Source organism: Myotis yumanensis, unplaced genomic scaffold (genome assembly GCF_028538775.1).
Source record: "Myotis yumanensis isolate MYYU_CA2020_CCGP unplaced genomic scaffold, mMyoYum1.0.hap1 SCAF_17, whole genome shotgun sequence".
NCBI lineage: Eukaryota > Metazoa > Chordata > Mammalia > Chiroptera > Vespertilionidae > Myotis > Myotis yumanensis.
In genome coordinates this window covers 12442029-12513174 of record NW_027223768.1, presented here as the reverse complement: position 1 = coordinate 12513174, position 71146 = coordinate 12442029, and the positions used below count along the sequence as shown (strand labels likewise).

Below are 71146 nucleotides of genomic sequence, written 5' to 3'. Positions count from 1 at the left end.
CTGTTAGATGAAGATTCTGGTAATGAGTGGGGTCAGCTGAACGGGATAAACAGCATTCTTTACAGGATTCTAATTTAAGAAAGCTTATTTTTGCTTTGGTGTGCCATGAGTAATAACAGCACCATTTACAAATACTTATAAATGTTCAATACAGATTTTAAGGCACCAACATGTGACTCAAGAAACAAATCCACTTCTGTAGTGGCATTACTGTCAGCCATACTGCCTTTACTATTGTGGAAAACCATTTAGGATTAGACCCTAATCCAAATGCATTAACAGACTTGAAAAAGAAAGCTACAATCGATTCCTAGTGAAATTGTTCTCGTATGAGTTGCTAAATCCCTGAGCAAGTGAAGTTTGAGTTAAGCCTTGAGGGCGAGCAGGAGCAAATGAGGCGGAAGTGAACATGCAGGGGCAGGGCATCCAAGAGTGATTTTCATGCCAAAGGAGAGTGTGGAATCATTTGGCAAGTTCATGGAACTACCAGTAGTTTCTGTGGGGTTTGGGTATTTGTTAGGAGGGGGTGTAGGGAGAAATGAGGCTGGGGAAACGGGCAGTGCCTTCAGTATCCTGAAAGACTGTGACCATCCATACCAATGAGCTTAGGGTTTAAGTGAGGAGGCACTGAAGGACTGTTAGCAACGGAGTAACACCTAATTATTATTATGAGTTGGCTTCTGGTATCACAAGGGACATAGCGCTCTTAACAATATACTTTTCTCTTTGGACGAAAGCTGTAGTTCTCAACTTGTGGGTCGAGACCCCTTTGGCGGTCAAATGACCCTTTCACAGGGGTCGCCTAAGACCCTCCTGCATATCAGATATTTACATTACGATTCATAACAGTAGCAACATTACAGTTATGAAGTAGCAACGAAAATAATTTTATGGTTGGGTCACAATATGCGAAACTGTATTTAAAGGGCCAGGAGGTTGAGAACCACTGGACTAAAGTAATAAAAGCTATTACTTACTGAGAAGCTACCAGGTACTAGATGCTGAATGAAGCACTTTATATACCCATAACATCTCATTTAACTCTCACAGCAGCCCTATAAGATCTATCTTGATAGCTCCCTTTTAAATGCAAGGAAACAGCCCTAGCCGTTTTGGCTCAGTGGATAGAACGTTGGCCCACAGACTGAAGGGTCCTGGGTTTGATCCCAGTCAAGGGCACGTACCTCCAGGGTGATGTGCAGGAGGCAGCCAATCCATGTGTCTCTCTCGCTTTGATGTTTCCCTGTCTCTTCCCATCCCTTCCACTCTCTCTAAAAATCAATGGCAAGATATCCTCAGGCAAGGATTAACAAGAGATTAATGAATTTCCCCTGGACCACACAGCTAGTAAGTGATGGGGAAGGAATTCAAAGCCAGGTCTTCCTGACAAGGTCCATGCATTTTGACTAAATCACAGCAAACTACACAGCCAGTCTTTTATAAATCATGATGAAATCTCTCATTTCATTAATATGACATGAAAGTAATTCCCAGAACCATACTTGTTGAAATCTGTCGTTGCTCTAAGTCATTGTTGGACCCAGGTTTCTATACAAAGGTTAAGTATGGTCTGGTAAATCACATTTAAAAAAAAAAAAAGAAGAAAGAAAGAAAGAAAAGGGAAAAAAAAGAGCAAATTGCCTTGAGAACCCTGCAGGGGGCATCAGAGGACCATTGAACCTGGTTCTCATGGGCCTTTAGCACAATTCAGAAAGAAGCCAAAGGGCGCTGGGACAGGGTGTCTCTGTATGGGGGATGTGGGACAGGAATAAAACAGAGCGAGGCTTACAGAGGGAAAGAGCCACCTCATTTTCCTCCTGGCTGTTTTCCTACCACATTTCTCTTTCTTTAAAAAAATTTTTTAAAATTTTCTTCCTAATCCTGTCCACCACAATTACATTTTGCTTCCTACATTAACTTAGCTTCTTTGTTCCTTATAAGTCACTCTCCTTCCTACTCTTTCTCTCCCTTTAGATTATTTCTCTTATTTTTAAGAACTTCAAATTTGTCTTAAAATGTACTCATTTAAAATTGCCTCTATACATGTAAATGAAAGCTAACATAGCAGCACTGATATAAACTAACTAGAGGGCTGGAGCACGACATTCGTGCACTGGGCTGGGGGGTGGGAGGGTGGGGGTGGGGTGTGTCCCTCAGCCCGGGCCTGCACCCTCTGGCAGCCTGGGACCCCTCGGGGATGTCCGTCTGCTGGCTTAGGCCTGCTCCCCACCATGACCGCTGTGCTTGCCAGCCATGAGCCTGGCTGAGCAGAGCTCCCCCTGTGGGAGCGCACTGACCACCAGGGGGCAGCAACTGTGTTGAGCGTCCGCCCCCTGGTGGTCAGTGTGCATCATAGCGACCAGTCATTTCACTGTTCGTTCGATTTGCATATGAGGGTTTTATTATATAGGATAATTACTATCAAGAGAAGAGAGTAATAGTAAGTACTCACTGGTTTTTTGGAGGGGGGTGGGGTTAGGGTTGGGGGAGTTCAGTAATTGAACATAATAGCAATACTTACACTTTAGTCTGGAAAAAAAGGAATGTTTAACTGATGTTTTTAATTGAGAAAACCAGAGATTGTGATTTCCTCTGCTGTTTTAGAGAAACATTTTCAGTGCTCTGATTTCACATGACTGTTTCCTGCAACCTAAAATATTTGTGAACTCAGGCAACCTCACACACATTCATAAAAGGTAGTAAGCATGAAATTATCGTTCGACTCATGGATTCATAGACTGTTAAAGCAGGAGGAGACCTCAGACAGCCTCTGGTCACCCCCTTTCTCTTCCAGAGTGACTGAGACGCTCCTTGAGGCCAAGGACAATGACTCATTTTTTGACTCCATTAAAGCCCAGCCCAGCCCAGTGGCAGGTGTTCTGTAAATATTTCTTATCTGAATGAGAAAAGCTGAGGCCCAGAGAAAGGACTGATTCATAAGAATCTTTAAGGACTTCATTCAGCACGTCTGTTGTGGAGCCGGGCTGGGCCCAGGTCCCTGACCTGTGTTCGCTGGTCTGGCTGGTCCCTGTTGAGTCACTGACGCATCAGCTCCACACTCTTCATTTCCCATCGAAATTTAAACCCAGCTGCGGGCAGTGTGTGTGTGTGTGTACTTGTATGTTCTGAATTTTATTTTTATCATTTAACCATTTTTGTATTTCCAGTTATATTGGTTCTCTATTGCTGCTTGAATAAGTCCCCACAAACGTAGCAGTTTAAACAACAACAATGTATTATTACCTTACAGATCTGTAGATTAGAAGTCTAACCCAGGTCCCGCTGGCTTAGAATCTCCAAGTCAGCGGGATTGTTCTCCTTCCTGGAGGTTTGACGGGAGAATCTGTGTCTTTGCCCTTTCTAGCTTCTAGGGATGGCCCCTTTAAAGCCATCAGTGCTGAACCTCTCTGTGCCTTTCTTTTACAATCACATCTTCCTCTAACTCTCACTCGTCTGCCTTGCTTCGACTTCTAAGGACTCTGCTGTCTACATTGGCCTGCCTGGATAATTCCTAGTCTAACGTCAGCTGATTGGTAACTTGCATTCTGTCTGGAACCTAAATTCCCCTTCGCCGTGTTTTGGGCAATGGGTTCTGGGGATTAGGACATGAACATCCTTGGTGGGGGCTGCATTATTCTGCCCATCACATTAGGTACCAACATAAGCATATCTAATAAATAAAGAAATTGGAATTCAAACCAAGTCAGTCTGATGCTAGAGCCCGTGTGGGTAACCGATTGCACCTCACCGCTTTATAATAGAAGCTGGTCAATCTTTTTTTAAAAAATATATCTTTTTATTGATTTCAGAGAGGAAGGGAGCAGTAGAGAGAGATAGAAACATCAATAATGAAAGAGATTCATTGATTGGCTGCCTCCTGCATGTTCCACATTGGGGATCGAGCCCACAACCTGGGCATGTGCCCTGACCAGGAATCAAACTGTGACCTCCTGGTTCATAGATTGATGCTCAACCACTGAGCCATGCTGGCCGGGTAGAGCTGGTCAATCTTGAATCAGTTCCCTCAAACTTCAGGGTGGCTCTATTAAAATTTATCAGTGTCCTCAACTAATCTGACTAAGCTTGCTGCTGGGGAAATTAATCAGAATCATCTGACTTCCTGCCCAGCGCCACTGCCCCATTTTTCATTTACTCACATACACACACACACACACACACACACACACACAATTGCTTTCCCTCTGGCTCACTGGAAGAAATGATGATATCATAGCTGCTGCAGATCTGTGAACAGTGGTATTCAGGACTGGTGAAAATGAGTCAGGGGCTATTCATTGGAAAGATCAGGTTTGTGTGTGTGCTGTATTTTCATCACTGATATAGTAACTTGGTTACAGTTGCTTGGTAACTACTCGTATATGCCGTTGTAAGGAGTTAAAAAAAATTAAAACCAGCTCCATACAGATTTTTCCTCTCTTTTTACAGTCTCTAATTCTCACCACTATCATGGGAAAACAAAAATCCAATAGCCCTCCATGCTTTACTTTTTCCTTTCTTTCTCCCTTATGTTTGGCATTACTCATAACACTGTTTTGTTTTTTGTGGGTTTTTTTTTTTTGCCAAATTTTGCAAGTTCAGACATTTGGATCTATGGCATAGAATTGCTTCATGGTGGCTTTTACAATTCCTATTTTTAGGTACTCATTGGCAAAAGTCTAATACTGCTATCCTTCACTAAAGAAGAATTAAGTATATTTTATGTTTTGAGTGGTTAACATCTGACCACACTGTATTTGAATGTATTAAGACCCCTGGTCTGAGAGATGAGCTCAATGGAATCCAGGACATTAGGGCAAAGGTGCTAGTGGAGTCCCATCCTGCAGCTAGAGTGCATGGCTGCCCCAGGTCAGATCCCCGGAGCACTTGTTCTGTGACCTTGGGTAAGTTACTCAAACTCTTCCAGACTCAAGTTTTCTTATCTGTAAATGGAGATAGTAGCATTAGTCCCTAATTTATTGTGTTGTTGTGGGAGATGAAATGAGATGAAGGGTGTACAGCAAGCAGGCCAGTGGGCAAGCAAAGCAAATAATAACACAGACATGAACTTAATATGATGAGTGCTTTAAGGTCATGTGCAGGGGGTGTCATTCGTGGCCAGAGGTTGTGAATTCATGGTATGTACACATTTGGTCATCCATGCAATTCTTTAAAAATATTTAGTTAGGCCCTGGCTGGTTTGGCTCAGTGGATAGAGCATCGGGCTGCGGACTGAAAGGTCCCAGGTTCGGTTCCGGTCAAGGGCATGTACCTTGGTTGGGGGCACATCCCCAGTGGGAGGTGTGCAGGAGGCAGCTGATCGATGTTTCTCTCTTATCGATGTTTCTGGCTCTCTATCCCTCTCCCTTCCTCTCTGTAAAAAAATCAATAAAATATATTTTAAAAAAACAACATGTCATAAGACTTTAAAAAAAATATTTAGTTAGTAAATTAATAATTTACTAACCTTAAAAATCAGATTTCCTATAACAACCTCAATTTCTGGCTCCTCTTAAAAATATGGGAAGATCTGAAGATCCCCTGCCCTGTTTCCTACATGGCCGCAACAGACTGGAACTGAGGTAGGGTTGTCCCCATGGGCTTGCTCTCTTCATTTACTTGTGATCTGCCAGCTCCAAGGCATCTGAGTTAGCTGTTGCCTGGTGTGCAGAACATCTTGCCCAGCTTACCCAATGCCTGCGTTTAGCAACAGTGCTAGCCAACATGTGTCCAGCCCGTCCCATGTGGAGGAGCTGGCAGGCAAGAACCCAGTAAAGCAATGTCACTGAAAATCACATCATCCAAGAACCCCTGCCGCTGAACGGGAGAGTAAATACTATTACCAGTCGTAGCGGCTTTAAGCCCATTCTTCAGAAACATCTCAAGCTAGTGGACAAGAATGTATTTACATGCCTGTATATTGGGACATTTAGCTAAAAATTCTAAAAGGAAGTTCTTGGATTAGGAAAATGACTCCAGTCAAATAGCATTTCTATGGTGTGTCTTTCCCCTTTTCTACTACACCTAGGCAAAGCCTGGTTTTGAAATACTCCAGGGTGCCTCATTGATCTCGCTGGGGAAGAGATGAGTGAGAATATAAGAAATCCTCTAAATACTCCTAAAACATAACTAATGTAACTCCTTGATGGAACTAAACACCCTTGCCATTGAGTGGGAAATGAGGGTTGTGAATTAAAACAGTAGGGATTGGGTCTCTTCCTCAGAGCTGACCATCCCTACATTAGTGGATTCTTAGCAAACAAAGCGGTTTCATGGTTTGTTTCCTGAAATCCATCTGGCCACTTTTTTGGTGCATGGGACGACGCTCAACCAACTGAGCCGCACAGGCCAGGGCTGCCTCCCTTTTTGATCTTGATCCAGGACTTGGTTGGGACTGTGACCAGAATTACTTTAAAAAAGTGTTTGTGCTTGACTTCACCCTGTTAGGGCTCCAACATTCGGATGGGGTCTCTTTGGCACGTTTTTTAAATCCAAGATTGAAATGCGTGGCACCATGTCCCAGGAAGTGTTACAAGCCCTTGGCATGAATTAGTGTCTTAGATCCTCACAACGATGCCAAGAGGTAAGAACTATTACTAACTCCCTTTTATGAGTAAGGAAACTGAGTCACAGAGAAGCGAAGTAACTCACCCAGTCCCACAGCTCATCAAAGGCCGAGGTGAAGTATGAGCCCAGCAGCCCAGCCGCAGGGGCTGCACCCCAACAATGAGAGGCATTCCAGGCAATCACAATTGGCTGACTTCTCCGAGGCAGGCCTAACATGGGGATGCACCTCGCACACTTGCTTACTGTGGCACAGTGCTTTTGCATGATGACATATGGTAATGCTGTAAGCTTAGAGGAACTCCATGCTACCTGCGATGACCCTAATCACACCTAAGAAATTGCTAGCCAACCATGACAGAGCACCTAAATTACTGCAGTGCCTAAAAAAGTGATTTAATGTCATTTTCCGTTTGCTTTTGCATTTAGGTTCAACCACACCTCCACTCTCAGCTGCGCAGTAAATGAATGTGGTCATTGCCTCCTTTTTGATCCTAAGCCTCAGATAATGGGTTCTGGACCCAGAGCAGAGAGCCCTTCCGAATTCAAACAATTCAAGCAGCCTGGGGCACCCTGGCAAATAGGACATTTCTTCAGGACTTAGGCTGTCCTGCATGACCTGATGGCCCTCTGTCCTTAGGACAGGGCCTGCGAATTGTGTTTCCAGTAACGGCAATGGACTTGTGCTCATCTGTCCCCCGCCGAGCCCTCTTGTGATGACGGGTGGGATTTGGGGGATGCTTTGGCAAAGTGGGCAGAGTCTGTGGCTGTGAAAGAGGCTGAAGTTGCCAACTGTAAGGAGGATTTAGGTTGATGGGCACCAAACACAGAACTTTCTGCATGTATCTGTGAGTGAGGCATGGTTATTGTAGTAGCCAAGTCTCTACTATACCGCTTCTTCACTTTCTGCTTACTTAGCAGTTAACTCTCTCTCTCTCTCTTTTTTGGTAATCCTCACATGAGGATATTTTTTCCATTAGTCTTTAGAAAGAGTAGGAGAGGGGGGTGGAGAGAGAGAGAAACATTGATGTAAGAGAGATGCATTGATTGGTTGCCTTCTGCAAGCACTCCGATTGGGGCTGGGGCTTGAACCTGCAAACCAGGTACGTGCCTGTGACCAGGAATTGAACCCGTGACTCGTTGGTGCGTGGGCTGATGATCTATCCACTGAACCACACCAGCCAGGGCCTTAGCAGTTAACTCTTAAATTAGAAAATCCATCCTGTTTTAGTCTTTAAAGCCTGATATAATTTAACCTGAGTTGGCAAAAACAAACAAAAATCCCAACCAAACAACTTGTGAGTGTCTTCCTCTCCTATAACCTGAGGTCATCAGATGGTGGTTAAGAGTGTGGGTCTTTGCAATCAGACTGCCTGAATTTGAATCCTGGCCCTGTTACTTACCAGTTGTGTAACCTTAAGCTCTATGTCTCAGTTGCTTCATCTGTAAAATGGGAATAATAATACATGATGCTGTGTGGGTTAAGGGTGCCTCATAGTCAGACCTCAATAATTATCATTCTATTGTTTCCCAACATTCTCAGGTGGTTCAGTGTTGTCTGTAACTAAGTCATGGTGAATAGTAGCTGTTAACAGAAAGTTAATTGTGTTATTTTTGTATTTCCCCGTTTTATCTTTGCTTCTTGTATAGCTATGTGGCAGCTCTGCTTTGTGCCAAGTGGCCTCTTCCTGTGATTAATGTTTCAAATTTATAGCTAGTGAAACAAACAGATACCAGGAAAAAAAAAAAGCGGTAGTATTTAGTCTAACCACACCCAAGTGAGGGCAGATGCTGGGCTGTTGCCATGGTGATGAAGAGTATTTTGTAAAACAGTTGGCTTGGAGGACATGGGATGAGTCATACTCCTGGCTGGGTGGGGAGAGGGCAACTGCTTTCAATTAAAACGGCCAAGCAGACCAATAGTTTAGGGGGAGATACTCCTGGTTCCCACAGTAAACCAGAGACATCTCAGGTTCATTTGTCTTGTGGACATTTTCTCTTATTTCCTTCCTCGGGCTAGAGGGAGCTATAGGTACTCTTTTGCTCCTCCATGTATAGCAAGAAACTGCAAATTAGTTCTGACAGAAGTAAGATCTGTTTACCTGTGAAGTCATGACACAACTAAATCCAGCAAAAGGCTTTTGTGAGCTGCTGCTTCTCCCATGCCCTGTCTCTTCATTGTCCACAAGTGGGGCATGCTTAAACATATGACTCAGCATTTTATTTTTAGTTCGGGTTAAAAACACGGGAGGACATTTTTCAGCTAGAAGTGTTTGAACCACTGTAGGCATTGTAATTTCAGGATGGAAAACCTATACCAGATGTGACTCTGCTGCAATTTGCTAGTTGGTAAATTGCATCAAGCAAGCTGAGAAGCAGGTTATGTGCTGTCTGCTGATAGGATGTGCCATAAGTCTCAAGTGGTAACTGAATTAGTAATGCTCAGTTGTCATTGACGACCCATGGCATGTTGGGCAGGAGCAGAATGTAGACATACCCTCTAGGAATGACATGCTAATAAAATGCAACCTCTCACTCACCCAACTAGGTCTTTTAAGCTGTTGTTCCCAAGGCACTATGGTAGGCCATAAGCAGGGAAACACTAAAAAACACAGCCCTTGCCTTCTAAGAGTTTCTAATCTGGGTAAGAGAAAACAAAACAAAACAAAAAAACAAAAAAGGAAAAAATGGCTAGCAAAATCTGATTGATGCACAAGGTAATATTAAATAAATAATACCGCCAATGGGCAATGCGTGTGTGGAGGGAGAAACCACATGGGCTGTAGTGAAGGAAGGTGGGATTTGAGCTGGGACTCGATGGATGGGTAAGGAGAGGAAGAGGGCTTTCAGGAAGGGGAAAGACAAGAGCAACAGTGCAGAGGTCAGGTGTCAGCACTGGAACTCTGTCTGTGTAGGTAAGTTAGGACAGGCCAGGAGAGGGACAAGACAAGGCATTGGTGTGGGGTGCTATTAGCACATAGTGGGACGGTCAGTAGCAAGAGCCTAGTGATTGTGGAACCAAATAAAACCAGGTAAGCCATGTAGAATCCAAAGCGGGCTGTTTAAAAATGTATGAGTAATGGCCCTGCCAAGCAAGGAAAAGACAAGAAGAATACAGAATGCAATCAACCCAAATCATGCGACAAAGTGCAAAAGTTTATAACGTAATTCCATCAGGCATGAAGGATCTGATGAATTGGCATTGACATTACAGTTACTTGGGAGCCCAATGGAAGGTCTCATGAATCAGAAAAGGAATCTAAAAGGAAAAAATATACTAAATCTACAAAATCAGTTTTAAAATATTCAAGGGCATTTGATTAATTTGTGAAGGCACTCCTTAAAAGTGAGTGTTGAATTATGCTTGGTTGATAACTAGAATATGAAGATACATACTAGAAATCCTGGGCTCTTAAATGTAACTTTAAACCGAAAGTTAATCTTAAAAATCGGAGCATGTGCAAATAGCTTTTTCTGTGCACAACCGCCACGTTGGAGGACACCAACAACCTCACCTTGGCGTGGGCTGGTTTCAGTAGCAGACCTTCAGGGAGGAAGACCTTAGCTGCTGCTCGAAGGCTGAGCACAGCATGGAGGGTGTCCACGGCAGGCCAAAGGTGGTGCAGGCAGCCCACCAGGTAGAGGGCTGTCAGTTATTGGGATTGCATTTGAGAGAGAAACTTTAGCTCCCGGAGGCATGGGGAGGAAGAAGAAAGATTGGCAGCACAGGCTGAATGATGTTAGATGCCAGGAATTCTAAGTGGCTGAGTGATGTCAGATATCAGGAATTCTTAGTAGCAGAAGGTTCTATGTGACAAGGTTAAACAAACACAGGGAAAAAGAGAACTTCTTTTAGGAAAGAATATGTGGAAAGCCAATGAAATATTTTGCTTTCACTTTGCTAATAAAGCCTGTAGTAATCAGGAATAAAACTGGTATTGGTCTCTTTGTTGTATTGGATGTTAATTATTAACCTGGACCTTTAAGTAGAATTCAGCTTGTGCTAAGAAGGGGCCAAAATTCAGAGGATCAATAGAAAGCACATTAGAATAGAAGAGCTTTTAAAAAATAATACTGATTGGGCCCCACTGCAGACCAATTGAATCAGCATCTCTGGGGGCGGGGGCTTGGTTGGCATCAGTGCTTTTTTAAGAGGCCCCCCAGTAACTGTGCACATTCAGGGCTGGTAACTACCAGTGTGATGGAAACCAGGTCCTGAGCTGGAAGCGGAAAGACCAGGTTTAGAGTCCCAGTTCTGAAGCAGCTCGCTCTGCATTCCAGGGAAGTCACTTTACCTCTCTGGGCATCTGTGTTCTTCACTGAATAAGACTGGACTAGATGACCTCCAGATCCCAACTAGCTCCGACATTCTGTGACTCATAGAAGCTACTAGTATGTTCTTCATGAGCTCAGATACTGACCTGCCCCACAACCACACCCAATCGCCCACTCATTCTGGAGGAATTTCACTCAGGAAAGGAGATGCTAGCAGTCACTCCAGAGAGATAAGTAGGGACTTTTATAGCTGGTCAGGAAAGTAAAGAAGAGAACAAATGACCAATAGCAATGAGAGTAGGCTCACTTCCTGTGGCTTGCCTCTCTTCTTGTTTCTATAGTGAATTTGAACTCTCAGGTGGAGGCTTGTATCTTGTATTAATTTTCTGTTGTAACAAGTTACCACGGATTTAGAGGCTTAAACAACCCATATGTGTTATCTTAACGTTCCATGGGTCAAAAGTCTGACACGGATGGTCTCACAGGGCTAATATCCAGTTGTCCAGGGACGGTTCTTTTCTGGAGGCTTTGGGGGAAGGTCTGTTTCCTTGCTCATTTGGGTTGTTGGCAGAATTTAGCCCCTTGCTGTTGTAGGATTGTGATCTGAATGCCTTGGTGCCTGTTATCTGAGAGCTGTTCTAGAGACCACCCACATTCTTGACTAATGGCCCCCTTCTTCCATCTTCAAAGCCAGCAATGGTAGGTTGAGTCCCCTTGAGGACACTATTAATCTCTCCTTTTCTCTTCCCTCTAACCCAGCAGAGAGTTGCTCTGCTTTTAAGGACCAATGTGATAAAACTGGGCAACCCTGATGATACAGGATATTCTTCCTATTTTAAGGTCCTTAACCTTAGTCACATTGGCAAATTCTCTTTTGCCATGCAAAATACCATTCACAGATTCCAAAGATTAGGATGAGGTCCTGGGGGAAAGGGGGAAAGAACGGCATTTTTCTGCCTACCCTGTGCTGAAGAGGCAAAGATTTTTTTAAAACAAGATAAAAAACAGAAGTGGGAGCTTGTGGTACAAGGTAGGTCTTAGGTTATCTTCAGAATCACTTTATCTTGATCCTGGAGGTTGATGCAGGTGTTTATCTGATATAAGCGGTTTCCCAGAGTAGGTAGGAGGGAATCCTAGACATTGAGAATGCTAGGTCTGGCCTTTCCTTTTAGCTCAGGGATAAGAAAATATAGCTTGTGTAATTCCATGTGTATCTTCTGTGAGATCACGCACCAGTCGCTGAAAACACCCTCGCTTCTGGGCCAGAGGTTTTCATCCCCATCTCATGGAACTCTCTGCCTTGCTAGGAATCCTTTACAGTCGTTCTCAACCTTCCTAATGCCACGACCCTTTAATACAGTTCCTCATGTTGTGGTGACCCCCAAGTTCATTGTTACAAATTGAACATAATTAAAGCATAGTGATTAACCACAAAAACAATATGTAATTATATATGTGTTTTCCGATGGTCTTAGGTGACCTCTGTGAAAGGGCTGTTCAACCCCCAAAGGGTCGCGACCCACAGGTTGAGAACCACTGCTTTAGAAAGTCAGTTATGTTTATTTTGCTTTCAGCTCATCTTCCGCAGTAACAACATTAGGGAATGGAATTCGGGGCATTAACAGAAGTGAATGGGAGAAGACACTAAAGCTTTCCCAGACTCCTCTCAAAAAAGATGAAAATAATTTCTATTTTTCAGATCCCCCATAAACTTAGGATCTGAACTCCAGTTAGATGGCTTTGAACTCTTAATATAGGAATGACAAAAATGTATTCATCAGCCCTGGTGCCTGATGATTAGAGCGTTGTCCTGTACAACAAAAGGTTGTAAGATGTTTCTCACATCAATGTTTCTCTTTCTCTAATCAATAAACATATACTTGGGTGAGGATTTAAAAAATGTATTCACCCAGTAAGCATTTATTGGGCACCCACTGCATGCAAGACGACCAGTCCAAAGATCTCTGAGAGGAAGTGGCAGGGTGTTGCCCTAATCAACAACAGTGTCGGAGCCAACTCCGTGTTCTTTTGAAAGGGCTGGTCTTGTTGATTTGGTGTTGGTGTACCTCCCGCGATTGTTCAATGATAGACAGGAACCGGAGTCTCCCTGGAGTGATGGCCCTTAGTCAATTAATTATTCAAAAGATTGTTTCCACGTTCTAGCAGGAGGAAAAAAGACACCGTCCTTTGACTTTTTCTTTGCTTTCTTAGGCACAGCATTTCTTTCTGGCATGCTCTGACAGAGAAAGGAAACAGGTTTTGTTATGAAGGGGGTTGAAAGTGTTGCATTCCAGTGCTTTCCACTCTGGTGGCTGATTCTGATAAGCAGATTTGGGAAACGTTGTTGGAAAAAAAAAAGATTTTTCCTCATCATCTGTTAAAATATTGTGCATGACTTTTCCCTTCATTAATCTAACAGCATCTTTGATTTGAGCAGTTTTCCTTCATGGGGGGATCTTTTCAGTTCTGGCTATTGCTGTGGGCTGGACTGGAAAGAACACACCTTTTTTATGTCTTATTTTGTGAGTACTTAACCTCTCTAAAGTTTTGATTTCCATATGGGGGAATGAGTAATATCCACCTATATCAGTCAAGGCTCTTGGTTTATAACAACAGAAGCCAAGTACACATTTAATCACACACTTAAGGAATAAAGGAATTTACTAAAAGGGTACTTATTGGATAGCTCATGGAATCTTGAGAAAGACAAATGCATAGGAACAAGGGCAGCCAGGCAGCTGCCAGGACCACGAAGGAAGTAAGTTACCAAGCTGGTCTGGCGGAGATAGCAATGCCCTATAGCTGGATGTTGATTGCTGACATTGGATACTGGATGCTAGCTGGCACCCATGCTCTCTCTGCTCATGAAAAATCAGGATTGCTGCCCTTCTGCCCTGCAACCGATGCAGTGGGTTCTCTGTAGTCTGCTTTTTTAGCATCAATACCTTCCAATGCAATGTGTCTGCTTGGAGAACTTAGGTCATCTGCTGTTCCCTAGCAGCAAAGGAGTCTGGGAAAGCAAGTATGTAGTATTTTAGCTTCAATAGTGAGAAAAAGCATGACTATTCAACTTTTTTTTTTCTTTAAAAGTTCTTTAATAAAACCAGCTCACCTATTTCTATCTGGTTCTGATAGAAAGTTGATTCAGAATTTGAACCTATCTTCATCCACAGAAAGTTGCTTAGACTGGGCATAGATTCTTTATTGTGTCAATTTCTCATTGACAGGAACTCGCTCCTGCTTGCTGTTCCATGTGGGTGTCTGAGTTAGTTCTGCCTGTTTAGTTTAAACTTATGATATGTATAAAAGAATCAGCAGAAATGAGAAAATACCATCTTGTCTCCCCAGCTGGATCTGAGATCAGAATGAAATGGTCATGACGTTTCTAGTCACAAGCTGCATTGAAACTGGAAGCCCCAGAGGCATAGTTATTTGCTTGGGAAAATTATCTTCATCTGTTGGCTTCCATAAGCAACAAAAGAATGTCACCACTCATCATTCCTTCTGCGTGACTTGTGATCCCTTCACATGTATATACATGCATTAATTCATTCATTAACCATTTTCTGAGTTCCTAGTACGTACTGAATAGGATGTGAGGCTCTGGAAACAAAGTGATGGAAAGACTTGGTTCTTGAACTTAAGGCTGTCACAGTCTAATAGGTAAGACAGATGTATACGCAAGCAATTGTAATGCAGTGTGGTAATTAATGTCTGTACAAAGAAAAGCCGTGGCTCAAAGAAGAAAATGGTTAACTGTGCTTGGGGGGAGGGTGGGTGGATTCAAACCAGCTTCACAGAGGAAGAGAGACTTGAGCTGAATCTTGAAGGCGAACATGTGGGCATTTCAGATAGAGTCATGCACATGTGCAGGCATGAAGGCATGACGTAGCTCGATGCTTTGGAGAACTGTAGGTGGTTTGGAGCATAGAGTGGGAGAGGGATGGCAGGAGATGAGGTTGGAGGGGTAGGCCAAACCCAGAGCTTGCTGGGCCTTTGATGCCCTGCGGAGGAATGACCACTTCATCCTAAAGGCACTAAAGAGCCATGGATGTGATTTAAATGGGGCCGACTTGAATTTAGAGCAGTTATTCTAAAAGCAAATTGTCTGATCAATTGGAAGTGGCAGCGAGGGTGAAACAGGGTGAAATTGGAGTAAGAGTGTCCAGCAGGGCAGAGAATATTGCAAAGGTCCCCATGAGAGAAGCTGGCAACACCCATCTTTGACTCCATGTCTATTCAATATGACGAAGGTATTGCAGCTGTACTAATAAGGAATCCCAATTCTTATCAGATCACTTCAGTTTCTACTAATAAAATAATACCTCTGGCAGGGTGGCAGAGGCAGCTCTAGATCATCAGAGAAGCATTCATGTTCCCTTTCACGGTGTAGAGTGGTCAGGAAGCAGATGCCCAGCCAGGAGGGACATTAGCAAGCCCCCAACCGCGCTGCCTGGCGGGCCCTATGCCTAGTTCTCAGCCAGGAATATAAATGAAAGGGACTGTTTACTCCAGGGCTAAAGTGGTGTAACATCAGATGTGAGCTCCTTCGCACTCTGTCCTCCCTCCGTACCTCTTCCCCCTCCCTGGTGACTGGAAGTCCAAGTCACCACTGCAAGGAGCGCTGCCAGACCCGATTGGACTTATTGTGCTGTTTCACTCTGATGCAGCCTGTCTGTTCTGTTGCCGAATTACAGGAATTTGTTATTGGACTCTGAGGACTTGTTGCTAAATGAGTAAGGCTCTAAATAAGGTCATAAATTATGACTGATTTTGATATTATGATTATGATATTATCCATAGACCTATGTAGTTTGTGTTCTATTTATTGAAAGCTAGCCCCGTGGTTTCTGGAGTTGGAGGTTGGTCTATTCTGTACTCCACAGAGTGACTCCGGTGGCAGCCAGAAGGAAGTTGAAGCACATCATCTCATGCAGCTTCTCTGAACAGTTCTGTCAGTTTAGCTAAGTTATACTATAACTTGTTTTGAGCACTGTTTTGGTTCTTCTTTCCTTTTCATTTCCACAAATATTTTTGGCACCTATCATGTGCCAGAGCCAGTCATAAGTCTTACTTTGTGCCTGGAACTGTGCTAGATGGTCTGGTGCAGTAATAAAGAAGAAAGATGGTCTGTGCCCTCCTGCCACTTAGAGTACTGGCGGAGGCAGAGAATTAAGGAAGCTTTTACAAAGTGACATAAGTGCTACCTTTAGGATGCCTTGAGAGCAGATAGAAGGAGCATAAAACCTGAACTTGGGAATTCAGGAGGGCCTCCTAGAGGAAGTGACATTTAGGCAGATATGTCAGGGTAGAGTAGGAGTTAGTCAGGTGAAGAATAAGAGACAGAGTATTCTAAGAGGAGAAAGATAGTATGTACAAAGGCCTAGAGGAGGGAGAGCATGAAGGCGCTGTAAGAGGCTCTGTGCACCTTGAGAATAGATTGTAAATTGGGAAGTGGCAAAGGCTAATGTTGGAAGAGGAAGTAGGAGCCGGATGATGGAGGGAATTGTAGACCATATAAGGGTACTGTCTTCGATTGGGGTACCCAAAAGCAGAAACTGAGGCAAGGGTTTGGGTGGAAGTAGTTTATTTGGAACGTGATTCCAGGAAGTGTGGTGAAGGAAGGGGAAGTAAGACAGAGAAAGGAAGAAAATCTGTAAAGGGCAGTACTCTGGGCAGCTGAAGCTCTGTGCCATTGGAGACCCCTAAGAGACTGTGTAGGACTTGCCTCTTAGTTATCATATTGACTTGAGGCACAAGGCACATCTATCCAGCGCCCTTGTTCCTCATTGGTTGAGGTTGCAACTGGGGCCAGTTCTAGCTCCTCAGAGAATGTCCTCAGGTGATGTGGGCAGGGCACTCTCAGCATCCCCCAAGTGTCTAAACTTTGTCCTAAGAACAAATGCAATTTATTACAGGGTTTTCAGGAATGCATTTTTTTTAAAAATTTTTAAAATATACAGTTTTATTGATTTCTACAGAGAGGAAGGGAGAGGGATAGAGAGCTGGAAACATCGATGAGAGAGAAACATCGACCAGCTGCCTCCTGCACACTCCCCACTGGGGATGCGCCCATAACCAAGGCACATGCCCCTGACCGGAATCGAACCCGGGACCCTCGAGTCCACAGACCGACGCTCTATCCAATGAGCCAAACCGGTCAGGGCAGGAATGCATTTTAAAAAGCTCACTTTGGCTGAATAGAGAGGATTGATTGTAGTGGGGCAGGACTGAAGTAGATTAATTATTTTAATAAAATTTCCTTTCTACTTGAATAAACCTGAGTGAATTCTGTTGATTGAAACCAAGAACATCCAAAAGATCAGCTTTTTTTTTGTTGTTGGGTGGACTAGGGTGGGGAAGATGATGAGTATAGTTTTGTTTTTTAAATAGTTTTAGATTCAGAGCAAAATTGAGTGGAAAGTACAAAGTTTTCCCATATACTCCCTGCTCCCACACATACACAGACTTCTCCCCATTATTAACATCCTCCCCACCAGAGCGGTACATTTGTTATGATTGATGAGCCTCATTGATGTATCATTATCACCCAGAGTCCATAGTTTACATTAGGGCTTTGGGTGTGGTACATTGTTTAGGTTTAGGAAATTTATACTGACATGTATCTACTATTATGGTAGCATTCGGATTAGTTTCACTGCCCTGAAACACATCTGTGCTCAACCGATTTATCTTTCCCTACCCCCTACCCCTGGCAACCACTGATCTTTTTACTGTCTGTATAGTTTTGCCTTTTCCAGGTCATATAGTTGGAATCATACAGTATGTAGTCTTTTCAAACTGTCATCTTTCACTTAGTGATATACATTTAAATTTCCTCTAAGTCTTCTCATAGCTCAATAGCTCATTTATTTAGATCTGAATAATATTCCCTTATTGGATGTACCACAGTTTATCTATTCACCTACTGAAGGACATCTTGGTTGCTTCCAAGTTTTGGAAATTATGAATAAAGCTTCTATAAATAAATAGATAAATAAATCTGCATCCACATGCATGTTTTTGTGTGGCCATACATTTTTTCAAATCCTTTGTATATTAATCTTGTATCCTGCAACCTTGCTGTAATTACTTGTTAATTTCAGAGTATTTTGTTTTTGTTTGTTAATTCCTTTGGATTTTCTGCACAGATTATCATGTCATCTGTGAACAAAGACAGTTTTATTTCTTCTTTCCTAATCTGCATACCTTTTATTTCCTTGTCTTATTGCATTAGTTAGGACTTCCAGTATGATGTTGAAAAGCAGTAGTAAGAGGGTACATCCTTGCCTTATTCCTGTTCTCAGTGGAAGAGCTGCTAGTTTTTCACCATTAAGTGTGATATTAGCTGTAGGGTGCTACATTTTGTCAAATGCTTTTTCTGCATCTATTGATATGATCATATGCTTTTTATCCTTCATTTTGTTTATGTGGTGTATCACATTAATTGATTTGCAGGTATTGAACTAACCTTGCATCGCAGAAATAAATCCCACTTAACCATGGTGTATGATCTCTTTAATGTATTGTCCATTTTTAAAAAAGAATAGTTTATTGATTTTTAGAGAGAGAAAGGGAGAGGCAGAGAGAGAGAGAGAGAGAGAAACATCCAAGTGAGAAGGAAATATCAATCAACTGCCTCCTACACGCCCCCCAGACATTAAGCTGGCAACCCAGGCATGTGTCCTAACCAAGAAACAAACCGAACTGACAACTTTATGGTGCACAGGACGACGCCCAATCAACTGAGCCACACCAGCAAGGGCTGTGTAGTCCATTTTAATAACAGAAAAGCAGTAGCCCTAGCCGGGTTGGCTCAGTGGATAGAGCATCGGCCTATGGACTGAAGGGTCCTGGGTTCCATTCTGGTCAAGGGCATGTACATAGGTTGCAGGCTAACTCCCTGGCCCTCGTCAGGGTGCGTGCGGAAGGCAACCAACCGATGTGTCTCTTTCACATTGATGTTTCTCTCTCTCTGTCTTCTCCTCCCTTCCACTCTGTGTAAAAAGTCAGTGGAGAAATACCCCATGGGGTGAGGATTAACAAAAAATAAATAAAATGAAACTTTTAAAAAAAGCAGGAAAGAATCAATGTAGGTTATTTATTATGTTATTTAATCTTTACAAACATCTCTGGGCTGGAAATGATTTTTCCTAAATTTCAAGTGATGTAATGGAGGTCCAGAAATGTTGACTAAAACTTGCTCAAATTCACAAAGAAGAACCCAGGAAATACCCAATTTCAAAGTTGCTCTGAACCCCAGCTCTAATGCTCATTTCCCTGCAATATTTTAAAAGCTTAAGTTCCCCATAGAAAGTGGCCTAAAAGTGACTGAAATTTAGTTGTGTCCCTGTTTATGACTTCATAAGCCAGATTGGGAAAAGATTTATTGGAAGAAACATGTGGTACCATTTGCTAGAGATGTAGTAATAGAGGCTGCCCTTCATTAATGTTTGACTAACTCAGTACCAAAGGTCTGACTTCTCTTCCCGAGCAAGACTTTGCTAGAATAAACAAACTCGCTTCTGTCTCTGTGTGTGGGTGAGAAGCACCAACATGCATATTTTGTATAATTATCTCCTTATTCCTCCCAGCAACCCTGCCACACGGATAATTGGGTCTGTGTTACAAATGAGAAAACTGAGGCTCAAAGAGGATAAGTACCTTGTCTAAGGCCACAGAATAGGAGTGAAGTAAGAATTAAACTCAAGTCTTTCTGACTCCAAAGCTCTTACTCTTTCAACAAAGCATTGCTTCATTTGTTTCGAGGTATGGAGGGACGTGCTGGTTGGCAGATGAATTGTGAGGCTTTGTAATATCCCCTGGCATGTAACCTACCAGGATTTTGTCTTTTTCCTTTCAACTTCCTAAACTTAAGTTGATAAAAAGTTGTAGGACTATTTTTAAAAATATATTTTATTGATTTTTTACAGAAAGGAAGGGAGAGGGATAGAGAGTTAGAAACATTGATCAGCTGCCTCCTGCACACTCCCTACTGGGGATATGCCCGTAACCAAGGTACATGCCCTTGACCGGAATCAAACCCAGGACCCTTGAGTCCGCAGGCTGACGCTCTATCCACTGAGCCAAATCGGCCAGGGCTAGGACTATTAATAGTCAATATTTACTTGGTGCTAACTCTGTATAAGCATTATTCTAGATATAATAACAATCCTAGAGCAAACTTATGAGGTGGTTCTATTATTGTCTCCATTTTACATAGGAGAAAACAGTCACTGAGAGTCTGAGTAACTTGCTCAAGGTCACACAGCATGTAAATAGCAAAGCCAGAACTTGAACCCAGAAAGTTTGGTTTCTGAGTCTGTGCTCTTACACAACGGGTGCAGACTGTTGGTCTCTGAATAGGATAATCTGATTTTGTGACTTCTTTCCTGTCTACTCAATTTAGTTATTTGACTAAAGACTTTTGAGTCAGACCTGGATATGACTCACAGCTCTATCACTTCAAAAGCAATGTGACTTTGGACAAATTACTTAACCTCTTGACAGCTCCGTTTCTTCATTTGTAATATGGGGACAATAAGAATACAGTACTCAACTCAAAGAGTGGTTGTGAGAATTAAATGAGATAAAACACTTTAAGAGCTCAGCAGAATGCCTGGCCAATAGAAAAATGGGCAATAGATGTTATCTGTTCCTATCAATACTTCATAAAGTTGGCAATAACAGCTGAGCACAGGTCTGCTTGACTCCAGACCTGGACATTATCTTCTGTACCAACTATCTCCCAAGTGTCCTCATCATGGTGTTCCACAAACCTCTCCTCCAATTTTTGTGTTCTTGTTAGTGGACCTTGAAATCTCTGTCCACTCAACCAGCTCCTTTGATTTCTCCCTCTTCCTGTCTCACTGTGATGAGTTGTTAATGCTGAGAAAGCAAACCTCGACCAGACTGAGAGCTGGAGGTTAGTGGAGCAGGGAATGAAGCAAAAACCTGGTCCATGAAGTGTAAGTGGAGGCCACAGGCATGGCCAAGGTCACATGCCTGACCCGTAGTGTTGCCAAAAGATCCCAGAGGGAATATGCAAGGTCTGTGGGCTAATAGATGAGAGGCAGGATTTGGCTTAGGCAAATCCTTGTATATAATGACTCATTGCAGTCAAGTGTCTTTTGGAAGTCTGCCAACCCAGCCTTAGGAGTCAAGCTTGCACAGATTTTGAAGTGCGTCTAATACTTATATTTTCCATCCATTTTTAATTAGTCATTGAGTCCTGTTACTTTTTTAAAAATTGATTTCAGAGAGGAAGGGAGAGGGAGAGAGAGAGACAGAAACATCAAAGATGAGAGAGAGTCATTGATTGGCTGCCTCTTGCCCACCCCACATTGGGATCAAGTCCACACCCAGGCATATGCCCTGACCGACTGGGAATCCAACTGTGACCTTCTGGTTCATAGCTTAATGCTCAACTATGTCGACTGGATGGCATCTGTTTTTTTATATCCCCCACAGAACTGTGCTTGGTGTCATTCACATAGTAGCCCTCATAAATGAATTTCTATTCACAACTACCCCTCTGGGGTTAAGAACTGGAGAAGTTACTGGAACAACCACTTTCAAATTGGTCAAATCATGAGAGAGAGAGGTGTATATACTTACCTTTGTTCTCCCACTGAGATGAGTTGGATAGAAAAGTATTAAATCACAGGCAGTTGGCTCGTGATCAAGGGATTTGGACAAGGGAATGGATCCAAGAAAGAAATGTATTTTTCAGGGTCAGCTCTGCAGCATGCTGGAAACTGACTTTCTGCACTACTATTCATTTTTCCTTCATAACTGGGTGTGGAGAGGGGCGGGATCTGCTGCCACAACTCAGCCATGTAGCCGAATGAGTGGAATTTTCCAGATGGTTCCTCTTGATGGCTGTTGGCATAATTACAGCTTTGCCCTCTGGGAGCTATTAGTCTGCAACCCCTGAAAGCTAGACGGCTATTTCAGCAGGTCAGACTGTGGGATCTCTGCATTGCGTTGGCATGGAGAGCCATGTAGGATTTCAAGTCATAAATACCATTTTTATTTTTCTTGTACTAGCTCCCTACTGAATGTTTTGAGAAGAGGCTAAAGTGAAGAAAGTGTGTTATTCTCCTTTCTCTCCCAGTGCCTTTTCCCCTCCCCGCCACCCCCCTCACCCCGCCCCCCACAATGATGTGTGACCTAGATGATTCCCTGGCATCGGACATCTTTCTAAATGCCAGTGACTGGGGTCATCTTCTGGATATAACACATAGCTTTAGAATTTTTTCAAATATGCACACCGATTGTGAAAATGAATTGACACTTCCCCTCCCCTCCCTCCAGGGCCCTCTCTCTGGGATGGTTCTTTTGTTGTCAGGTAAAGAAGCTTGGAGTATGAAAGCTTGCTATGGATTTGGGGACATCTGAACCCATAATAACTTGGTGTTACAATTTCACCTGCTTATTTGTGAAGTGAACACCACTTTTATAATATTCAGTGAACACAGTTGCCCCAGGAGGCAGATGGTGTAAACGGAAGGGGTAAATCTGACTGGTACACATGCTCATGAACACAGAGGTGGTTTGCCTTGTTGCGATGGGCCAGTTTGTGTCTCTATAGCCTGTAGTTGTCAGAGGTTGTCTTTTAGAGCCTCCTGTCCTTAGAGATCATAGTTTCTTTAACGATCATAGTTTCTTTAACCTACAGGTTGGAAGACTTCCCTTAGAACTAGCAATCATCACTATGGATATGGTGGATCAGCATCCAGCTCTTAGTGTGCAGGGGTTGGAAAATGTACAACTTCATTTCCCAGGCTCCTATGCAGTTAGGGTTTTGATGAACCTGAGATTCTGCTAATTTGATTTTCTTTCTTTCTTTCTTCCTTTCTTTCTTTCAGTATATACTTTTATTGATTTCAGAGAGAAAGGGAGAGGGAGAGAGAGATATAGAAACATCAATGATGAGAAGCACTGATTGGCTGTCTCCTGCACATCCCACACTGGGGATCAAGCCCGAAACCTGGGCATGTGCCCTGAGTGGGAATCGAACTGTGACTCCTGGTTTATAGGTCGGTGCTCAACCGGTGAGCCACACCATGCGGGCCGGGCTTGATGCACTTTCTTGAGACTTGGATGTGGGAGCCAAATCCAGTGTAGAAAGGTGCAAGAAAATGGGTATTTGTATTTGCTAGTGTGGCTATGGGTCGTATGGTTCTGAAGTTGCCAGCTGTGGCAATGGTTTCCTAGTTCAGCAGGCAGCTTCCTGAGCCAGCAGCTCCCTCAACAGCTCAGTTCTATGGCGTGGATTTGGGAGTCGATTCTGGACTTAGTGTCTTTAGCTAGCCAACTTCCCTCTTCCACTTAATATCTTGTAATAAATTCCTCTCCATTATAAACTTAATAGAATCCCATAGACTGCAAAGCTGAGTTGTTTTGTTCAGATGATGGGCAAAATTAAATGGTTGGAACTTTATCTTTAACCTTAATTTTATTGGATGTATTTTCCCCAAAGCTAGTTTTGGACTATCCTGTTCCCTTTTGCATGCTTTCCCATGTGATGGTAGATGACCTTATGCTAGACTTTTCCCAAGAATTATGTTGATGTGTCCAATCATAAAAATAAATGTTTCCATCTTCGTTGACCTATTTTATTGGAACAATTTCATGTACCAATTCATACATCCTCTCTCTATAAAAAGAGTATTATAATATTAATAAGCACCTAGCACATAATGCAGATATGCTGAAGCTTATAGACAGGCACAGAACGGGCTGGGAGAAAGTTTGCTCTTTATCAAGACATCAGTCCTGGCACTTCAACAAAAAAAGCACTACCCCACGATCTAAGTCATGCTAGTCTATTTCCTGACATTTCATGACAACTCAATAAATGTCAATGTAATGTTATTAAGGCATCACACTAGACTCTTTGTTTCTTTAGTTGCCTTATGGACTTACTTTTACCCTAGAGTTTACTGACACTTTGCTCTGAAAATGGTCTCAGACATCTCAGGCATCCAAAGTGCTGGTTGGAAAGGCACGGATGTACCAGGACAAGGCTGTGCTCAGTAACTGTAAAATTAGAATATATTCCTGAAGTGCCTTCTCTTCATCCTTGGAGTTTTGGTCCTTCGTCTAGACATAGCTACAAAGGCAGATCACTGAGAGTAATTAGACTCCAAGCCGGGTGGGTAGTGTTCTCCCACTTTGGTGGTTCTGTGGCAAGAGCTTTGCAGTGTGCTGGCTGCCCAAGGGCATTCTGGTGTTTTTTTTTTTAAATATGTTTTTATTGATTTCAGAGAGAGAGGAAGGGAGAGAAGGGAGAGAATCATCGATCAGCTGCCACCTGCAAGCCCCTTACTGGAGATTGAGCCCACAACCCGGGCATGTGCCCTAACCGGGAATTGAGAACTGTGACCTCCTGGTTCTTGGGTCAATGCTCAACCACTGAGCCACACCAGCCGGGCTTGTTTTGTTTTCTTTGAAATGAAGTAGGGAACAAGCATTTCTGAAGAAGTAAACATTATGCCTCAAATTAGGAACTAAAAAAAACTTGTTTATTGGGGGGCAAGAGGATACAAGCAATATAAAAATCAAAAGCTTATCTGGCTTTATTGGCTTTTCTTTCTCTTGTTCAATGGGGGTGGCATTTTATTTGTACATTTCTTTAAGAGTCCCAATCTGCTCATGAAATTCTTAGACAGGGGGAAGCTGTGGGGCACATATTCCTTAAGGGACCCATTGGGAGAACTCTTATCAGGGCAAAGTAATTGCTCACTTCCTTCCCTTCTGCTTCATGTGTACTACGAAATAGTCATTGCATGCGATGGTGAGCCCAGCAATTAGCGAAAAGAAGCTCTGGAAGCCAACTCTGCCGTCTCGGCACTGGTCCAGGTCCTTCATTATTTTGTCTACAGCCAGAGGGTCTTTTTGATTCTGAAAAACAAAAACAGAAACAAAAACAAAGGTAAGAAAGACCAGTCAGTGTTTGCAATGACTAACTTCTTTGATTTGTACTGCTGACCACCATGTATATAATCTCTCAATGATCAGAATTCTTGTTTTAGGTTATAAGTGATCTTTGGAGATCATCTAAATGGATTTTGCTGTCTTGAGGGAGCATTTCAGTAAATTGTTTAAATTTACTTTAAACTAAGAAAAACGTTTCCATGGCATTTTTTTTTTTTCATATAACGATAGGGACCTTAGAAATGGCTTATTCTGTGCCAAGAGAAGGTTGACCCAAGCCTCCTAATTCTCAATCCACTGCTCTTGCCAATTAGAACCAGCATGGCTTTCTGACTTGTTTTGCTTCCAGTTCAATTATTCCCACCATTTTTAAAATCACGAGATTCTGCCTAAGAACCACCTGAAACTCCCCCATTTTGTAGTTTAAACTTACATTCTCTTAACCAACTTTTATTCCTGATAGCCAAGTCCTTTAAATAGGAAACTCTTAGGAAAAGATCTCATAAGATTATTTAGGGAGTAAGTTTCAGATCACTGTTCTACGGATTTTAAGGCGGTGCTAATGCTGTCATATGGTGTGCTAGGTTCGGAGAAGATAGGTAGGTTGCCCTCATTTCTCAGCAGAGGGCGGGCCAAGCTTGTGTGGCTTCATATCCTATTAGCCACGTAACCTTGAGTAAGTCACTCTCAGCGAGCCTTCATGTAACAACTATGAATGGAGGAGGCTGGACTTAGAGGGTCTCTACCATGGCTTCCATTCTTAATGAGTTGGTAAATCTATGCCATCCTATACTCTTCCCTTCAAAAGGAATATGTGTGACCGAGTCATAAACTCCCCATGACTCTCAGTGTCTGCCATGAATGTGTGGAACTGAGGTGGGCAGGCAAGATCCTTTTTGCTTTTTCTTCCACCTTGCTTCCATGGTGACTGGCTTGATCACTCCTTTTTGGAGTGATGATGGTTAGAAATAAGAACTTGTGTTCTCTCCTGTAGGATCCATGCCGTCAACAGAGAGGGAAATAAGGCCTTTGAGAAGTGAAAAAGGTTCCAGTAAAGTGTTTATGAATTGCACTGATTGTATACCTGAGAGGGCAGTGGACACTCAGTGTCTTGACTGGGCTGGATGTTTACAAATTGCACTAAAAAACCCCTAAGGTAAAGCAGCAGCATTTCCTACACAAGCACTGCCAACTCCTACCCTAAGCAAGCAACTAAAACCTGCTCCACGCAGCCACCTCTGCTTTCGGTGGGTTTCATTCAGTTCTGGCCCCACCCCCAGCTTCCTGGCTGTGGTCAGAAGGAGTCAGTTTGGATGACAGAGGAGTCAACTTTAGAAACCAAATGCTCTGTGAATGCAGCGAGTGTGGGTGTGTCTGGCATTATGACTTCATGCCTGGCATAAATTACATGGCGTGTTCAGTACTTGGTGCTACCTACACCCTTGATGTGTCTCATGCCAGAAAGCCTTTAGGGAGGAAGGGTCTGTATCTCATGTGATATTTATCCCGACTTCTAACTTATGCAACAACACGACTAATGAGTATTTAGTGCACTGAGAATGCCTTTGTTCACGTGATGGGCGGGCTTACAATAGACATATTTTGTCCTTGCATTTTATGGCTGCCTAGAAGAATCTCTGCAAGTGAAACTGGCCTTGGAGATAATTACATCCAGCCCTCTCCTTTCACAGAGGAGGGAACTGAGGCCCAACCATCTAAAGCCGCCTGCCCAGTGTTAACTAACTCCTGGCCTGGGGTATAGCATAGGACTGTTCAAAAGCAGAGCAACAGTGCATCCTAACCCATTCTGGGATAGCACTGTGGTAACTGCAGCTCTAAGAGACTAGTTAGGCCATTTATATCTGTTTATTTAACTGGTATTGACATGTAAATCACAGTGTGCTACAAAACCCTGCATTTACTGGGTCAGGAGTCAGGGGCTTGGCTAATGTGGTATTGCCCAGACAGAGGACAAGAGGCCTCTTACTATCATCTCCCTTCGCCTTGTAGAGGGTAATGCATTATTCCACACCACGCTCAGTAACGATTCTTTCAAGTGACTCCAGTTGTGGCAGGGAAAGGACTGGCATTTTCATCTAATATTTTGTCAAGCAATGTTTCACCTTCAGTGAAATGCAACGACTCTCTTGAGGCCCCACAATGTAACAGGACAACTGTGCCTCATGGCCTAATGCCCTGAGTGATGTATCTGAGCTGATGGCAGAGTCCTCTTCCAGTCTGCATGATCCCTCAGTCTGACGAAGGTGAGATATAAACTCAAGCTGTGCTCCTGTGTTCTCAGAGCATTTTCAGTATGAAAAGCAATGATTTCTGGAGCGATGCTTGGCTCTCAGCAGATGCGTGGCACCATTTCTTGAGTTTAGAATTGGGAAAAAGTTTTAAAAGCCTTTATCTGACGGGATTTAAGAAGGGCGATTCAGGTTGCTCAAAGTGAATGTGACCAGGTGGCATGTCCAATGCCAGGTTTATGGACCTGAGGGCAACCGGGTAGCCTTGCTGGTGATCCTGGTGAAAGGCTTTCCTGCAACTCAATGGATGCAGATGACTCTTTCTAGCAAACACCTCGTATTATAGTTATTTGTGTGCAGTCTTATTTCACTTCCCATTGTAAGCTCCTCGAGGGCAGGGGCTGTGTCTTCTTTACCTTGTTTCCCCTACAGTAGCTTACAAACAGCAGACACTCAATAATGTTCAATAAATAAGTGAGTGAAAACACCTTTCTAATAGGGACCTCCACAGGGAAGGGGTGGAAAGAAGAAGGGAAAGGAACCAGGGCCTAGAACTTCATGTCTGGTTCTTTCTGAGCCTTTCAATACTTACTTCCAAAAATCCAGGGAACTCCTTTTCCATGAGTACTCTTAGGTCCTCCTTTGTTAAGTAGCCTTTATCCCCAGCAAACTTATGAAACGTGAACATCATGGTTTCCATGGCGTGTTCCATTTGAGACGGCATTTTGGTGAGGTCTGTTGAAACATATTAAAGGATGTAAAGAAACAGAGTTTACACTAACTTTTTTTTTTTTTTTTAAAAAGGTTTTTAAATAGATTTTTAGAGAGAGAGGAAGGGAGAGGGGGAGAGAGAAATATCAATGTGAGAGAGACAGATAGATTGACTGCCTTCTGCACCCCCCTTCTCATCCCCGCCCCCCCCCCCCGCACACACAGGGGAGAGAGCCCACAACCTGGGCATGTGCCCAGACTGGGAATTGAACCAGCAGCCCTTTGGTGCACGGGATGGTGCCCAACCAACCGAGCAACACCAGCCAGGGCTACATTAACTTTTAAGCTATAAGTATTGCCAATCTTTTGAGAATAATTGGAAGGAGGGTGATTGGATCATTCACTTGATTCTTTCCAGCTGCAAAATTCAGTAAGTCTAAGAACCAATTCACCCCTGGTTTGGGGCCTCCTGCTGAGGGAAATAGGCACCACAGGTATTGATGCTCTGAATGAGGGATTCATCTAGTTGCCCGCGAATTCTGCATAAATCACGGACTGAAAAGTAAGACCTCTAATCATTTGGAAAGGCAAGATCAGTATCCCTCTTCTTAATGGACAAAGCACCTATTGAAAGAATATATGTTTTATCATTTCTCTTGGCGCTGGTAAATGGGACTCTCAGATATGGTGGAATACCAACAACCCACACAGTCAAGCCTGGTGAGTAGGGCAACTTCAGCCCTCCAAGCACAACTGGTAACCTGGTTCAGTCTAATCCTAAAGCTTAGAAATCTGCTTACGAATGAATTTGGCCTGCTGGGTCTGTATTCTCTACTAAAGCTTTGAACTTGTTAGTGATTGCAATGAAGACATTTATTTGCATCTTTGGTAGTAAATGCATTGTCCTACCTGAATAAAAGCTACCCAAAGTTCATTATCTAGTTCCTTGAGAAGAAGTAACAGTATATCCTAACCCCTTTGGGGACCTGATATATTTTGGGCAGCAAGAACGGAAGAGTTACTTTCACAGTCTGGGGTGCAGTGGGAGAGCAAGAGCTTTCATCATGAAGAGTTTAAAAGAAAGAAAACATGTCAGATTATATTCAGGTATAATGATCTGGGGGGTACATGTCTCATTAAGACCCAGTGCTTAGTACTTGATAGAAGCTCAATGGATTTTGACTTCATTGGAAGGAATGCTTTGGCCAGAATAGAGCAGCTCTGGCTAACATCACCTAACGTCACTACTGGGTAGGAAACAGGTGAACTTGAATGGAGGCTGTTACATACCGTTCCCTAAAACAACAACAACAAAACACAAGAACAGGTTCTGAGCACAAGTTGAAGAGGCTCGCACCTTCCCTTGCTAAAGAGTGGCCAATAGGAACCTGAGAAAGGCTTTTTGGTCTGGTTTCTGCTGCTGACAGGTGTGTTTTCAAAACAGACCCCTAAATGCTATCTTTTACAGAGGAGAAGGTGGGGTTGGTGAACATAATGATTGAGCAATTACACTTAAGAATAGTAAATTCTACCCCTGAATACTCAGAAAAGTACGTGAACCAGCATGCCAAAGAATGTGCTACTCTAACGAGTGCTATAAACCAGAGTGGGGCATGATTCATCTGGAAGGCGGTTCTCTTGGAGAGAGCAGCAAATTAATGCTCAAGGTCCGCTGTGAGATGAATTCCACGGGACCAAACACACCCTTTCCCCTCTCTTCCTACGCAGTCGGGTCTGGCTCGTCCCCATCTCCCGTACGGCATCAGATGGCCGTGGGCTGGCTTAGCTGGAGTCAGCCTGGCCTGGATGAGTTACTGAAGGCCAGCAACTTCAGACTCAACTGAGTGAGTCACCTATGGGAGAAGGATGTGGGATCCCATTCCAGTTCTGAAATAACTCAGGAAAGGTTTAAAAATACCTGTGCCCAAGCTCAGAAACAGTAGAGTACAGAGTATAGAGCACAGAGCCCTTCATGACGAATTCCCAAAGATCCCAGAAATTGGAACGGGCTGTGGGACACCCGGTTCCCTTTCTTCACGGGGCAGAGCAGAAGGAAAGTGCCCTGCAAAGCCAGAGTAAGGAGCCCTAAACTGGGAACCAGGAGAATTTAGGAAGTTCTGAGAGAAATGGGTGGGAAGCTGAGGAAATTTTGGCCACCCTTGAATATCTTCCTCAAGAGGGTGAGGACAGTCTGCCCTTAGTCAGCACTGAGGTTTCAGGTCCCAATCCCACTCCCTCCTCATCTGTGCTCCTCACGAAGGAACAGAGCAGAGCATTCCTCTCTGAAGCCACACCCCTGCCCCACTGGACCCCTCCCCCTTCTCTTTCTCTCCTGTGTGTTCAGCACGTGGGTTGTAAATACAGCAGCCGGCTGACTATTTGTCTAGCATTTGCCATAAGAACGAAGAGCAGCGACTAGCCAGGAGATGTAAGGTCCTGAAGGTAAAAATAGCTTTGGAAACCGGATGAGATGCCTGCTGTCTCCTCAGTAACCTGGGCCCCAGAGGGCGCTGACCAGGGCTACGGACCAGTTAACTCTGTTTTGAAGGAAGAGCCAGCGCATTGGTTTCACAGTAAGAATGAGGGGGAGGGGGACATGTTATGATTAAAGCTGTTCTCTTGGTAGCGGATGGGTCATGCAGCACTTTCCAAGAGCAGCGGTGGCCCCACTGAGTCAGCGCTGCCAGCCCTCCCATCTTGGGCGGGGCGACTGCAGGGCGGGGCGGACTGCAGGGTGGGGCTGGCTGACTGCAGCACTGACCGTTGGTTGCTAAAGCAGCAGTTCAGGGACTTGAACCTGGGGTTTCCATCCCCCCATCCTCATGCTCCACCCCCTACCTCCTCACGCAGGAGGGGGTGGGACTCTTGCTTCTAGCTTGGGTACACTTTTCACTGGAGGGCCTGGGGCCTGGGGCTAAGGGGCAGCAGGGTCCTCTCTGTGCCCCAGACAACCTCCTCCTGCATCTGAAACACTCATTTATTTGTTCAACTGTCTCTCTACCTGGGATAAGAACTGTGAATCATTCTGTTCTACCCAGAAACACTAAATAAGTGTTTGCTAAATGAGACGGAATGAATGAATCAAGGGTGATCACCCAAGTCTGGGTTGCAAACCTGGTAGCTCAAGCTGGGCAGGAGAACAGGAGAGCTGGGAAGGGCCGGGAAAGGGGCCCAAAGGGGGCCACCTCTGAGCGAGACAGTCGAGTACAGAGAAAAGCACATTCCATACGCAGAGGGAAAGTATGCGTCCTGCTAAACAGGTCTGGTCAGACCCAGACGTGACTTCTCTTTCTCTTCTCATTCTTTCGTTTTTTCTTGTGTGTGGGTCCATCCCCATTTCTACTTCATGCCTCTCAGGCTCTGCTCTCTCACTGTGAGCTCCACGGGATGTAACTACCTCATTGTTCACTCATTTTTTATGGAATCATTTTATTCTGATATCTGTGTATTTCCTGTTTGCCTGGACAATAGGTCTTTAAGAGTGGAGGTTCGGAAGTCCATAGTCTCTCTGTGTAGTTTTCTCTAAAGAAATGATTCTGGACTCCACAAATGTAGAGAATTCCATTTTCCGTTTCCGGAGCTCCTACACTTTGCATGTCCTGGTCATGTGTCAGAGACAGACACATACACACACTCACTCCACAGTGCTTGCCTTTGGGAAGTTCCCCAGCGAATGGCATACTGTTTAAAAAGATGTCATAACCTTTAGTTAATTGTGTTTGTTTCTTTTCTCACTAGATTGTGGGCTCCTTGAGCAAGGCCCCGTAGCTAGCACCCTGCCCCATTAGAGGCTGCTTAAGAATCAGTGAGAATGAAATTGATGATAAAGTCAATTTCGATGCTCCCAGGAGTAGCAGGGAAGCAGGAGGCCTCCTTACAGAAGTCCTGCTCCTGAGCAATCCCAAATGTTTGCTCTGGACCCATGCCCAGATCTAGTCCGAAATTTTACAAAGGATCCTTCTAAAGAGCAGGAGGTTTGAGTTACTTTGCTCATCCGTACTGTCGTTTTCTTACAGCCCACCCAGAAAATAACTGGCAGGGTGTCACTAAAAAGAAACATCTGTTCTTTCAAATGTGTTTGAGGTTTCCTTCCTTTTGTTTCAGAGATTTTGAAAAGAACCTCCTCCCCCCCTTTTTTTTTTTTTTTTGGAAAATTAAACCCAGAAGACATTCTTGAACTTGATCCCCAAAGGAAATGAAGAAAAAGGGACTTGGGGCAATGGACCAGGCTGTGTCTCCAACCATTCACCAAACATAAAACTCGCCCAACGAGAAAGTGGGCAGCAAAGGAAAAGTTCCAGGTGCAACCCAACAGGAAGAGAGAAGGCAGAAGCCTTCTTCACCCCAATGGTGTACACCCAACTCCTATTCCTTAATCATCCTGAACGGTCAAACAATAGCCACTGTGACAACTGGTATTAAATCCACTGGCGGGTTGGGTGGTAGTTATTTAGTGAAGGGCTAGGAAGTGCTGAACATTGTCAGAAATAAGTAATTCGTTCTTGTTGCTTTTGATGCGATATTCCCAAATTGTTGAGTTTCCAAGAAAACCAAAAGCTTAAAAAAGATCCTAAAACTTCCGGCAGTCCAGCTTTCCCAGCACTCCGAGTGCTAATTTGTACATTATAGCCCTGAAAAGATTCCATTGTTTTCCCCAACTTTAAAAGACTGGGCTGTAGCCAAGGGCATACCAAGTGGGTAGTGCTCTTTAAAGTCACATTTTTTTGGAACTGTCAGTGGAAAGCAGGGAGGCACCCAGTCTCAGCTCCGCCCCAGCCTAGGCCTGCTTTCACCGGGGTTGCTGCTTGAGAAGCTGGCCAGAAGCCAGACCTGGGAGGAAAAGGCTCATCTGATGTGGTATGCAGGAAACATCAGGGAAGAGCATCCATCACCTAGAAATCAGGATGCTTTGTGCCCAGTGGACTCCCAAGAAAATTTGAGGAACTGGAATAAGAAACTCCCAACGTTGGATCAGGGACCGTGAGGAAGGTAGCTTTGGGCTGTCAAGGAAGGTATATACCGTTTAGAAGAGGTGATTAAGTAGACACCGGACAGGCATCTGTGGGGGCAGGATTGACAAAGAAATTTCAAATGAGTTCTATGAACTCATTCCTGCTCCAACCCCTGGCGTTCGTTATCTTTTGCAATTTGCCGAAACACGTTGGAGGCAAAGATCTTTGAGAGGGTGTTTCCATGAACCTGGCCTCACCCGAAGTGCAGGATATAAAAATCCATTGCTGCAGGTTGAAACTCAGACTGGCTGCAGGTGTGTGTGTGTGTGTGTGTGTGTGTGTGTGTGTGTGTGTGTGGTGTGTCTCTGTGTGTATGTATGTGTGTGTGTCTGTGTGTGCGTGCACGCCCTTGCTGGGGTGGGGAGTGGAATTCTGCAACTGTAAGCCTCTGAACAGAAAAGCTGCCTCCCCAGCGAAGCTGACGCAGCCTGCCAACAAGCGTAAGGCAGATAACCCAGCAGCGGTCTCATGATGGCCTTGCCCATCTAATTGCTGCCCTCATCCATAGTTCAACTAAGAGAGCCCTTCTCTCCTTCAGATTGCCAGCCAGTCCTGGTGTGACTCACTTCCTCTTGGAAAATGCCCTCTAAGATGGCACAGTTCCCCTTTCCCTTCAGGGAGTGTTCTGTCCAAACCATCTGCCGAGAGTAGCCAGAACCGTCAGGGCCACACCCACATGGTCTCAGAGCTGAGTCACAGGCCTCCATCCACTCGCAGAATCCTGGAGCCCTTTGTGCTAGCCACGCCCTGCAGAATGCTCCCAGCTCCCCACAGAGAGAAGGGGTGGGGGTGGGTGGGCTTAATGGATTCCAGAGTCTGGCCTAAAGCTGTGCAGGGTTTGGCCCTCAGCCCTCAGCGGGTCTCACCACTCCCACCCAGCGGGCAAAGTCCTGGTTTCAGTTAGGTGGGGCCCAGCTGAGGCTGGAGAGTGCAGGGTCCAGGGCTGGAGGAGGTGCTATTCTTTTGGCCAAGTTCATGTGTGACCAGGTATCCAGCACATCTGTCTCATTTGCACTGGGCCAAATTAATCTGGGTTGTTCTTTCCCTGTTTCTTTTTAGTTCCATTTGTTTGATTGAGGTAGCGAGAGGGGGAAACCCTTTCAGTAGAGAAATCACTTAACACGGTCCTCTCCCCGCCCCCTCCTGCTGCAAAACTGCTTTATAAAGAAATCAAATAGACCTCCCTCCCTCCTCCCTCCCTCAGCAGTGAGAACCTTCACGTCTAGCAGACAAACAGGAAGCACAACCTGAAGCCTCAGGGCCAGGGGCCGAGTGTCTCTTAGGAAGGGTATCCGCCAGCTGCCAACCTGCCCAGCCCTCCCCAGCCGACCGCAGCCCTCCGGAGCCTGCTCTGGCGGCCCAGGCGGGGGAGGATTCGAACAGCTGGACAGAGGTCAGCCCGCAGCTGGAGCCCACAAAAAAGCATGCCGCCAAGACAAGGGGCCAAAAGCAGGGGCTCGTTTAACTGGGGAGACCAGTGGAAAAGTAGGCAAGTGGGAGTAAAGCAAGGGAGGAGAGCTCGGACCCCGGGGCACCCACACCGACCTCCTGTAATAAAGGGCGAGCGCCCCTCCCCGGGTCCGCCGGAATCTGGGGAGGGTCGCGCCAGGGCGCTGCTCGCCTCGCCCGAGTGTGGCCAGAGCACGGACTCCCCGCATCCTTCCTCCCTCCCAGGCGCTGGGAGACCCCGCGAAGCCTGGCGGGTGGGCCGGAGCGGCGATCCAGGGCTTTTCCTGGGCGCCGGGTTCCGGTCCGGGTCGGGGACAGCTGGGAGCGGCGGGCCGGACTCACCTTGGCGGGAGGCGCGGCAGGATCGTCGGCTGCTGGGAGGCGGCTGGGACGCGCGGCCAGTGAGCGGAGCGCCGTGCGCGGGGAGCCTTAGTAGGTGGGGGTGGGGGAGCAGGAGGAGCCGGGGCGGGTGTCTCGGCCCCTCTCCTCCCGCCTCTTCCTGCCCCCCCTCCGCCCCGGGCGCAGCGCTCACACCCTCCTCGCCCCGAGGGTGCGTAAGGACCTTGCTCGTGGCCTCCGCCCGTTCCCAGGGACAACATTACCGTAAACTTCGCCGCCGCCAAGCGAGTCCTCGGGAATGTCTCCGGACTTCCCCACCCTCGGCTGTGCCTTTGCTCTCGGGCTTGGTGAGAGAGAGAGAGAGAGAGAGAGAGAGAGAGAGAGAGAGAGAGAGAGAGAGAGAGAGGAGAGAGGAGAGAGAGAGAGAGAGAGTGAGAGAGAGTGAATGCGGAAATCAAAGGATCCCGCGGTGGTGCTGCTGCTGCGGGCGGGGCGCGCGGGCCCACAACCAGGTCGAGGAATTCTTTTCTAGATGACACTGCAGGGAGGGGCCCGCGGGCATCTCTCGGAGGAGCCGAGCTCATAGCCCCCTGCCTGCCCGGCGCGGGTGGGGAGGGAGGGTGCCGTGGGTCTGGTCAGCTCCGGGGGCCTTACAAACCCTTTGTGGAGAGGGATTTATTCCTTTTAGCATGTCTGGTTTCTCTGGGTCGATAGTTCAGCTACAGTTGTTGAGACCGCTAAAACCTGTTTCAAAGCGTCCTTTTTGTCCTGCATCTGGTCTGTTAGGTCCTCAGCGCCCTTTGGAAGAAATTTCTGGAAAGAAATTTAGCGAAAAGCCGAAGTGTTTCCTAGCGGATGCATATCCCTCCCCCTTCCATTTATTTTGTGGTTTAGGGTGAAAGGCAAACTACTCGCAGCTGTTGGAGGAAAAGGGCCCAGTGTCCAGGCCTGGGTTTTCCTTTGTCCCCCAGGGAGGCCCTGGGAGGAGTGAGTGATCCCAAAGGAATGAGCAGACTCAGGGAACCCTTCAAGAGCTGCGATGTGACTCATCTGGGCTCTTTCTTGCCAGGAAATCCCCACTTGGATCACAACTCTCATTCCTGCAGCCCTGGTGCCGACTGTTCTGGGGAGCAGGTCTTCCAAATCTTCCCGTTGCTTCCGAGTTCTTTCCAGGCCCCAGGTTACAGTCAAGAGTGGAGAGAGTCCTGGATCCCTTTAGTTCCAGGGAAAATGCAGCCGGAGTTAGAATAAGAACGCCTGAGTCTGAATAGTCCTTGTTTTATTTCTTCATTTGATTCACAAACCTTTGGAATGTTTAGTATGTGCTGGGCCCTTGGGATTCAGTCACTCTTCTCAAAGAGCTTCAAGTCTTGGTGAAAGATAGATACACAAACAATTAAAATCCATGAGTTCAGTGAATGGTAAAGAACACTATAGGAGCCCCGCCCGTGTGGCTCAATGGTTTGAGCATCGGCCTATGTCATTGCGTGTCATGGCTACCAGGTCGGATGGTTGCTTATGACCGGAATCAAACCAGGGACCCTTCAGCCCTCAGGCCCATGCTCTATCCACTGAGCCAAACCGGCCAGGGCTTGATGTGATTCTTAAATTGTGATCACACTGATTTTAAAATGATGTATTCTATTTTGTCTCATAATACTTTATCTTGACTGTTTTCATGTCATTAAATAGTATGTATTCATTCATTTACTTTTTTTTGGTTAATCCTCACCTGAGGATATTTTTCCATTGATTTTTAGAGAGAGTGGAAGGGAGGAAAAGAGACAGAAAGAGAAGGAAACATCAATGTGAGAGAGACACATTGATTGGTTGCCTTCCGCACTCACCCTTTCCAGGGCCAGGGATGAGCCTGCAACTGAGGTACGTGCCCTTGACTGGAATTGAACCCAGGACCCATCAGTCTGGGGGCCAATGCTCTATCCACTGAGCCAAACCGGCTAGAGCTCATTCTTTTTTTTTTTTTTCTTTCCATTCAACAAATAATGATTCAACTACACTGTGGTCTTTCTCTGTCTTTTCCAGCCTTCTAGCCATACTCCCAGGCCCTAGTGGCTTTGGTGCTACAAGATGGAAGGGACCTGAGTTTCTGAAACACTGCTAAGTGCTGAGGATACAGTAGTGAAAATGGTCAGCAGTATGGACCCTATTCTTACCCTCATGCAGCTTTTGATCACTTTATGTACTTTTTTTTATGTTGAGGCAGCGAAAATTCTGTCTCTGCCAGTAATTTATTTAGCACAGGTTTGCCATGGGAATTATAATAATTTTACAAACCAATAGCATACAGGATAATATTTTCTTAGGGTAGATCCCTCTTAACTAGAGGCCCGGTGCACGGATTTTTGCACCAGTGGGGTCCCTCGGCCTGGCCTGCAGGGATCAGGCCGAAACCAGCTCTCTGACATCCCCTGAGGGGTCCCAGATTGCAAGAGGGTGGTTCTCGGGTGATGCACCCCGGAATTGGGCTCCCTCCTTTCTGGTTCCTGGTGTGTCACCCGAGAACTGCAGCTGCCAAGTCACTACAGCTCAGCAGCTCCTGTGTTGAGTGTCTGCCCCTGGTGGTCATTGTGTCTCATGGCTACTAGTTGGATGGTTGGATGGTTGCTTAGGCTTTTATATATATATGTAAGCCCCCAACTCCAAACAAATCACAAATTAAACACACTGTTGTTCTAGGCAAGGGAAGGTGAAGAAATGAAGTCCAAATCGAATATGAGGTGTACATTCTTGCCAGAGGAGGCACTTGGGAGAATCAGTGACCAACCTACCAGGGAAAAAGTCTCATGTTGCTAGAGCACATTACTAGGGAATGAAGATACCAGTGTGTATGTGTGTGTGTGTGTGTTTGTGTGTGTGTGTGTGTGTGTGGCAAGGGCAGGGGGGGATCTCTTTCACAGGCTGCTGTGGGGAAAATCTCAAATAGTCATCACAAACTCTCAGTATTTTTATGTGTTTTTAAATTGATTTTAGAGAGAGAGGGAAAGGGAGAGGGAGAAACATCGATAGGTCACCTCCACATGTACCCCAACTGGGGATCAAACTAGCAACCTGGGTATGTGCCCTGGCCGGGAATTGAACTTTTCAATCAGCACCAGGGTTGCTCAGTGAACTGAGCCACACAGGCCAGGGAAAACTCAATATTTATAGTGTAAATGTCCCTTTGCCAATGTTGCTTCTCTACTGGTTCTTATCATAATCTCATGGGGCCACTTAGCAACAAGGCTGCTGACTGCTTATCACAGCAGATGAAGAATGATGACATCGAGGCATGACTGACTTCCTTCTTATATCAAAATAACTTTTTTTGTCTTTGCCATAAACAAGTACAGTAAAACTTCTCCTAAGTCATTAAACAAGTGTATTTGAAGTCATATTCAACCAATACACAACAGTACTGGTAGGTGCATAAAGTTCCAAGTACCTCCATGCCTGTAATCTCTCTGTTGGAGAAGTGGTCCCAGGCACTTCTTTCTGCAGGAAGCAGTTGTGTGCCTCGTAAACCACACGCACACCGTGACAGCTCTGCTTCCCTGGTGACAACTGATCAGACCAGGGACCGGCGGCGCCTGAGCCAGAGCTGCCCAGCTCTGGGGTGGCAGGTGGTGAAGGAGAGATGCACAGAGAGGAGCAGACCAAATGGCACAAAGAGGAAGTGGCATTCAAGTCCTCCACCATGCCCATGGTACACCCCAGTGTACAAAACGCGGGAGCAGGAGGCATTGTTCTACGAACGAGGCCCGCTTCTCCATTTGGCATAGCAGCAGAACCCATAACCCCGTGGTTTTCATTTCTTTTGGGTTTGTGGTTGCAGCAAAGAGGTGAGCTTGTCCACAAGAAATGTGTGTTCTTCCCGTCACAGTGTAGAGGTGTCCTTGGGGAGTGGCTGCTCAGCTGGGGATGTGTTCCTAGCAGCCCTTGCGCCTAGGTGGGACTGGAACTAGTCACCAGCAACTGGGACTGGAAGTGATATGTGTCCCTTGCAGGCCAAGGTGATTAAGAGGTGACTTTCCCACAGTCTTCCTATCTGTCAGACTTCGAGGTTCAAGGGGTGGAAGAGCCTGGGTTCCTGAATCACCTCTATTGGCCTAGTTACACGAGTGAGAAAGAACCCCAGATTTGGGGGGTTATCTGTTATAGCATAACTCTAATGCATAGGATGGCATTCTTTTGTATGTTACTATTTTGGGCAGCATGCTCAAAAGGATTAAGTTGCATGAATAGCCGTTATACTACTTTACTGATCACATGCGCATGGTGACACTGTTTGAGTAGAAGGATTTACTGCCCTGGTCATCCTCTCTTACATATGCTCACAGGTCCCGGCAAATGCATACGGTTTCTTAGTTTCTTCATGTGTATCATGTTGTGCCATGCAGTCTAGCTCAGCGGTCTGTCTGCCCAGACATTATGTGCACGTGAGAATCACAGCTGTAGCAAAGGGTAGAGTTCTCCAACAATTCAGGAGCGCTAGTAGGGAGTCACCGCCTTTGCCCACACGTTTATTTTCTTAGGGTAGATCCCTATCGGGGGCTATCTTTTTGTTTGTTTGCTTGTTTATATGGATCTTACGGGACGAGTAGGGATTAGCCTTTCTATGGGGGCAGACAGGAAGGAGAGCATGTGCCGGAACATGGAATTGGGAGGGAGCGTGTCTTTTCTGGGAACTGCCCCAGTTCTGCAGGGGGAGAGAGCAGAGTCCCATAGGGCTTTGGGTGAGGCTCAGCCTGAGAGGAGGTGCCTTTCCTGGGGCCCCTGGATGTACTCGGCTAAGGAGCTTGGAGCTCGCTTCTGAAGGTAACTAGGAGCCACTGAAGTGTAGAGAGGGAGTGTGTGACTCCTCCACTCACCAGCTGTGTGGCTCCAGGCACGCCATCTCCCCACTGTGGACCTGAGTCTCTTTATGGATAAAATAAAGACAGACCCCTACCTGCTGGGGCCCGGAAAGAGAAGAAACCAGCTAATGACCATCAAGGCATCCGGCTGGGCCCCCGCAGGCAGCAGGATAGGGAGAGAGGATTCAGCTGCGGGGTCCCTCACTTTGCCCAGCAGAAGCTTTAAGGAGGCAGAGCAAGGTCTCTGGCTGTGATTTGTGGGCAAACACTTTTGAGCAGACTTCCCTCTGGGCCCTAGGCACCTGTGGGCTCCACCGAAGCTGTGCTGGCCCCGCTAACTTATCTTTTAGAATTGGAAGCTGAAGGACTGCAGCCTTTTTAAAAAATATATATTTTTATTGATTTCAGGGAGGAAAGAAGAGGGAGAGAGAGATAGAAACATCAATGATGAGAGAGAATCATTGATCGGCTGCCTCCTGCATTGCCCCACAAATTGTGCCCTGACTGGGAATCGAATCGTGACCTCCTGGTTCATAGGTTGATGCTCAACCACTGAGCTATGTCAGCCGGGCAGGACTTCAGCCTTTTAAAATTTATTTTTATTTTTAAGGCGTGAGAACTCTTAGCTTGGGGTTGGAGATCACCTGCTTTCGTCTCTAGGTGAACTGCAAAATCCAATGATTATAATCTATCAAATACTTATTGAGTGCTACTAACACCCGGCGTGTTCTGGGTGCTGAGGTATGTTAATGACCAAGACAGACACATTTCTGCCCCCAGAAGCCTTACATTCTAGTGGGACAGACAAGTGAAGTACATGGTGGGAAATCCATGATGGGAAAAACAAGCGTCTGAATGAGAGAAGAATCGAAGGCAAAGAGAGGAGAAAGCCAGGGAAGACTTCCCGGAGGAGGGGACATTTAAGCCCAGACTTAGAGGAAGAAGAGGAACTAGGGTTTCAAGGCCAGGAGTGAGGAGGGAGCTTTTCTGGTGGAGGGAAAGCACCTGCAGAGGCTGGGAGGCTGGGAGGCCGGGAGGGGCCTGACCTGAGAGGGGAACTGAAAAGCCACCAGTGTGCCTGCAGCCTGGTGAGCACAGGGGAGGTGACATGAGAGGAGGTGGGAGAGGCGGTACGCTGCATAACAGTGGGGAAGGGCACAGGCTTGGGAGTGAGTCCTGTGTTCTCCGGCACGTGAAGGCTATTTTGGACGTGTCATCTAACCTTTCCAAACCTCAGTTTTCTCATCTGGAAAATGGACTTGATAGTAGTTCCTGCCTCATAAGGACATTGTGAATATAAAATGAGAAAATGCATGTAAATACTTAGCAGAGTGCCCGGCACAGAGTAAGTGCCCCATTCATGTTAACTATCATGATTATTAATAAGTGGGGGGTGGTTGGAGCCAGACAGGCTGTGTTGAATGCCGGCTCCTCTGCACGATTGCTTTGTGTCAGGGCAAGTAAGTCTCTGCTTCTTCTGTGTCCTCGGCCACAGAGGGAGTTTCAAATTCCTATGCTGGGGGCAGGTTATTATGGGGGTCACAGGAGGTGATTTATGTGGGGATATCCTGAAGATAGGAACCAACCCCTCAAGGTCTTCTAATTATTTTAAAATATTTCCCCAAATATATCCAGCCTCTTAATAAACACTCAAAAAAGAGACAAGCAAAACCTTAATGAAAACCAGCCATAAGTTACTGAGTCTGCCTATGTTATGAGTTGGGGTGGCTGACAAAGCAAAACCTGGGAATGTTAGCCCTCCTCTTCCACTTTCTAGTCACAAGGAACCTCGTTTCCCAGGCCTCTTCCTAGAAGGAAGCAAACAAGATCGTGTCCCTTGAGGTAATAAGTAATTAGGCCAGAACAGAACACCAGATTGTCTGAACCCCAGGAATGCTTGTTGAGGGAGAACTCTGCAAGACAAGACCTGCCCACCACCATGGGCTGTGGTCGGCCAGGCCAGCGTGCGGTTCCCTTTTCTTTATGACAACTTGAGAACAAGTGGTGTTCCAGGCAGAAATTCTGTGGGCTGCATGAAAAGGCAAGTTATTTAAGCCACAGATACTCTATGTGCTTTGATGTTAGAATGTGGCCGGGGAGGGCTCAGATCCACAGAAATGTGACTCCAGGGAGCCTATGACTCAGCCCCCTTGTGAGAGGCCGGCTGCTTGGTTTGAACTGATTTCCTCAACAATGTTAGCCAGCAGCTCTGGGGTTTCCCTGGAGTCCTGTTTCCTGGCTGGAAGCTGCTGTGAGGCGCCCTGTACTGGAAGAGGGTGTGTCCTCACTTCCTAGCTAGTGCTGTGGGGCCCTCTGGTGGCTGCACAGCGAGTAGCTTTGCAGTAGGGTTTGCTAGAAAAGGGGTGTGGGTGGGTGATAAAGGCTAGGTGATCGATGTTTTTGAATTCCAGGCTACCGACTTCAATGTCAGCATGATTAAGAACCACCAGCTGCAGGTGGGAGAAAATGCGGGCCAGGAGCTGAAGGAGGCGAGGCTGGCGATGATGCGGGCCTGGACTGGGAAGATGCTGGTCAGAGTGGGCAGGACGGTACAGATCTGAGAGAAACCTGCAGGAAGAATGCCCAGGGCGCCAATCCTGAGCTGCGGGGGCCCGAGGGAGAGAAAGGGGCACAACCACCTGGAATTAGCAGCTGGGATACCTGCAGCACGGTGGTGCCTGCCCAGCGCAGGGAGGGGAGACACTGGCCTGGGAAGGAGGGTGCGGAACAAGCTGCCTGGCGGGGCATTTCTAGGTGGAAACGATCTGCTTTGTGATTAGTCTTAGCTGGTCCCGCCCCTGGCAGGGGGACCTGCAGGGGAGAGTGTGCAGACACTGGCTCTCCCCGTGGTCACTGCCTCCCTGAGTGGCTCCCAGCACACGTGCTTTGTGGTCAGGCTGGGATCCTGGCAGGAGGCCTGGTTCCAGCAGCCTTTCCCAGCCAGGCTCAGCCATCTAGTGAGGAGAGCAGCAGACTGGGATTTTGGAAGCTGGCTGCCCCAGGGAACTCACAGAGGAAGGCGACACACTCCTTGTGCTGGAGGAATTCCCTTTCCAGGCGAGGAGTCAGGCTGTAATAGAAGGCAGTGAAGGGAGGCCGGGACCTCTCCTCTCGCAGATTGGGCAGCCTCTTATTTGTCTCCCTCAATGCGTGTAGTTCCTTGGGGCCGGAGATTTGTCTTGGCATTGAGGGGAAAGCAGAGTTTTACTTGAAATATGCCTTTTGGGGTATTGATTATTTTAAGCTGGTTATTTTTAAAAAATATATTTTTATTGATTTCAGAGAGGGAGGGAGAGATAGAAACATCAATGATGAGAGAGAATCATTGATTGGCTGCCTCCTGCACCTCCCACACTGGGGATCGAGCCCGCAACCCGGGCATGTGCCCTGAGTGGGAATTGAATCGTGACGCTCATAGATCTACGCTCAACCATTGAGCCATGCTAGTCTGGCTAAGCTGGTTATTTTTAAGAAAAGAAAGGCTCAGGGAAAATCATTAAGGGAGCTTTCATCATAGATCAGTGGTTCTCAACCTTCCTAATGCTGCGACCCTTTAATACAGTTCCTCATGTTGTGGTGACCCCCAACCATAAAATTATTTTCGTTGCTACTTCATAACTGTAATTTTGCTACTGTTATGAATCGTAATGTAAATATCTGATATGCTATATGTGTTTTCCGATGGTCGCGACCCACAGGTTGAGAACCGCTGTCATAGATAACTATGGTTTAATATGGACTAGGGCAGGGGTGGGCAAACTTTTTGACTCGAGGGCCACAATGGGTTCTTAAACTGGACCGAAGGGCCGGAACAAAAGCATGGATGGAGTGTTTGTGTGAACTAATATAAATTCAAAGTAAACATCATTACATAAAAGGGTACGGTCTTTTTTTTTTTTAGTTTTATTCATTTCAAACGGGCCAGATCCGGCCCGCAGGCCGTAGTTTGCCCACGGCTGGACTAGAGTGTAATAGACACGGAGGAACCTGGCAAGGCCTGTTTGATCAGTCTTCTCTGTGTTCCTTGTTAAAGATGGCCCAGCAAACATTTGTTTACCAAACATTTACTTTTCCATCTCCGTGTGTATTGCCTTTCTGCCCTTTGAAGTTTTAAACCACCACCTCCCCCTTCTCCTTAGCTCAAGATGGCATATAAGCCTCAACTGCTCCATCTGTCTCATATTCTTAGGGAACCCCCGTATGTCTGTACATAATAAATTTGGTTATTTTCTCCCGTTGATCTGTCTCATGCCGAGATCGCACACTGGCATGTGGTAGGTTGAGGACCAGAATCCAGGCTTGCTAAGACCAGGGGAAGAAGACTCTGTGGTGTGGTGAGAATCCAGAAGAGAGATGACTTCAGGAGGCATGCATGGGTGCAGTCCACTGTTGGCAGTGCTGTGGCCCAAGGACTTTGAGGGTGGCGACCAGGTTATTGGGTTTGCTAATATGGCACGGACTTGTGTGACGCTGGGAAAGCAATCTTCACCGTGGGGAGGAGAAAGCTGCCGGACTGCAAGGAGTTGAGGAGGTTTAGTAGTGAGGAAAGGAGGACAGGGTGAGCTAGCATTTCGGAAGCAACCTCTGCTGCCCAGTTGGTATTACTTTTTATACTTTACCCATCTTTCACATTTGGGTTTCTTCCTCTGCCAGTTCATCTCTTTATGGGCTAGATTTATAATGTTCCCGGATCCTTGTCTTTGTTTTACATTCTTACCAGTGACTCCACAGGTCATGTTTCTTATTTTATTTTTTTAAAATATTTTTATTGATTTTTAGAGAGAGAGAAGAAGGGAGAGGGAGAGAAACATCTATGTAAGAGTAAAACATTAATTGGCTGCCTCCTGTGTGCCCCCTCATGGGGATTGAGATGCAACCTGGGCATGTGCCCTGACTGGGAATAGAACCGTGACCTCCTGGTTCATAGGTCCACGCTCAACCACTGAGCCACACCAGCCAGGCCACAGGTCATGTTTAATGATAATGTTGCAACTAAGTCGCTGTAAGGATAAAATATGAATCTGGCGACAGGAACACTTCTCTCTGCTTCGATTGCGGCCTCAGTAGAGAGAAGTGGGGCGAGGGCCAGGATTACCTGTTCATACAGGCGCTCGAATTTATTGGAACCCAGTTCCCAGCCAGTGCAGACTTGCTTTTCCCTCCCAGAGTTTTCTGTCTTGACTGTGGTCATCCAAGAATGTGCTTGGTGATGACTGGGGAGACTTAGGAGATTAGGGAGAGCAGAGAAACAAAGCATGATTTATCGCAGCAGCTGCGCAGGTGTGGTCCTCTCCATCTCTGTTCCAATTCCCAACACACCTCTCACCAGGTTCATGGCCAGTACAATAGGGTCATTGTGAGGTGGGCGTGGGAGGTGAGTCACCAGGTCTTCCCGAGGTGAGGTGGGCGGGAGAGATCTTCTCAGCCATCACCGGAGCTGGGCCTAGAACTGTTGGTGCAATGCCCAGCTTCATGATCCTTTATACATTTGCATGACTGTATATTTTATTTATAAATTCTCTATTTGCTTCTTTTTCTCTCTTCAACTACTCCTGTTCTTGTTTTATGTATCGTATTCCTTGTTTTATTTACCGGAACATTTTAAAGCAGTGGTTCTCAACCTTCTGGCCCTTTAAATACAGTTCCTCATGTTGTGACCCAACCATAGAATTATTTTCGTTGCTACTTCATAACTGTAATGTTACTACTGTTATGAATCATAATGTAAATACCTGATATGCAGGATGGTCTTAGGCGACTCCTGTGAAAAGGTCGTTTGACCGCCAAAGGGGTCACGACCCACAGGTTGAGAACCGCTGTTTTAAAGATACATTAAAGTCCATTGCAAATTGCTCTTTCTTGTTACCTGGGTGCAAAGTCTCTCATCTGTTGCACATACTGATGGTCCCTCATGTGCAGTGTAATGTTTGTCTGTGAGCCCATTTTATTTTAAAATTCATCTTGAAAGAATTACAGATGTCTGCTTCGTTTTTGTTTTCTCCCCCATTGCCTGCCTCCTCCCCGCCCCTGCCCCTCCTAAGCCTTTGCCACACTGTTGTCTGTGTCCATGGGCTTATTCATTCAGTCCTCCCTCCCCCCACTGAGAAAGTAAGCTCAGTGAAGGCGGGGGCTTGTCTGTCTTGCTGACTGTATCCCGAGCCTCTGTCAATGCCTGTAGTGGGGGTAGATATTTAATGAGTGAATGATGACAAGTGACATCTCTCCATCAATCTGAGTAATTTAGAGATGGTTCTGGATGGTATCATTAGTCATAAGAATAAACCCAAGATGCATTTTTACTATTTACTGTGCTGTTTCCAGTAACTGCTTTAATCAATTCAATTTACATTCCTCCCACCCTTCTCCCTCCCTTACACAAACTTACTGACTCTCCAGTGTGTGTTTAAAAAAAATGTTTTATTGCTACCAGCAGGAATGGCCTGCATGGGGTGGCAGGTACGCTGGGCTCAGGGTGTGTGTGGTCTGTGAGAAAAGGATGATTGGGAAGCTTGAAGGAAAGGGGCTGGGACTGGAGGCCAGCTCCAAGGGTTCTTCAGACAAACTTCTGGGAACGCTTAAAGGTATCATGGCAAGCTAACGCCAAGCCGCCGACAAGATTAAGAAATTCTTGGAAATCTAGCTGCCCATCAGAGTTGAGGTCCAATTTCTTCATCATGCGGTCAAGGACACCGGGGTCCTTCTGGTTCTGCAGAGGCAATAATAACAATAATGTTCATAGTATCTCTATATTGTTCTTTCTAAAATGCTTTCAAATATGTTGCCAACATTTTATTCTTGCAAGAGTAGGGGCTCTAGTGTCCCAACTACCCAGACACAGAACCAGAGGTAAAGTGACCTGGCTAACAGGAAGACCTAAGACTTGAACCCAGGTTTTCTGGCTCCTAGTCTAGGGGACTTTATGTGACAATTAAGGGTTATTCAATTTTATAAAAACAGTAGAACACTTTTTTCCCCCTAAGTGTTCCATGCAACTCCAATATACAAACTCTATAAAAGTCGAGTGATTTGAAGTGAAAATGGGATGCCCTGTCTATCAGCCTTATCTCCCACTCATCCAAACCCTCAACACATGCACACACTTATAGCCACTGGTTCTATATGGCTACTTAAATGAACTACATTAGAAAGTCAACAGGCACATGTGGCCAGTGGCTACTATATCAGATAGTGCAGATATATAACTTCTTTTAAAAAAAATCATTTGAGAAGGTTCCATTGGACAGGACTGCCCTAGAGGCTTTGGGGTAGAGGAATAAAATTAGAAATCTTTCCCATTAGGCCATTTACCATTTTGTAAGCTCTTTTCCCTAAATGGTAGGGAAGCTCTCCCTATGTCAGGTAATTTGATAACTTTGATCTTGAAAACACATCTTATTCAAAGAAAAAGAGAGAGGAGATCCTTTACTAGTCATTCTGAGCTCACTCTGAGGCCTAAGAGCTCAGCCTAGGCTGCTATGTGGACCTCCAGCTTGGAGTGAATGAAGGAGACAGGAGTGTGGGGTCGGGGTTAGCTGCTGGCCAGTCTGCTTCCTTCCTGGCCACTCTGCAGGCTTGTTTCCTGCTCTGGGTAGCTTGGGGGGTGAGGGCTGGGACCAGTACCTTTGTGAAGGCAGCCAGTTCCGTGTTCATGAAGGTTAGGAACTCCGTCTTGGAGAGTGTGAAGCTGTTACTGTCCTTTCCAGCGTACCTCTGGAAAACAGCAATCAGAGACTCGATGCACCGCTCGGTCTCTGTAGGGCTGGACATTTTTGCCTTGGGAGGAAAAAAAAAACAAAAAACTCAGAGCTCAGACAAGGGCAACGTATCAAAGACCGGAAGCTAGAGAACACTCCAGAGAATCTCATCTCTTCATTTTGGGTCAGAGCAGTTCCTAAAGGACTGGGTCATTTTTTTAGGGGGCCGAGGGACTAAGACAAGCACAGAAAGTCACATCCTGTGAGCTTCCCTCCCACATCGCATCATGATTATTCCAGGAGAAATACAGTGAGAGGAAGTATGGAGCATGTGGCTAAGTTTGAAAGCAGTAGGCTGCCAAGATGAGAGTAAGGGTGACAGGGTCTACTGGTATTTTTGGAACACGTGGGTAAATATATGTATAACTATACATCTACAAATTCATGTGCATATCAAGCATTGTGTACAGATTTAAAAATGTCCTGTTTTCCAGGGTATCGAGAGTCTACTAGCATGAATGAAATGGCAGTTCTTTGTAAAGCAATACTGAGTTCCTGGGTCTCATGCATTTCTAGATGAAAACTAAAAGCTATTACTGTGTATGGGGTGAGAGATCTGGGAATTTTTTTGATGTTCAAAAGCATCTTTCATATTTTATTTTATTTATTATTATTATTTTTAATCCTTACCTGAGGACATGCTTAGAGAGAGGAAGGTGGGAGGGAAGGGAGGGAGAGAGAAGAAGAAACATCGATTGGTTGTCTTCTCTATGTGCCCCCACTGGGGATTGAACCATGTGCCCTGACTGGGAATCCACTGGCATCCTTTTGCACAGGATGATGCTCAACCAACTGAGCCACTCCGGCTGGGCAGCAACCGTGTATTTTACATGTGAGGACATGGAGGCATGAGAAGGGCATAGCAGCGTCATCCCTGGAATCTTGCCCTCCAGATCCTTTTTGCAGTCCTCAGCCTTTGCTCTTTCTACTTGCAGATGTCATGAATTCCCACAGGAATGACTGGTAGGACTTCTCTGGTTACTTCAAACCAGGAAGGTTGGTATGGGGGCTCTCAGATGGCTGCTCACACAGTCCCCATGCCTTCTACAGAGCTGAGCCACGGCTGTGGTTGCACCAGGAGCAGGAGATTCAAAGCCTGTGCTGGGCTCTGCTTCCCTTCAAGAGAAATCTTCAAGTAAATTCTGTCCTGCTGAGTGTGCCCACTCCAGAAGTGAGGAACTGCTGGGCTCCCCCTGGTGGATACGAGCAGCAACTGCAGACTTTCTGGAACCCTTGCGGGCCACACCCTTCCTCTGAGGCTTTATCTGGGGCATTGACAACGGTCTATGTGTGGGTGGTGACTTTTCTTGAGTTGTACTTCCTGGAGCCCGAAGGTGGAGGCTTTCAGGCCCCATAATTAATGAGCTAAAGACTGATCAGAGCCCCGAGGCTGTGTGGCTGAGGGTCTCCCTCCCTCCTTCCTGTAGGCTGTTCCCTTCCCAGTCTCTCTGCTAGTAGGTGCTTTACCAGCCCAGCCAGGTGCCTGCTGCCCACTGTGTCTGGGCGAATCTATGAAGCCCTTCCAGAGGCGGACTCTTTCCCAACGGTCACATTGTTGGAACTTTTTCTTAAGGAGAGAAAAGTGTTGGTAGGTTCAGGGTTTGGGGGAGAAACAAAATAGCACAGCCTAGAAACATGTGTTTGCACATCAGCTTCTCTTATCAGGACTCCTAGTAAAATCACACTGTCTTACTGTGTCAGATGGGAACAAGATTGGCTGGGAACAGGATTGGCTAGGAGGGCGTGCCAGATGGGGCAGAAGGTTCCAGACCAAGGGGCAAGGGCCTTGTGATCTTTTCGTAGGTCCACAGAGGCTTCCTCTGCCCAGTTTCCTTGTGGGATTCAGATTGCTTTGCTTTTCCAGTTTCACAGTGGCTTCTGCTTCCCACCCCCCCCCCCCCCCGACCCCAACCACCCCCCCAACCACCACCCCCCCCCCCCCCCCCCCCGCCGTAATTTAGACTATTTTTGTCCTCTTGAAAACTTGCTATCAGCCACAGGGAGAAACCTCCCTTATCCCCAGAGGTAATTTTCCAGACCAAACGCAAGAAACACAGCGATCGCATTACTGAAATGGAATTGTGAAATCTGTAGAGCTGGAGGGGTGTTGGGAGGCAATGCTCAGGGTGGGGCAGTTGCTGAAAGGGAGGAGAACAGGTCTCCTGCCCGGAGGCCAGCACTCCACACAGCTCACTGCACCTCAGAGTTGTGTTTGGTGGAAACTATGATAATGAAAGAATTTTAACAAGCAAACTAAACACTCAACATTTGAGGAAGAAAAAAAAAGGAATGTGAAGAAGAAGTAACACTTGAAAGCAGACTCCAGTACTGAGGTTCTCATTCTTAACCAACACCCCCCTTTTCCTTCCAAGGACCCCCGGTGGCATCCCCCACCCCCTTCCTCCTCCTGGGGGTGCTGGCTCTGCCTTTCCAAGTTCCCATGTGACTGTCCGTTGCTGCATGGAAAGGAGAAGAGGAAAAGAGTAGGTGGGGACACAGATTGACACACTGGAGCAGGGGGTTGGCCAATGTGCTCTGTAAACGGCCAGATGATAAGTATTTTAGGCCAGTGTGGTCCATAATGGCTCGTCACTCTGCTTTGGTAACGGACCGGCAACCACAGAGACAACTCATAATGAATGGGTGTGGCCCTGCGCCAATGACACTCGATCTGTGGATGCTGGAGTTTGATTTTCATATCCTTTTCACATGTCACAAAGTATTATTCTTCCTTTGATTTCCTTTCAACCATTTAAAAATGCCAAGTCCAGAAACCCCATTTGGTCCCTGGGTGGAAGTTTGCTGACTCCTGAACCAAAGAGGAGGCAGATTTTGGAGGTGGCTTCATTGCAAAGGTAGAGAATTCAAGGTAGGGATGGCAGGAGCTAAGGGGGGACACAGGTGGCGCAGTGAGTGCCTAAAAGAAGGTGGGGGGGGGGGGGGGGCGGGAAGAAAAGGAAGGGAGGGGCTTAGCTGGGCAGGGCTCCTTCCACATTCTTGGCTGAGGTTCTGCTCCAGGGACGGGCTGGCTTCCGTCTCTGTCCTGGCCCTTTGCCTGTAGTTACTGAAACTTGGATTTTCCCAGGGCTCAGACGACTGTTCTGAAATGAGCCCTTCCTGGTCCACAGAGCCCCACCCCAGCCTGTAAAGTGTCTCCGGGATCCGGGGGCGCGGGCTCGCAGCACAAGCAGGACCCCCGCCCCTCCGCGCCTGAGGGACCTGGGGCAGCCGCCGCCCCGCTGGCCATGCAATTCCCACCCCTCAGCCCGAGCCCTCTCTTCCCCCGGAAAACAAAGCCTCTCCGGGGGCCACCCCTGGGCTGTTACTCCAGGTAGAACATTAGGGCTTTTTCCCTTCCGTCCTCTCTTCCCGGTTCCCTCCCACGGATTGCTTTTCCCTGCCACGTCCACCTAGAAACCACAGATCAAGCCCGGTGGAAAGGATGCGGTGGCTTTTCCTTTCGATTTCAGAGGAAGACAAGTAAAAAGTCGGGCTTACCATGTCGGAGCGGAGCGAGGCGCAGAGGCTGTGAGCGGGAAGCGGCGCGGCGAGCTCTGGGCTGGGGCCCCGCGGTCCCTGCCCAGTCCCCCGCCTGTCCCCGCCCCGCAGCGCGGCCTGACTCACTGCGCCCGCCCCTCCTCCGCTCCCCCGCGTGCAGATCGGGACTTGTCCGCCTTACAACTCACAGGAAACCCATCTGAGCCTTAAACCATCTCTCTCTCTCTCTCTCTCTCGCTCTCTCTCTCTCTCTCTCCTTGCCCTGTGCACCTTGAAGCTTTTTTACTTTTTGGAATTAAAAGTTGTACCAGCCATATCCGTGGGTGGAGGAACTCATGCTGCTCATTCAGGCTGGATACCCGGAAAGATGCCGTTTAACATCGTGCAGCGTGGGGTGTGGCCCACATCGTGGAGCTGGAGCTCCCTGGAAGCGGGGAGGCGGGGGGGGGGGGGGGGGGGGGGGGGCACCGAGGACAGTTAACAGCGCGGGGATGTGTGCCGAGTGGAGCACCTTGCTCTTCAACTTCTCTCTAAACTGGGAACAGTTTAACAACAAAACTCCAAACCCCAAACCACCGCAGTTAAGCACGGACGCAGCCTGAAGGCCTGGCTTTGAGTTCCAGCCCTCGCTCCTATTAGAGGAACTGTTGCCTCATTCTGAGCTGTAGTTTTCTCAAGTGTGAAATGGGGATAACAATTAAGGAGATAATAAATACAAAAGGGCTCTTTAAATGGGGAGTGTTATAGAACGTGAATGACTACTTGCGGTATTGCTGTGGATTACACGAAATGTGCTTTGTACACTGTGCTCTGCTGATGTGGGGTGTCATTAACATTATCCCGCTAAGCCAGCGGTTCTCAACCTGTGGGTCGCGACCCCTTTGGGGGGTCGAACGACCCTTTCACAGGGGTCGCCTAAGACCATCGGAAAACACATATATAATTACATATTGTTTTTGTGATTAATCACTATGCTTTAATTATGTTCAATTTGTAACAATGAAATTGGGGTTCACCACAACATGAGGAACTGTATAGAGTCTCTAAGTCCTTCCCTCCGCTCACTTCCCCTTGCCTCTGTCCTCATAGCCGCCCCCATTCATTCCCTCACGTTTGAGATGGCATCTTCAAAGCAGCCAGAGTCCCTGTGCAAGCAGGTGGGGGCTAACTGTTTTAACTATTGGCTTTCCTCCACTGTCTGCCCACATTTATTTATTTTAAAAAAATTTTTATTTATTGATTTGAAAGAGAGAGAGGAAGTGGGGGGTAGAGAGAGACACATCGACTTGTTGATCCACTTACTTACGCATTCATTGGTTACTTCTTGTATGTGTCCTGACTGGGGATCAAACCCGCAACCTAAGTGTAGCTGGACGATGCTCTAACCACTGAGATACCCAGCCAGGGCCACATTTAGTTTTCTTTATGTTCTTCCAGACATCTTTCATGCTGATGGTTGGAAACCAGCAAAGTCCTCCTCATAGCTGTTTTTAGGTCCTCAACTGTTGTTTCAAAGTTGAGAAATTTGCTCTTTCCTAACAAGCCACAGGAAATTATCACATGCACGTTAAATTTCTACTCCAAAAAGGCCACACACTATCAGATCCATGTCCAATCTGTTGTGATCCGAATGTGTCAACAAAATATTCTGAGTGGCTCTGTATTGCTTAATCTTTGTCTAGATTCTTCATCTTGGAAGTCAAGGTCCCTTGTAGTGTAATCCCAGCTGTTTTTTCATTATCTCCCTTCATTCGCTGTTCACTCGGGTCAAGTGGAACTTTTCACTGTTGCCTGTCAGCAGGGTCGACCTTTTAGCCAGTTCTCAATGGAAAGGCCACAATAGTTGTGAAAATATTGAAATTCTTCTCTGCCAGTTGCTGAGTGGCCTCTCTTCTTGCCTAAATCCCGAGTGCCATCCATGTGAAGCTCCAGCCAGCCCTGTCCTTCTCCTGAGCAATGAATTCCCACAGCCAAGTAACGAGGGTTAATGCAGGTGTGGTGAGGGTCTCTTGGACTTGCTGCAGCCATGCAGCCAGGCCACTATTCTGATTGGTCAGTGCTAGGTCATGTTTGAATATCTTCTAGCCTTTAAGAGCCCCACAATTTCCCACCTATTGTTTTTTTATAATCCTCACCCGAGGATATGTTTTTTTTAAACTAAATCTTTGTTGTTGAAAGTATTACATATGTTCCCCTCCCCCCCATTGACCCCTTCTAGCCCCGCTCCTGCCTTACCCCCCCCAGACCTTCACCATGGGTTATGCACTCCCTACCTACCCACCCTCTCCCGCCTTCCCTCTGAGATTCCGCAGTCAGTTCCATGCTTCTATGTCTCTGGATCTATTTTGTTCATCAGTTTATTTTGTTCATTGGATTCTACATATGAGTGGGATCACGTGATACTTGTCTTTCTTCGACTGGCTTATTTCACTTAGCATAATACTCTGTCGCTCCATGCTGTCTCAAAGAGTAAGAGATCGTTCTTTTTTACAGCTGCATAGTATTCCATGGTATAAATATACCACACTAGGCCCTCAGAGCCAGGGCGTTATGACAGTTTTGCAGGTGAGAAAGAGCTAGTTGGATTTGTTTTTAATGAGTGGGAAAGTATTTATTTCACCTATTTATTTCACCAAATAGGCCTCTTTGCACAAAATCAGCTTAAAGATCAGGTATTTGCTCACACACACGGTGTGTATTTACTAAAATGCTATGAATGAATTACTCTTCATTCTTTTTCCTATTTAGCCAGAAGTTGGTTTTTAGGCCCACAGTTGCAGCCCCAAATGTGTGTAACCTCTTCTGTCCCACGGACCTGTGGTGAACATTGGCCACATTTCCCCACTTGAACCACAGACTGTGGGATGGGCGCTTATCACAGTGTTTACACGACAGTCAACAGCGCTCTATGTGGGAACCTCCATTACCCCCCACCCCCATAAAACAAAGCATTGTTGTAGCAGTAACTCCTGCTGTTAGTAAAATAGTGACTTGTATTATGTAATCAACTTTGTGAAGGAAAGAGATCTATTTCTTTAAAATATATTTTTATTGATTTCAGAGAGGAAGGAAGAGGGAAAGATAGAAACATCAATGATGAGAATCATTGGTCGGCTGCTTCCTGCACGCCCCCTCCTGGGGATCAAGCCCACAACCAGGGCATGTGCCCTTGACTGGAATCTCTATCCACTGAGCCAAACCGACTGGGGCAGGGAAGAGATATTTTTAATGGTTCCTTCCAGGTCAGAAATCCTCTGAGCCTGACACCCTCCAGAGGTGTAGTATGCTTGGAGCCTGCCTCTAATCTCTCAAAGTTCAGACTTGAAGCACTGTCGTCACCAGCTAATTTGTAGTTGCAGATTTAAATGTTGCTGAAATGTAGGTGGTTTCCTCTCAGTTGACTGCATGTTGCAAAGAGCCTGCCGAGGTGGCCTGTTCCTGGAACTGGCTTTCATGTCTCTGCACATCCTTTGCCCTGCAGCCCGGCAACAGTTGGGCTTATGTGGAGCATCTGGGCCTTTGGCAGGAAGAGAACAATGTCTAGATTCCACAAGAGAGAATCTCTCCCCTCTCTCCTCCACTGATCGAATGTGGAGGCGACTTCCGTTGTTTTCTGATTTATAAGACCAGACATTCCTGGGACTTTGATCCTCTGGGTTTTTATTATTTCAAGGCTTATGTTACCCAGGCCGCTGAGACGCTCAGTTAAGTGTTTGTTGGGTGAATGGATGATTTTTATGTAGCGGAATCTTGGAGCTGATTCCACTTGAGATAAAGCAGCTGAAGCCCAGAGGGGTTGCAGGACCCGGTGAGGAGCAGGGGCAGGCTGAGCACCAGGTTTCTTGGCTTTACTGCAAATACTGGCTCATCTTGAAATTCAGCAGGGCAGCCCTTTCTTCGTGAGAGCTTTCCTGCCGGCCCTCCTGCCCTCACCCCATCCGGGGGGGGGCTGACCACTGTCTCCACAGTACCCTGCACAGATGTCCTCGACTGTGTCGGGCAGTTATTTATCTACACGTACATCTCTTTTTGCAGAGGCTGCCAGCTCCCTGAAGATAGAGGCCATATCTGACTTTTAAAAAAATCTGCAACCCATAGCACAGTTTTGGCTTCCAGTCTGTAAATCTCCTCTGACAGTAAATTTCAACCTTTCTGTTCTTCCGCTCTATGATCATACCTATCAAATCAAGTGCTTCAACACTTCATAGTAAAGAGTTCGCCTTAGACATTGTAGATATGTCTATATATGCACATTTTAATTTTCTCTCTTTAAGATAATTATTATTATTTAAAAGCAATATAGACTTATTATTTAAAAATTTCCAATATACTGAAGTGAAAAGCAAAAGCTTCTTATCCCCCTCAGACCCACTGGCCTTTGTCATTTGTTTCTTGTGGTGTTTTCAATGGTGGTTTTGATTTACGTACGTGGAGTCACACTGTATACACTCATTCACCACTTGCGTTGTTTTCACGTCATGATCTTTTTTGGACATTTTTTCATATATCAGTGCCTATATTTCCACCTCCTTCTTCTGAATGACTACATAGCATTCTGTAACACAGATAGAAAATCACATATTGTATCTATGTTATAGATATATATTTCTGGGAACACTAACAGTGGGCTTTTTTATTGAAAGACAACTAGATAGTTTCATTTTTTGCCCTAAGAAATATTCTAGAGCCTGGCTGGTGTGGCTCAATGGTTGAGCATCAGCCCAGGAACCAAGAGGCCACGGTTGGATTCCTGGTCAGGGCACATGCTCAAGTGGTGGGCTTAAGCCCAGTGTGGGGGGTGCCGGAGGCTGCCGATTGATGATGTTTCTCTCTCATCGATGTTTCTATTCCTCTATCCCTCTCCCTTCCTTTCTCTTTGAAAATCAATTAAAAACAAATAAACAAACAAACAAAAGAAATGTTCCAGAAATCCTGCACATGCACAGGCATATCTGAGGAGACACTCTTGGAAGTAGAATCAATGGTTTACAGAATATGAGCATTTACAATTTTGACAGATATTGCAAAATTGACCCTCAAAGAGTTAATAGTTTTTTTAATTAAAAGTTCAATTACAATTGTCATTCAATAGTATATTAGTTTTAGGTTAGACACATATCACTTGCAAAGTGATCCCCCCATAAGCCTTGCACCTACCTGACACCACATGTAGTTATTACAACATTATTGACTATATTTCTAAGAGTTGATAGTTTTTGATAGAAAACAAGTCACTTCTTAGGCCTGTGAATCAGCAAGTCTGCTGAGACACAAAACGTTGGTGGACACAAAGGAGTTAAATGCTGTGGTACATTCTTGTGTTTCAGCCTAAATTGGCAGCATCTCTGAAGCCTGTTACCTGGAATGTAGCTTTGGTTTCTGGCTGCCTCCTTCAGCTGCCCTCCCCTTATTTCCCAGCCCAGCCCACAGCTCCCCCCCTCCACATGAGTCTCTCCTCACCTAGTAAAATTTCCCTTCGTTGCTTAGTCACCCCTTGCAAACAAACGCAGCCAAGGCCCAGGAACAGGAATTACCTGTTTCTCAGTACCTCCCACTCTGAAACCCGCTGAGAGTTCCCAGTTATTACTCTGCCTGCCTGAGTGCGGCCTCCCCTTTTGGTTTGGTGGGCGTCGTTTAGAGGAAGAGAGAAAAGCAAATGCTCTTCTAGAGCCAGACGGTGTGACATTTAAGAGAGCAAATTTAAAACACGGAAGAAAGCAGGTTTAAGAGGCTCACAGTGTGGGGATGGGAAGATTATTTAGTCCATAAATATTTATGGAGCTCCTAGCTCCTACCCTGTGTCAGTTCAATGCACCAAGGCACCCCGTGCATGCCTGTGGGGTGTTGGGCATGAATAGGGCCAGGTGCCTGCCTGGGCCTCCTGTTCTGGTCCCACGTGCCAGGAGTAGAGAGGGACCTCTGTGTACTTGGGTCTCTGGATTTTATTTCTTACGGAGATCGACCCTGTCCCTCCCCTCTAGGTCAGGCTAGTCAGTAATAGATCTAGTTGCGGCAGAAAACCATAGTGGTTTTGATGGTCTCAGTGGAAAAAATGACGTTTGCTCCTGTAGGATTTGGGGCCTGGAGCAGGGTAGAAGCTCAGGGCCACTACCCAGGAAGTGACTCAGGGACAAGCAATGTCTGAGTTCTGCTTATCGATCTTCAAGGAGAGCTTGTGGGGATGTCCGAGGGTGGGTCTCTGAGTGGAGCTGCTAAGGGCTCACAGGACAGGACCCAGTTAAAGGCTCACAGGACCCAGCTGGGGGTGTGGTGTGGGTGTGGTGGTGGTGGGGGTAGGGGGGTGGTTGGAGGAGTTTGGGGATGGGAGTGGGGTGAGGGTAGTGTGAAGGGACAGGGCGTAGGGTGGGGTGGTGGGGTTGTAGGGAGTGAGTGGAGTGGGGTGGTGGGGTGGTGATGGAGTGGTGGGGTGGGGTGGTGGGCTGGGGTGGTGAGGTGGTAGGGTGGTGATGGAGTGGTGGGGTGGGGTTGTGCCTGTCTCTGTTAGGCTTTAGGCTCCACTTGACTTATGACCTAGGACACCTCAGTAGCCAGAACTCTGATTGAGAGAGAGAATACCACCTGTTGGCACAGATGTTTGGGGGCTATTAAAATGCCAGGAGGCCTGGCCCCAGAAGCTGCCAGAGGGAAGTGCTGTCATGGTACCTCATTCCCACCCCCACCTTCATTGCACACAATCCCAGAAGGCAGCAGCCCCTGGGACTTCAACTGTGGGGAGGACAGCAGGGGCTGGCGTTGCTGCGGGTGCACACTGATGGTGGGAGGGTGGGGCAGACACTCGTTCATTTCAGGTTTCTCAACTAAGGAAGAACGTGTGGAATTGCAGGAGTTTTATGAGGTCTTAAACCTTCAATATATCAGGAAAACTAATCATCAGCATTTACCATCTGGACCCAATATACCCTTCATCTATCATCTATCTATCTATCTATCTATCTATCTATCTATCTATCTATCTTTGAATCATTTTATAATTTATAAAAGTAAAGACTAGAAATCTTACCATTTACAATAGTATGGATGGATCTAGACTCCTAGAGGGTATTAGGCTAGGTGAAATAAATCGGAGAACGACAAATACCATATGATTCACTTATATGTGGAATCAAAGAACAAAAGAAACAAACAGAACAGAAACAGACACATTGACAGAGAACAGACTGATGGTTGCCAGAGGGAAGGAGTGTGGGGGGTTGGGTGGAAAGGTGAAGGGATTAAGAAGTACAAATTGGTAATTACAAAACAGTCATGGGGAACAGAGTTACATGAATAAATGGCAATAAATATGTACCTGTCAATCATTGCTTTAAATATAAGTGGCTTAAATGCTCCAGTCAAATGGATAAGAAAGAAAGACCCATAAATATGCTGCCTAGAAGAGACCCACCTCAGAACGAAAGATGCACACAGACTGAAAGTGAAGAGATGGAAATGGAAATGGACCCCACTTTCTGCCCTACAACCTCAATTACAGATGAACATGAGAGGGTAGAATCTTCCATCCATTTGAAACTCCATGAAGGAAAACAGGACGTAAACTCACTGTCAGCCCCTGGGCGGGGGCAGTGAAGTGGGGTCCTTTCCCCAGTCCCTGTTGCCTAAAGATGGATCTACTTGGGACATGCAGTCAGTCACCACAAGGTGGCGGACAATCCCCAGGCATGAGGTTCTGAGGCCCACACACCTCCCGGACCTGCTGTAGTGTGGTGAAGACACAGACTCCGTGGAACATCTGGAGGAGGGTGTGATCCCAAATAGGGAGAGAAGTTAGGATTCATTCATTAGGGTAACAACATCTATTGACTGAGTGCTTACAATGGCTAGATGTAGGGAAGGTGGGTGGAGAGTAAGACAGAGACAGTTTGTGGTCCAGTGGAGTTAGCATAGCTGTGTGGTCAGTGAAAAGGGAAAGCTCCCTGCTGTGTCCATAGTTGTGGAACAGATGGCAGGAGACCACCAGGTCATTTCACGGTGTCAAGTCCACTATGGGAGAAGCCTGGTGATCAGAGAGGTCACTGCTGCGGGTGGCTACCCGGTGCCCATTCTGACTCTGCCTGCTGTGCGACCTCAGACAACTTACACAATCTCTCTGAGCCTCAGCAGCAAGATCAGGTGGTCATCACCTCCTGAGTGTGTCACGGGGATACCGTGCTGCTCAAGGAAACTGTATTGTGGTGTCTTTTAAGATCAGCTGAGGAAAAGCCCTGTACAAATCCCAGTTATTACATTTATTACGGAGTTCAGTGGGATTAACCAGGAAGCATTTTTCCATCTGATGAGGCTTCTTTAAATACACTTAGGCCAGTAATTACAGAAATTTGACTTTGCCAAACACCTTCACAATCACTGGTTCACAACTGGGATACAAAGTGGACTCCGAGATCCCTGTTGCATTCTTGCTCAGCTCAGTCAAGCTTTTGTTGATCAGAAAATAGAAAAAACACACCCAGAAAACTCTTGTTCTTTGTGCCTTTCTTGTAAGAAGATAATAAACCCAGTGACTGAAGAATAATTACACTTAACCAACTTTCCTTATGTATCAAGACCTATTTCTGAAACTATGATTGTTAAGGATTTTATTTTAATTTTTTAAAATATATTTTTATTGATTTCAGAAAGGAAGGGAGAGGGAGATAGAGATAGAAATGTCAATGATGAGAGAGAATAGAATCATTCTATTTTTCTTCTTAAGTGTTAAGTCCTTAAGAAGAAGAATAGAATTTGATCTCCATGCTCAATTAGCTTACAATATAAATGAGGAGACCAGACATCCCTACAAAACAATGGGAGAATATGCAGATGAGGGATGAAGGTCTCATCACAAAAAAGATAGAATTCTTCCATAGGTGCCTGCAGGCACATGCTGCCTGAAGGGGCAATTAGGGTCACAAAGACTTTAAGGCTGTTCTGGAAACCTCAGTAATTGATTATTGATTGGGTCATCAATGATGGCAACTCCTGGCCGGAGTCACATTGACCTTAAGAACAGAATGGATTTGGGTCCTTTATGTGAAACTCTGGGTCCTGCTTGTAGGAGTGTGGCATCCCTGACTGATATCTCAACATTTGTGGACCTTCCTTCCTTCATCCTAATCTAGATTCTGAAAAACATGTTCCTGCCATTAAGAGTAAAAGTGAAAACACAAATTACTGTATGGAAACCAAAGTATGTCTTTATTCACTTATTTATAATCTTTGAGAGGAAGAGAAGACTTACATTTCCCCCTTTTAATCTATTTAGTTAAAGCCTCTTCAGGTAGATTTGAAGCTTCTGACAATAAGACACATAGACAATAAACTAGTAAAATAAAAAAATAGGAAAAAGGAAAATTCAAATGCACCAACTATTATAAGGATCAACACAACCGCTGTTACTACACTTCAAACTTTCTGGCTGCAGTTCCCAAAAGAAAACATCAGTTATATGGTCCTTATGAGAGGAAAGCAAGATGTCATTTTTAAATTTTTTTATGAAGAAAGATAGCATTTCTTAGAATTAAATTTTAATTCTTAGGGTGCGCACCTCATGGTGAAATGGACAAAATTCTCAACAGCGTTTTGGCAACCAAACCAGTGGTGAATTTCACACGTCTCTTTTGTGTAACGAAAACTGAAGATGTGAATGGGGAATTATTATTTCAAAAATTGGGTTAGGTGACTTTAAAACATATCTCAGTGAAGGCGATTCCGAAGCAGAGAAAAATGTAGTCCCCCTATGTGGCCTTCTTGTGATTTTGTGCAGGCCAGGGATAGAATTTAGGCTACTGGAGGAGTGGAGGTCTATGCCTCCTACACAATCTCTGAACAGCGCTCCCCAGCGGGACTGTGAGGTTGTCCTCCGTGATGAGCACAGCGTGCTGGTGCTCCCTCAGCTCTGCCAAGGAGGGTGGGTCTTCAGACTCTACAAACCAGAGGAGCGGGTGTCAGGCAGAGGGACATGATGAAAACGGAGGCACTGACGCAGTCTTCTCGCCTGGATAGAGGACCGCACATCTCTGCATAGAGATGGGCCACGATGGCAATCTTTCTCTTCATTAGAATCCCTGACTCACCGCACTCTGTGTACTGTGTCAGGAATGACGGAACGTCGGCGTGCACTCTCATAGGAATCATGGGCATTAGAGGTGAGTTTGAGGTGGTTCCGATTGACTTTGGGAAACTGGCCTCTACCTGCCCGATTTGGAGGCTTTGATCCAGGGCCACTATTCAGTGCATCGGCATCTTCAGTGGATGTGTCACAATCCCTGCAGCACCCAGCGGCGATCACTGACTCAGCACGGTGTCTCCCTGGGGTGGGGAAGCTGGGCTGGGAGGAAAAGGAGGCCTTCGTGCAGCTGTTTTCTTCAGGCTGCTCCATCTTCTCGTGTGTATCCTGTTTACATTTATGGACCCAGAACCTGAACGTTCTCTCGGGGATCTAACAAGAAGTAAGGGGATGTATCCTTTGCCCAGAGGGCCAACATCGGAGATCTGGATGGTGCTAAGATTGTGAACTCATGAGGCCAGTGACCTAGCCCCGGCTCTGGCAGCTAACACAAGGCCATTGGTACCCCTCTTGTGCCACAAAATGGAGGACCCTGTCCCTGCCCCTCACAGGACAGAATAGCAGTGGGCCATGTGCCCTATGATGTATATGCTTAAGCAGAACAAGGGAGTCCACAGTGAGTCTGAAATAGAGAAAAATATTTTCATACAAGGTGAGGTTGCCACAGGCTGCGTGAGCTCTTCCACTCTTAGTGAGAGAAAGTTTCTAGGCCCAAGGTCCATTCTGTGCAGCCAAGTGTATGCCGAAGACTGTATGCAGGAGCTTGCCTTTCCCAACAAGCGCTAAGTGACGTGGGGCAAGCTGCTTCCCTTTTCTGGGTCTTACTCATCCTTCCTGCAGACTATGAGTTGACCCTCCTCTTCTGAAGTGGTTCCTAAACCATGTCCAGGACTAGTTGGCGAACTTCCTGAGATTTTTATGCAACATTTTTAGCAGATACACAAACTAAAGCTCAGAGAGGTTAAGTAACCTGCCCAAGGATGCACTGTAAGTGAGTGGCAGACCTAGGATTGATTGTAACCTGGGCACAGTCTGACTCCTGGATCCATGTTTTTAGTATTACGTTACTCTGCCTTTATTCCTCATTTCCTCACTTAAATACTTCGCTCCTGGCATTTTTGAGGACCCAGCATGAATTTTTGTTCACCATTGTCATAATAACTAGTACAAGTAATGCTCCTGGAATGATAGAGATACACGTTCAAGTGCTTTGTGGGGCATTGGTTTCCAAGGGTTGAGAGGGTAGACTCAACCCTCCCAACCCTGCTGTCCTATTCAAAATCAGTCATGAAGACAACACCACTTTCTCAGGCCCCTCAATTTAAATTAGATCTCCCTGTTGGTTTTTTCTCATAGCACTTACCATAGTTTGTAATTATGTATTAAAATTTTTTAAAATAACTATCTTCTTTCATCAGACTGTATTCTCTCTGAGGTGAAGAATTATATCTGTTTTGTTCATCATTATACACCCTGTATGCATAGTTCAGTAGCTGGTCAAATGTTGGATTAATAGATAAACAAAGTGCCTTCCCTGGATTTGATATGACTCGAGGCCCAATGGTAAATAGTAAACACACGTATATTGAGTACTTACTAATGCTAGGCAGGTTGCTGGGCACTTTTATGTATATTACTCCATTTATTCCTTTTAAACAAACTTTTTTTATCATTGAGGTATAACCTCCAGATCTTAAGTGTACGTGTGATGAATGATCACAAAATAGACACTCCCCAAAACCACCACCTCAATAAAAAAGTCCGTTTCTTGCCCATACTCTCTCTCCTCTCTAGTGGTACCATTATCCTGACTTCTAGTAACATAGACTATTTTCTTTTTTCTGTTTGAATTTTATATAAGTGCAATCACTCTGTATAAATTCTGTTGTGTGTGGCTTTATTTTGCTCAACATCATGCTTATCTAGTTCTTCGATGTTGTTGTGTGTGGCTGTAGTTCTCATTGCTATATAATAGGCCATTATGTGACTATACTACAAATTATCGGTCCATTCCCAGTTGATGGGCCTGTGGGCTATTTATCTTTGTATGCTCCTATGAATATTTTTGACCATGCCTTTTGGTGCCTTTCTGATGGGTTATATATCTGAGGTGGAATTACTTGGTCATAGGGTTTGCTTTAGTAGATATTGCCCTATAGTTCTCCAAAATAATTAATACATCAATTTATGCTCCTGCAGCCAGTGTGACAGTTCTACTTGATCTTCTTCTTTGCACACTTGATATTATCACTTTTTAATTTCAGACACTTGGTATGTCCTCACTGTGATTTGTTTTGCATTTACCTAATATCTAATGAGATTGAGTGCCTTTTCATCAGCTTTTTTGATGTCCTCTTTTCTGAAGTGCCTATTCATGTCTTTTACTTAAAAAAAATTTTTTTAGAAATTAGTCCCCCCCCCCCCCCATTGACTTATAGGCATTCTTTGTATATTCTGGGTACTAGTTTTATTTTTAATTTTTTAATTCTACATAATAACCGTGTGGTTTGTTATAATGACATTGTACACAGGCAGATGTTGAGGTCAGAGAGCGTAAGTTGGGGAAATAACACTCAAAGAACAATTAGTGAGTAGTACCAGCCAGTAAGCATTAATATATTTATCTGGGTGGTGCAGGCTGTGAATGTGATGTAGTCGTTAAAAGATGAGTGAGCTTGTGGGAAGAGGTAGGACTTAGTCTAGGACTTTAAGGACAGGTATGATTGAGGAAGCAGAGAGGATTTTGAAACACTTTTCAGGGAAGGTGAATCTCAAGTGCAGAAGCATGGAGTTGGAAGCAATAATAGGATGAACACCTTGGCTTTGAATAGTTCTTTGCAGTACTTTAGAGTTGTATTCTTCATGAGGGCAGGGACATGCCTTTTCCATTCACCAGGGTATGTCCAGTGCCCACCAGTGCCTGGCACATAGCAAGTGCTTAATAAATATGTTTAAGTGAAATGGTTGAATGAAATTGGTCCCAACCATGTTCCTGCCAACATTGTAAGATAGGATTTAAATGATCGAGGTCAGGGTTAACAGACAATTAGATGACCAACCCGATGCTCTTAGTAAGAATTCTACATTTCTAAATTGTAATTAAAGGGATATTATAGAGAGTTTGATCAATTTAGACTCAATGTGGTATGTAGGAACGTGGAGTCTGTCACAGAGAGGTCTTGAACCGAGAGATGAAACAATGACTTGCAAAATTCTCCTGTGATTAAATGAGGAATGGACTGGAAGCAGGGGGACCAGCTGAGGCTATTACCATGATATTGGTACTTATTCACTTATTCATTAAACATTTATTGCAGTGATAGTATATATCTGATGCTATGCTCCATACTAGTGCAGAATAGCAAGACATGTAAGTGGTGAACCTTGGCATCAAGGAGCTTATGGTCTGAGTGGAGAGCTAAGACAAACACACAAATAACTGTAATTCAAGGAAGAAAAAAAAAAGGCCTAAGTAGAAACTATGGAGATAAGGGAGGACAACATCTGTTTTGCGGGGGCCATCAGGAAAGGTTAAAGTAGTATCCTATAGCAGCATTTCTGCCTGCCTCTGCCTTCCTGCTCCCTTGGCCCTCACTATCATACTGGGATTATTTTGTGTATTTATTGTTGCACTTGTTGTTGGTGTCTCCCCTCCCTCATTGGATAAAGAGTGCTTATTTGTTTTGTCACTGTTGTACTTCTAATGCTTTACCCAGCATATGGAACTAATATGGATTTTTCAATAAAATCTTGAAATGAATGAATGAAGTGGCATTAGAGTTGAATCCCATAGGATAAGCAGGATTTGGACATAAATCTGTAGAAAGAAGGGAGAGACAGTATTTTTAGGTGGAGGGAACTTGAAGTCATATAGGGAGAATGAAAGCTGGATATAGAAAATGGGTTTAAACAAGATTCTGTTGAGATCCTATAGTGAATTTATTATTTATGACCTTTGTTATTTTTATGGTCCCTGATATATATTGCCAAATTGCTTGCCAAAAGGGATGTTTAGTTTACGCTCAAATATGTGTTTTTCTTTTTGTGTGAATTGTCTCATGTCTCTTGCTCATTTAAGAGAATACTTTTTTTTAGGTAGGAATATTCATTATGTTCATTCATGTTTGTAGGTGGAATGAAAAGACCTGAAAATGTTGAGGGGGAGGAAATGGGGAATTTTAGATTCTGGAAGAGGTGTGAGTTGAAGTGGAAGAAAATTGAGCCTCAAAAGAAGAATACAATGGGAAATGGGGTATTTTGGCTTCAGGAAATCTGTGATAACTACTTTATTCCTTTTCTGTGTCATAATTAAGTTCTGAGAGCATCATCCTGTAATTATAGTTCTTTTAAGAATACAGAAATTGCTAACATTGTTTTTGTTTCTGATCAATGTCTTTAAGGCTTGATGGAAAATAAAGGGGGAAAAATGAACCAAGAAAAGGTATTGATCATCAGATTGTTTAATTGTTAATTTTAATACAATGCCCTTAGCAAACCATATGGATAAACATTTTGTAGACTTAGTGGATGGTTGATTATAAGATCTTCGTGTGGAACCAAGCATACTTTAGATTTGTATTCTCTTTCCTCTTTATAATTATTCTGATTGCTTATTTGAGCCAGAAACTATTAAAAGGCTGGGTAAGGAGTGGGATTTAATAAAAGTTTGTTGAATGAATAAATGAATGAATGAATGTGTAGCATAGATTTAGTTGCAACTGGACATTAGTAAAGAAAGTCATAAATCTACTTTAATTGGGTGCCAGATATCACAATTATTTTAAGTTATGGAGATATCTGAGATTATTTTGAGGGATGACATTTTAGAATAAACTTAAAATCTGTGTGAAAAATATCATGAAACAGAATTATCTACAACTATGAGTAATGATATTTTATGATGTTAAGATAGTATTGTAGAGTCACATACGTCCTATTGCCACATTTTATTTATTTTTTTTATTTTTATTTTTTTTATTTTCCTCTTAAAGTATTACAAAGGGTATTACATAAGTATCCTTTCCCCCCCCCCCCTATTGCCACATTTTAAAAAGCCAATTAATCAATGAAAGAAATTGGCACCTGTTAAAAATATGAAGGGGATTTTTCCATTTTTAGTGACAGGTAAATAGTGATAAATTATCTCTTGACAAAGTCCATTTTAGCACTTGGCAATAGCATCATGTGATAGGATGTTTGTTCAGTGTGACATTTCTTTGGTAGTAGCTCTCACTGCTGAATACTTTATTATTTGCTCTTGTAAAAACTTAGGAAGGAAATTTAAAAGATTATTAATCTGCATCTGAGTGTGTACATGTGTGTGATGAGGGTGATCAAGAAGAAAGAAGTTCAGGACATGTTGAGATGTACGAAATTCTCCTGGGATAATGATAAGGATTCATTGCTTTGTGGTGTTCACCTTCCTTTGTGGTCTTGTTCCTCTCTCTGAGGGTGGCCTTGCTCATCTTCCAAGGCCTGGGGAGCTGATGTTTGTTGTGCGTCAGCAGAATCCTTACCAGGCAGAAGCTCCCTAGTGTACAATTGTAATGCTTAGCTGTTATTGGAAAAGACAGGAAAATCTGAAATATCATTGCAGAGCTGGTGATTGCAGAGGCTTATACCCTGGCTGTCTAAGCTTGATTTTGATGCTCCTCTTTGGTTATGCCTGTTTGCTGCAGAATCTCCTGCAGGTACTTGTACAGTGGACTGGAATAGACTGTACTGCCCTCTGCTGAATAGGACTCTTCGTTTCTCTGAGTCTTCTCTTCAAGGCCTGACTCAGGGACTGGATTTTGTTCTCCTGCCAGCTCTTGGGGGCTTTTATCCTCTTCCTCTAATGTGAGAAGTTTCTCGGTTTCAAGGTGTGTCTGTGCCTCTGGGGGTTCACCGGGCTCCACAGCTGGACTTGGGTCTTTAGTCCCCGAGCCCTGAATCTTGTGCTCTTTGCCTTCAGGCGGTTCTTGTTCCTCGATGAGCTGCTCATCCTCTCCTCCGACTGCCTCCTGAGTTCTGTTTTTCTCACCCAGTGCTACCTGTTTCTGGGTGTCTGGGTTATTATTGTGACTTCCTTGCACAGACTCTTCATGTGAGTCTACTTGACTCTGGGGATCCCCTTGCATAGGCGGGTCACTTTTCTCTGAGCTGCTGTCACCATCCTCCGGAGTCAGGCTGTTGGGGGTTTCAGAAGACCCTTTATCCGTCTGTGTGACTGTTGGCTCCTGATCTTCCCCCTGGGAACCATCCTCCTCCTTGACAAGCTTGTCTTGAGTCTTGGTGACTCTCTTATTTTCTCCTCCAGACTTGTTCTCAGGTGGTGACAACTCCCCTATTCTTTCTCTAGCTCCTGCAGTAGGGGCATTTTTGCTGCTCACAAGTGCTTCTGCTGTCCCTTCCTCTGCGTGTCTTGCCTCTTCTCCTGGGGTGACTGCTGCTTCAATTTCAGGATGATTCTGATCTCCTCCTTCTGAGCTTAACTCTTGTGTCTTAGAACCTTCTCCAGCATCCCTTTCTTTTGCTGATTCCTGGAGTTCCCATCCGGGATACTTGCCATCCTGTGCTTCCTCTTCCAGGGCTGGTGGCTGAGACTTTCTTTCGCTTTCTTCCCTCCCTACTATTTCATGGGTCTCGGGGCCTCTCCCCTCTTTCTTTTCAGTTCTAACATCAGGTGTTCCTGAAACATTTCTGCTATCATCGTGGACTGACAAGTTGTTTGTTTCATGTTCTTTTTCTTGTGCTGGGGGTTTTTGGGTCTCAGGTGTTCTGCCATCACCCTCTGGTTCAGCTGCGTTCTTTGTCTCCAGTGGTGTCCTGCCCGCATTGTTTCCTGGCTCTTGGGTCTCAGCTGTTCTCCTATCATCCTTGGGATCAGTCTGTTCTGGCAGGTCTGTGCCCTCGGAACTCAGTTTATCTTTTCCTTGTAGTGGCTGTTCTTGTGCATGAGAGTGTTCCTTAACAACCTTTTCTGCTGCAACTCTCTGATCTTCAGGTGGTCTCTGTGTTGTTTCTTCTGATGGAGAACTTTGGGTTCCTAAGTTCTCTTCCTGTTCTCCAATCTGATCTCTTGTCTTAGTGTCACTTTGCTCCCTGGCTGGTTTATCTTCTTCCTTGGGAATCTCCTTATCCTGTCCCTCCTCCCCGTTTGTGGGACTGCCCTTCTGTTCTGATCCTGCTGTTGGCTTATTGGTCTCATTTTCAGCCCCTTTGTCTCCTGTTGACGCTTCACCTTGGGTCACTTCCTGACTCTGTCCATCTCCTTCCAAGTGTTCGTTCTTAGGGTCATTGTGCCCAGATGTTTCTCCTGGCAGTTTGTGAGTCTTGGTGTCTCTCTGTGGTTCCACCCTGTTGTATCCTCTTTCCTCAGGGCTGAGCTGAGCTGATGACACTATTCCCAAAGGAAGCACTAATTTATCTTGAGTTGGTGGAGTTGCCTCTGTGGGCTGGCCAGTTCTGCTGGTTGCCTGGAGATTCATATCATCTGGCTTCTCTTCTGGTTTAGACCCTTGTCTAGGTTCTGAATTTAGTAATGATTGTATGTCAAGATAATGGAGGTTCAACAAGTTGAAGATTGTAAGAACAAATTCATCAAAACCGATGGTGCCATCACTGTCAATAGTCAGAAGATTCAAGTTTCTTTCTACAGCATGAATGACACGTGGCTGCATGAAAACACAGTGAGAAATCAGCCTATTTACAAGGAGTCAAGTGTGTTGAGTGTCTACATGTTTCCCAAGAATATTCATTTTTTTAGCCCTATTCTTCAGGCACTTGTGAGAGTTCCCACAATAGTAAGAATTTTTTTATTCTGGATGCCATTTTTCATGAGAGAGCAAAGAAGCATTTACATCACTTATGAGTTGCATTTAAATATGTCCTAGTTCAGGATTCCTCTCAAAAGCTTAGTTTTGAGCTAAGCAATATTGGCTAAGCAATTGCACAGAGTAGGGAGCTGAGAATGAAAAAAGTTGTTCAAAGGCAGTGAGTGCTGAGAGCTGGTAGCCAGATGTAAAACAGGCAGGGATCACTTATGCCCGTCCTGCTTGGATTATGGAGAAAGGGCAAGTGGAGAAGGATTTGTACAGCTCTGTGAGCACCGTACCTGAAGAATGTCCTCAAACTCTCCCTGGATGAGCCTTTTCAGCTCTCTGCAGGTCAACGTTGCTTCATCACCGTCTTCCCTGGCATACTTGTGGAATGTCTCGATTACACAGAGGACATCTCTCAGGAGCCGAGGCATCTTGACAAACTCAGGAGACTCTGAGAAAGGACAAACAAAGCAGATCTTCTAGGATGGGTCCTTCAGGGAGGAGATAACAAGGTCATCGTTCTTTCTGACTCTGTCCCAGCTTCACTGGCATTATCTGCTCTATTCTGTATCTTAAAATATTGTATTTGAACTTCAGGGGTGTTTTAGTTTTGTACCAGGTAATGTGGTGAAATCAGATCTAGCACAGGTAAATATTGGAAGAGACACTTCACCCTGTCCTTCGGAAAACAGCAACACCCATATGTTCAGAGAAGGCTTTATTGCAAAAGGAGGGTGGAAAAAGAACTCAAATGTAAGTGCTAAAATACACAAATAAAACCAGCCGAAACCGGTTTGGCTCAGTGGATAGAGGGTCGGCCTGTGGACTGAAGGGTCCCGGGTTTGATTCCGGTCAAGGGCATGTACCTGGGTTTCGGGCACATCCCCAGTGGGAGATGTGCAGGAGGCAGCTGATCGATGTTTCTCTCTCGTCGATGTTTCTGACTATCTCTCTCCCTTCCTCTCTGTGGAAAACCAATAAAATATATTTTAAAAAAACAAAACCAAACCAACAGAGTGAGACCAATCCTTCCAGCCTCATCTAACAGTGCCCACCTCTTTTCCTCCCACGTTGACTCAGTCTAACTCCTCTGTAACTTACGAAGTAAGAAAAGGTTTTAGAGGAAAGAGAAGTAAATCAACTGCTATGTATGCAGGCCAAAGCAACTTTTATTATTATTTATTTTTATTTTTTAACCAAGAAGACATGGCTCAGGGGCTCAGGGAACTTACTGGTAAAATAGAGTCCTGACTTTCCCCTCTCCCCTCATCAATCCCCATCATTTAAATAACTCTGCATTTTTATTTTAATATAGGTCTGAGTTCTGTGTCTTGTTAAATAATATTCATGCCTAGGTCATACAAACAGTTTTTATTTTTTTAAAACAGAAAATGATCAAAGAAGTTCTGGAAGCAAGGGATGCATTTGGGTGGCTGGATACCGCCCCCCCCCCCCCCCCCCCATTTAGTATCATCAATAGTGCTTCTTCTGAAATCCTTATATAATCTCAGAAAGAAGCAAAGTAGTAGCTCAAGAGATACTCATTGAGACTTACCTTGTTCAGTAGTATCAACAAGTGGGATGCGGGTCAGCTGGTTGTGAGCTGACAGCAGGCACTGAAACCTTTTATTGAGCCTCTAATTGCACAGTTTGGAAGGAGACACCCTCTGGGTCTAAGCCCTGATTCATCACCACCAACTCCCCTCTTTCTCTGCTGCCAACTTGTCTTACTTTTCTTTCTTTCTTTAGGCAGATTCAGTTAAATCTTGATTTCAGACTCATCCAAAGGAAGGGGAAAAGGTATCTTGGTTCACTTACTGACTTTATGAGGGATCTTTGGGGGTGGTGATGGCTTTTTTTTTTTTAAACCTAAGGACACAATTACATTTCTGTTTGATAAATCATAGGCTGGCCGGAGCCTCAGAAGTCATCTGATTGGTCTTTCTACTCAGGATGGACTGAATTTGACCCAGCCCAGATGGATGGGTGTCAATCATGTGTTTAAAAATAGAGGCCTTTTTAAACCATGTGACAAAAGTGGAGATACCAGTTGATTCAGGTGTTTCAATGCTCTGCTCTCCTTGCTTAGAGGCAGAGTTGGGGGGGCGGGGGGGGGGGGAATCTCGGCTGGGATGTGCAGCACTTTGCTTACCTTAGATGTGCTATTTTAAAAATGTGATTGATATCTGCACTTTAAAGGCATTTTTATAATCCAAGGAGCTTAGAAATGAGCATCTATTTAACTGTGTTCTTGCTGTAAAGGGGAAAGGGAGACAGAAACTTTCAAGCTGAGGACAGGTAGGAGTAAGCCCCCAGATGCTGAATTGGCAAATGTTTTTATTTCCTCCTAGAACTGGGTTCCTCTTAGAGGAGACTATATAACTAACAAGAGAATTAGAATCGCTTTCTGTTTTAGATATTTAAAAAGAGAATAGAGTATGTTTTAAAACATTCGTGCCAGCTTGTAAAAGGATGTAAGAAATAGATCCACGAAAACAAGTGTAAAAGATAGACCAAGATAATGGAAGGGTGGGGTTGGAGGTAATTTATTATATGAGAAGTCTGAGACTAAGGAAAGCATCGATATTGATCAGAATCTTGTTTTATCTTGCTGATAATCAAGGCAAGTATATAAGGAA

At 45.2% G+C, this 71146-nt stretch overlaps 3 protein-coding genes across 3 annotated transcripts; all 3 read right to left on the bottom strand.

Moving 5' to 3' along the window:
• Positions 1-24343: 24343 nt before the first annotated feature.
• Positions 24344-34648, bottom strand: S100A10 (S100 calcium binding protein A10). Its single transcript, XM_070396475.1, has 3 exons — positions 34541-34648; positions 27619-27761; positions 24344-24744 (listed from the first exon to the last, which is right to left on the bottom strand). Exons 2-3 carry the CDS (start codon positions 27748-27750, stop codon positions 24583-24585), a joined length of 294 nt encoding a protein of 97 aa, XP_070252576.1. The 5' UTR covers positions 27751-27761; positions 34541-34648; the 3' UTR covers positions 24344-24582.
• Positions 34649-45788: 11140 nt separating this feature from the next.
• On the bottom strand, positions 45789-50736 carry S100A11 (S100 calcium binding protein A11). The gene is made up of 3 exons (XM_070396464.1): positions 50643-50736; positions 47011-47163; positions 45789-46096 (listed from the first exon to the last, which is right to left on the bottom strand). The coding sequence occupies exons 1-3, from the start codon at positions 50643-50645 to the stop codon at positions 45944-45946; spliced, it is 309 nt and encodes a 102-aa protein (XP_070252565.1). The 5' UTR covers positions 50646-50736; the 3' UTR covers positions 45789-45943.
• A 15367-nt stretch (positions 50737-66103) lies between these two features.
• On the bottom strand, positions 66104-68938 carry TCHHL1 (trichohyalin like 1). The gene is given in 4 exon segments (XM_070397093.1): positions 66104-66138; positions 66141-66338; positions 66341-68360; positions 68801-68938. Coding segments are annotated over 4 exon segments (2391 nt in total).
• Positions 68939-71146: the final 2208 nt, after the last annotated feature.

What these genes read in the sequence shown, in the direction of transcription:
- S100A10 (XM_070396475.1), bottom strand. Translation starts at nt 27,750, where the DNA reads ATGCCGTCTCAAATGGAACACGCCATGGAAACCATGATGTTCACGTTT. An exon ending in AGTTCCCTGGATTTTTGGAA is followed by an intron (nt 24,745 to 27,618) that starts GTAAGTATTGAA and finishes TTTGTTTTTCAG; the next exon opens with AATCAAAAAGACCCTCTGGC.
- S100A11 (XM_070396464.1), bottom strand. An exon ending in AACTGGCTGCCTTCACAAAG is followed by an intron (nt 46,097 to 47,010) that starts GTACTGGTCCCA and finishes TTGCCTCTGCAG; the next exon opens with AACCAGAAGGACCCCGGTGT.